General features: G+C 46.3%; 1 protein-coding gene across 1 annotated transcript; it reads left to right on the top strand.

The window, feature by feature from the left end:
* Positions 1 to 30,036: 30,036 nt before the first annotated feature.
* yju2 (YJU2 splicing factor homolog) lies at positions 30,037 to 59,832 on the top strand. The gene is made up of 8 exons (XM_070860884.1): positions 30,037 to 30,099; positions 38,553 to 38,653; positions 42,040 to 42,184; positions 45,553 to 45,687; positions 48,261 to 48,442; positions 49,787 to 49,913; positions 52,702 to 52,879; positions 59,464 to 59,832. The coding sequence occupies exons 1-8, from the start codon at positions 30,076 to 30,078 to the stop codon at positions 59,610 to 59,612; spliced, it is 1,041 nt and encodes a 346-aa protein (XP_070716985.1). The 5' UTR covers positions 30,037 to 30,075; the 3' UTR covers positions 59,613 to 59,832.
* The last annotated feature ends 12,257 nt before the right edge of the window (positions 59,833 to 72,089 follow it).

Genomic DNA, 72,089 nt, shown 5'->3' with positions numbered 1-72,089 from the left:
ATAACCAGTGCCTGCGAAGAGACGCTCAGATATTCAACCAGGAAACACCAGGACTGGTTTGATGAGAATGATCAGGAGATCCAAGAGCTAATAGATCGCAAGCGCAGTGCATTTCTGAGCCTTAAACAACAACCCAACTCGGGAGCAGCAAAGCAGCATTACAGATGGCTCAAGGCTGAGGTCCAACAAAAAACCTGGGACCTAAAGAACAGGTGGTAGATGGAGAAAGCACAGGAGATACAGCAGCTGGCCAACAACCATGATGTGCAAGGATTCTTCACCGCAGTCAAGGCCACCTACGGGCCAAACTCCCAAGGCCCCACCTCACTGCTGGCCAAGAACGGGGAAACACTCATCAAGAACACTGAGACAGTCAGGGCCCACTGGAAGGAGCACTTCGAAGATCTCCTCAATCAAGACTCTGCCTTTGACTCGAGTGTTCTCAACTCCATTCCACAGGATGCTACCCGCCACCACCTCAGTGAGATCCCAATACTGCACGAGGTAGAAAAAGCCATAAGATAGCTTAAAAACAACAAGGCTACGGGTGCAGACGGACTCCCTGCTGAGGCTTTGAAGTATGGTGGAGAGGCACTGCTGGCGTGAATACACGACCTCATCTCTCTCATCTGGAGGGAGGAGAGCATGCCGGGGGATCTCAGAGATGCAGTAATCGTCACCATCTTTAAAAAACGGGACAAGTCCGACTGCGGCAACTACAGAGGAATCTCCCTGCTATCAGCCACTGGGAAAATCATCGTTAGAGTCCTCCTCAACCATCTGCTCCCCGTGGCCAAGGAACTCCTCCCGGAGTCAAAGTGAGGATTTCGTCCCCTATGGGTCACAACGGACATGATTTTTGCAGCGCGACAGCTACAGGAAAAACACAGTGAACAGTGCCAGCCCTTATAAATGGCCTTCTTCGACCTTACAAAGGCCTTTGACACTGTCAATCGCGAGGGTCTATGGAGTGTCCTCCTCCATTTTGGATGCCCACAAAAGTTCGTCACCATCCTCCGCCTGCTCCACAATGACATGCAGGCCGTGATCCTTACCAACAGATCCATCATAGACCCAATCCACGTCCGGACTGGGGTCAAACAGGGCTGCGTCATCGCCCCAACACTCTTCTCAATCTTTCTCGACGCCATGCTCCACCACACAGTCAACAAGCTCCCCGCTGGAGTGGAACTAAACTACAGAACCAGTGGGAACCTGTTCAACCTGTGCAATCTCCAGGCCAGATCCAAGACCACCCCAATGTCTGTCGTCGAGCTACAGTACACAAACGATGCCTGCATCTGCGCACATACAGAGGCTGCACTCCAGGACATAGTCGACGTACTTACTGAGGCGTACGAAAGCATGGGCCTTACGCTAAACATCCGTAAGACAAAGGTCCTCCACCAGCCTGTCCTCACCACACAGCACTGCGCCCCAGTCATCAAGATCCATGGCACAGCCCTGGACACAATGGACCACTTCCCATATCTCGGGAGCCTTCTATCAACAAGAGCAGGCATCGACGACGAGATCCAACACCACCTCCAGTGCGCCAGTGCAGCCTTCGGCCGCCTGAGGAAAAGAGTGTTTGAAGACCAGGCCCTCAAAACTGCCACCAAGCTCATGGTCTACAGGGCTGTAGTAATACCCGCCCTCCTGTATGGCTGAGAGGCATGGACCATGTACAGTAGACACCTCAAGTTGCTGGAGAAATATCACCAACAATGTCTCCGCAAGATCCTACAAATCCCCTGGGAGGACAGGCGCACCAACATCAGCGTCCTCATTCAGGCTAACATCCCCAGCATTGAAGCACTGACCATACTCGATCAGCTCCGTTGGGCAGGCCACATAGTCCGCATGCCAGATATGAGTCTCCCAAAACAAGTGCTCTACTCAGAGCTCCTTCGTGGCAAATGAGCCAAAGGCGGGCAGCGGAAACGCTACAAGGACACCCTCAAAGCCTCCCTGATTAAGTACAATATCCCCACTGACACCTGGGAGTCCTTGGCCCAAGACCACCCTAAGTGGAGGAAGTGCATCTGAGAGGACGCTGAGCACCTCGAGTCTCAACGCCGACAGCATGCAGAAATCAAGCGCAGACAGCGGAAAGAGAATGCGGCAAACCAGTCCCACCCACCCCTTCCCTCAACGACTAACTGTCCCACCTGTGACAGAGTCTGTGGCTCTTGTATTGGACTGTTCAGCCACCAAAGAACTCAGGAATGGAAGCAAGTCTTCCTTGATTCCGCGGGACTGCCTATGATGATGATGATTTATATTTAGATCGGGGAGAATCACATGGAGCTGTTGCTACCTGTGGCCCTCTCGTTAGTTTAAAAAAGCACAAATTCGAATTACACCAAGCTTAAAGCTGCAAGTGAATATCTTCAAACAAGACTGATAGATGGTGAATAAAGCTAAATGAAGAACAATTAAATAACATTTTAAAAGTGAAACAGTTCACCTGCTCAGGAAGCAAGATAAAGAAATGAAAATCGGAATTGCAGTAATTATACAAAAGAACTGTAAACAATTAAGTCACGGGGCAGAGATATTTAATTGCAGACATCTTCCTGGGGATAAGGATAGGATAATCTAACACCAGGCTTGGTGTGCAAAGGTTTAGATGATTCCCATGCCCAGGATCGAAGGGGCGTGCTTGTAATAATGGAGGCTTGTAAAAAAGGAACGGCAATAATCATGGGTGATTTTAACCTTCATATTGATTGGACAAAGCAAATTGGCCAGGGTAGCCTTGAGAAAGAGTTCATTGAGTGTATCCAGGATAGTTTCCTTGAACAGTACATTGCAGAAAGAACCAGGGAGCAGGCTATCTTAGATCTGGTACTGTGTAATGAGACAGGATTAATAAATGATCTCCTGGTAAAGGATCCTCGAGGAATGAGTGATAACATGGTTGAATTTCAAATTCAGTTGGAGGGTGAGAAAGTTGGATCTCACACCAGTGTCCTAAGCTTAAATAAAGGAGACTACAAAGATATGGCAGAGTTGGCTAAAGTGGACAGTGATACGTCCTTACTACACAGTATAAATGCACACGAGGCCCATGCTTGAGAGAAGGTCAGTCTGTGACCTGTCCTTTATTCCTTAGCACTCAAGTGATGAAGGTGGGTGGAGCTTCCCCTTTTATACCTGAAGGTCCAGGTTAGGAGTGTCTCCCACCTAGTGGTCAGTGTTCTCACTGTGTACAACTTAGGTGATTTTATACATGGGTTACAATGCTGGTTGAATACATGACATCACCTCCCCCCCCCCAAAGTCTTATTGGGATCACAGGTTGAGTCTCTCTGGTGGTTTACGCTCCCTTGTAGAGCGCCTGAGTTGGGGCTCCGGTTGTTGGGCGCTGGCCTGAGTGTCTGCTGTTTGCGGTGCCTCAGGCCTGTCCGAACTGCCCACAGTGACTGGGCTCTCCTCCCTTTGGTTCCGGTGTTCGGTCACCTGTGGTGGAGTGAACTCTATATCGTGTTCTTCCTCTGCTTCTTCTATGGGGTTCCTGAACTTCCTTTTTGTTTGATCCACATGTTTGCGGCAGATTTGTCCATTGGTAAGTTTAACGACCAGAATCCTATTTCCCTCTTTGGCAACCACAGTGCCTGCGAGCCATTTGGGCCCTGCAGCGTAGTTGAGGACAAAAACAGGATCATTTACATCAATACATCGCGCCCTCGCATTCCTGTCATGGTAGTGATATTGTGACTGGCGCCTGCTCTCGACAATTTCTTTCATGGTGGGGTGTATAAGGGATAATCGGGTTTTGAGTGTCCTTTTCATTAGTAGCTCTGCAGGTGGAACCCCTGTGAGTGAGTGTGGTCGGGATCTATAGGCCAACAGGAGGCGTGATAAGCGGCTTTGTAGGGAACCCCCTTGGAATCTGAGCATCCCGTTTGATTATCTGCACTGCTCGTTCTGCCTGGCCGTTTGAGGCCGGCTTGAACGGTGCCGTTCTAACATGGTTAATTCCATTGCCTGCCATGAAGTCCTGGAATTCAGTGCTTGTGAAGCACGGGCCATTGTCGCTGACCAAGATGTCCGGTAGACCGTGGGCGGCGAACATTGCCCGTAGACTTTCTACCGTGGCAGAGGATGTGCTTGAATTTAAAATGTCACACTCGATCCATTTGGAGTAGGCGTCTACTACAACCAAAAACATTTTCCCCATGAAAGGACTTGCATAGTCCACATGGATGCATGACCAAGGCTTGGCGGGCCATGGCCAGGGGCTAAGGGGGGCTTCCCTGGGCGCATGGCCCAGCTGGGCACACGTGTTGCACCTGCGAACACAAAGTTCCAGGTCTGCATCTATCCCTGGCCACCAAACGTGTGACCTGGCAATTGCCTTCATCGTGACAATGCCCAGGAGTCCATTGTGGAGTTCTCTGATGAACACCTCTCTGCCCATCTGGGGCATGACTACGCAGTTTCCCCACAGTAGGCAATCAGCCTGAATCGAGAGTTCATCCTTGCGCCTGTGAAATGGTTTAAATTTCTCAGGGCATGCCCTGTACGTGGCTGCCCAGTCCCCATTCAGGACACATTTCTTGACTAGAGACAATAGCGGGTCTCTATTTGTCCAGACTTTAATCTGACTGGCTGTCACGGATGAGCCTTCGCTTCCGAAAGCTTCAACAGCCATGACCATCTCAGCACCATGCTCGGTAGCCCCCTCAGTGGTGGCTAGTGGGAGCCTGCTGAGTGCATCGGCGCAGTTTTCGGTGCCTGGTCTGTACCGAATTGTGTTGTCATTGGCAGCTAACATGAGTGCCCACCTCTGTATGCGGGCCGATGCGTTTGCATTTATGGCCTTGTTGTTGGCCAAAAGGGACGTTAGGGGTTTGTGATCTGTCTCCAGCTCAAATTTCCTGCCAAACAGGTACTGGTGCATTTTCTTTACCGCATATACACATGCGAGCGCCTCCTTTTCTACCATCCCGTAGCCCCTTTCTGCCTGGGACAGACTCCTGGAGGCATAAGCTACCGGCTGTAACTGACCCTTGGCATTGACATGCTGCAACACACACCCGACACCATAGGACGACGCATCGCATGTTAACACAAGTTTCTTACATGGGTCATATAGCGTTAACAGATTGTTGGAACATAACAAATTGCGTGCCCTATTAAAAGCCCTTTCCTGGCTGTCCCCCCAGACCCATTCGCGACCTTTGCGTAGGAGCACGTGCAGCGGCTCTAGCAGCGTGCTCAATTTGGGAAGAAAGTTGCCAAAATAGTTCAGGAGCCCCAGGAACGAACGCAGCTCCGTCGTGTTACGGGGTCTGGGTGCTCTCTGGATCGCTTCCGTCTTGGATGCAGTAGGGCTGATCCCGTCTGCTGCTACCCTCATCCCCAGGAATTCTACCTCTGGAGCTAGGAAGACGCACTTCGCCTTTTTCAGTCGCAGACCTACCCGGTCCAGTCTGCGTAGCACCTCCTCCAGGTTGTGGAGGTGTTCTTCAGTATCGTAACCCGTAATGAGGATGTCGTCCTGAAAAACCACCGTCCCTGGAATCGACTTGAGGAGGCTTTCCATATTTCGTTGGAAGATCGCGGTGGCCGAGCAAATCCCGAACGGACATCTGTTGTACTCAAACAACCCCTTGTTTGGTGGTCAGCTTCTTTGACTCACTCGCCAGCTCCTGGCTCATGTAAGCTGAGGTCAGGTCCAATTTTGAAAAAAGTTTGCCACCGGATAGCGTCGCAAAGAGGTCCTCCGCTCTCGGTAGCGGGTACTGGTCTTGGAGTGACACCCAATTGATGGTGGCCTTGTAATCGCCACATATCCTGACCGACCCATCCGCCTTGAGCACCGGCACAATCGGGCTCGCCCAGTCACTGAATTCGACTGGCGAGATGATGCCTTCCCTCAACAGGCGGTCCAATTCGCCTTCTATCTTTTCCCGCATCACGTACGGCACCGCTCTGGCCTTGTGGTGTACTGGTCTGGTGTCCGGGTTTATGTGAATCACTACCTTGGCCCCCATGAAAGTGCCAATGCCGGGTTGAAATAATGAGTCAAATTGTCCAGGACCTGTGAGCATGATACTCGCTCCACAGAGGAAATTGCATTGACATCGCCCCATTTCCAGTTCATGACAGCAAGCCAACTCCTCCCCAGTAGTGCGGGACCGTCCCCTGGGACAATCCAGAGTGGCAACCTGTTCTCCGAATCTTTGTGTGTCACGTCTACTGTGGCGCTGCCTAGCACCGGAATGATCTGCTTTGTGTAAGTCCGTAGCTGTGCATCAATCGGCGATAATTTTGGCCTCCTGGATGCCCACAACTTTTCGAACTGTTTGATACCCATCAGAGACTGGCTGGCACCCGTGTCTAACTCCATTGATACTGGGATGCCACTGAGGAGCACTTTCATCATTATCGGTGGCGTCCTGGTGTATGAACTGTATACGTGCTCCACATGAACGCGCTGAACTTCAGCTTCCAGCGATTTCCCCCAGTGTCCATTTATGCAATTTCTGCAGGTATTTTGCTCATCTCTGCAAACTCCGGCTGAATGTATGCCTCCACGCCTCCAGCATGAGTTGCGGTTTGAAACAAAAGGTCCCTTGCCAGTCGATCGTCCCTGACTGCTCCTGTTATTGTCCTTGAGTGCACCATTAACAGGTGTTGATGGCCCCATTACTGGCCGCATTGTCCCTTGCAATGGCGTGAATCGCTGTTCAGCTAGTGGCCATGCTCGCGTGGTTTAAATCCCAGTTTCTTGTCGCCATTGATACGTCCTTACTACACAATATAAATGCACATGAGGCCCATGCTTGAGAGAAGGTCAGTCTTTTATTCCTTCGCACTCAAGTGATGAAGGTAGGTGGAGCTTCCCCTTTTATACCTGAAGGTCCAGGTTAGGAGTGTCTCCCACCTAGTGGTCAGTGTTCTCACGGTGTACAACTTAGGTCAGTTTATACATGGGTTACAATGCTGGTTGAATACATGACAGACAGGACAAATAGATTAAAGAATGGGACGGTTGATGAGCAATGGCAGTCATTTAAGGAGATATTTCATAACTTGCAACAAAAATATATCCCAATGAGAAAGAAAGACTGTAAGAGCAGGGATAACCATCTGTGGCTAACTAAGGAAATAAGGGATGGTATCAAATTGAAAACAAGGGCATACAATGTGGCCAAGACTAGTGGGAGGCCAGAGGATTGGGACCTTTTAAAAGCCAGCAAAGATCACGAAAAAATAATAGAGGGAAGATAGATTATGAAAGTAAACAAGTACAAAATATAAAAACAGATAGTAAGAGTTTCTACAAGTACACAAAAAGCAAAAGAGTGGCTAAAGTAAATGTTGGTCACCTAGAGGATGAGACTGGAGAATTGATAATGGGGAACAGGGAAATGGCAGAGGCGTTGAACAAATATTTTGCATCGATCTTCACGGTAGAAGACACAAAAAAAATCCCAATAGTGGATAATCAAGAGGCTATAGATGGGAGGAACTTAATACAATCACTATCACTAAAGAAGTAGTACTCGGTAAAATAATGGGACTAAAGGTGGACAAGTCCCCTGGACCTGACAGCTTACATCCTAAGGTCTTAAAAGAAGTGGCTGCAGAGATAGTGGATGCATTGGTTGTAATCTACCAAAATTCCCTGGATTCTGAGGAGGTCCCAGTGGATTGGCAGACCGCAAATGTAACGCCCCTATTTAAAAAAGGAGGCAGACAGAAAGCAGGAAACTATAGACCGGTTAGCCTAACATCTGTGGTTGGGAAAATGCTGGAATCCATTATTAAGGAAGCAGTAGCGGGACATTTGGAAAAGCATAATTCAATCAAGCAGAGTCAGCATGATTTTATGAAAGTAAAATCATGTTTGACAAATTTGCTGGAGTTCTTTGAGGATGTAATGAGCAGGGTGGATAAGGGAGAACCAGTGGATGTGGTGTATTTGGAATTCCAGAAAGCATTCGATAAAGTGCCATATAAAAGATTACTGCACAAGATAAGAGTTCACGGGGTTGGGGGCAATATATTAGCATGGATAGAGGATTAGCTAACTAACAGAAAACAGAGAGTCGGGATAAATGTGTCATTTTCCAGTTGGCAAACAGTAACTAGTGGGATCGGTGCTGGGTCTTCAACTATTTACAATCTATATTAATGACTTGGATGAAAGGACTGAGTGTAATGTTGCCAAGTTTGCTGATGATACAAAGATGGGTGAGAAAGCAAATTGTAAGGAGGACACAAAAAATCTGCAAAGGGATATAGACAGGCTAAGTGAGTGGGAAAAAATTTGACAGATGGAGTATAATGTGAGAAAATGTGAGGTTATCCACTTTGGCAGAAAAGATAGAAAAGCAAATTATAATTTAAATGGAGAAAAATTGCAAAGAGCTGCAGTAGAGAGAGACCTGGAGGTCCTTGTGCATGAAACACAAAAAGTTAGTATGCAGGTACAGCAAGTAATCAGGAAGGCAAATGGAATGTTGGCCTTTATTGCAAGGGGGAATAGAGTATAAAAGCAGAGAAGTCCTGCTACAACTTTACAGGGTATTGGTGAGGTCACACCTAGAGTACTGTGTACAGTTTTAGGCTCCATATTTAAGGAAGGATATACTTACATTGGAGGCTGTTCAGAGAAGGTTCATTAAGTTGATTCCGGAGATGAGGAGGTTGACTTATGAAGATAGGTTGAGTAGGTTGGGCCTATACGCATTGGAGTTCAGAAGAATGAGAGGTAATCTTATCGAATAGATGTTAACAAATATGATGTGATTGGGATTACGGAGACGTGGCTCCAGGATGATTAGGGCTGGGAACTCAACATCCAGGGGTATTCAACATTCAGGAAGGATAGAATAAAAGGAAAAGGAGGTGGGGTAGCATTGCTGGTTAAGGAGGAGATTAAGGCAATAGTTAGGAAGGACATTAGCTTGGATGATGTGGAATCTATATGGGTAGAGCTGCAGAACACCAAAGGGCAAAAAACGTTAGTGGGAGTTGTGTACAGACCTCCAAACAGTAGTAGTGATGTTGGGGAGGGCATCAAACATGAAATTAGGGGTGCGTGCAATAAAGGTGCAGCAGTTATAATGGGTGACTTTAATATGCACATAGATTGGGCTAACCAAACTGGAGGCAATACGGTGGAGGAGGATTTTCTGGAGTGCATAAGGGATGGTTTTTTAGACCAATATGTTGAGGAACCAACTAGGGGGGAGGCCATCTTAGACTGGGTGTTATGTAATGAGAGAGGATTAATTAGCAATCTCGTTGTGCGAGGCCCCTTGGGGAAGAGTGACCATAATATGGTGGAATTCTGCATTGGGATGGAGAATGAAACAGTTAATTCAGAGACCATGGTCCAGAACTTAAAGAAGGCTAACTTTGAAGGTATGAGGCGTGAATTGGCTGGGATGGATTGGCGAATGATACTTAAGGGGTTGACTGTGGATGGGCAATGGCAGACATTTAGAGACCGCATGGATGAACTACAACAATTGTACATTCCTGTCTGGCATAAAAATAAAAAAGGGAAGGTGGCTCAACCGTGGCTATCAAGGGAAATCAGGGATAGTATTAAAGCCAAGGAAGTGGCATACAAATTGGCCAGAAATAGCAGCGAACCCGGGGACTGGGAGAAATTTAGAACTCAGCAGAGGAGGACAAAGGGTTTGATTAGGGCAGGGAAAATGGAGTATGAGAAGAAGCTTGCAGGGAACATTAAGACGGATTGCAAAAGTTTCTATAGATATGTAAAGAGAAAAAGGTTAGTAAAGACAAACGTAGGTCCCCTGCAGTCAGAATCAGGGGAAGTCATAACGGGGAACAAAGAAATGGCGGACCAATTGAACAAGTACTTTGGTTCGGTATTCACGAAGGAGGACACGAACAACCTTCCGGTTATAAAAGGGGTCGGGGGGTCTAGTAAGGAGGAGGAACTGAGGGAAATCCTTATTAGTCGGGAAATTGTGTTGGGGAAATTGATGGGATTGAAGGCCGATAAATCCCCAGGGCCTGATGGACTGCATCCCAGAGTACTTAAGGAGGTGGCCTTGGAAATAGTGGATGCGTTGACAGTCATTTTCCAACATTCCATTGACTCTGGATCAGTTCCTATGGAGTGGAGGGTAGCCAATGTAACCCCACTTTTTTAAAAAGGAGGGAGAGAGAAAACAGGGAATTATAGACCGGTCAGCCTGACATCGGTAGTGGGTAAAATGATGGAATCAATTATTAAGGATGTCATAGCAGTGCATTTGGAAAGAGGTGACATGATAGGTCCAAGTCAGCATGGATTTGTGAAAGGGAAATCATGCTTGACAAATCTTCTGGAATTTTTTGAGGATGTTTCCAGTAGAGTGGATAAGGGAGAACCAGTTGATGTGGTATATTTGGACTTTCAGAAGGCGTTCGACAAGGTCCCACACAAGAGATTGATGTGCAAAGTTAGAGCACATGGGATTGGGGGTAGTGTACTGACATGGATTGAGAACTGGTTGTCAGACAGGAAGCAAAGAGTAGGAGTAAATGGGTACTTTTCAGAATGGCAGGCGGTGAGTAGTGGGGTACCGCAAGGTTCTGTGGTGGGGCCCCAGCTGTTTACACTGTACATTAATGATTTAGATGAGGGGATTAAATGTAGTATCTCCAAATTTGCGGATGACACTAAGTTGGGTGGCAGTGTGAGCTGCGAGGAGGATGCTGTGAGGCTGCAGAGCGACTTGGATAGGTTAGGTGAGTGGGCAAATGCATGGCAGATGAAGTATAATGTGGATAAATGTGAGGTTATCCACTTTGGTGGTAAAAACAGAGAGACAGACTATTATCTGAATGGTGACAGATTAGGAAAAGGGGAGGTGCAAAGAGACCTGGGTGTCATGGTACATCAGTCATTGAAGGTTGGCATGCAGGTGCAGCAGGCGGTTAAGAAAGCAAATGGCATGTTGGCCTTCATAGCAAGGGGATTTGAGTACAGGGGCAGGGAGGTGTTGCTACAGTTGTACAGGGCATTGGTGAGGCCACACCTGGAGTATTGTGTACAGTTTTGGTCTCCTAACCTGAGGAAGGACATTCTTGCTATTGAGGGAGTGCAGCGAAGGTTCACCAGACTGATTCCCGGGATGGCGGGACTGACCTATCAAGAAAGACTGGATCAACTGGGCTTGTATTCACTGGAGTTCAGAAGAATGAGAGGGGACCTCATAGAAACATTTAAAATTCTGACGGGGTTAGACAGGTTAGATGCAGGAAGAATGTTCCCAATGTTGGGGAAGTCCAGAACCAGAGGTCACAGTCTAAGGATAAGGGGTAAGCCATTTAGGACCGAGATGCGGAGGAACTTCTTCACCCAGAGAGTGGTGAACCTGTGGAATTCTCTACCACAGAAAGTTGTTGAGGCCAATTCACTAAATATATTCAAAAAGGAGTTAGATGAGGTCCTTACTACTAGAGGGATCAAGGGGTATGGCGAGAAAGCAGGAATGGGGTACTGAAGTTGAATGTTCAGCCATGAACTCATTGAATGGCGGTGCAGGCTAGAAGGGCCGAATGGCCTACTCCTGCACCTATTTTCTATGTTTCTATGTTTCTATGAAACATATAAAATGAGGAGGGCCTCGACAAGTTGGATGCAGAGAGGATATTTCCACTCTTGGGGAAACTAAAACTAGGGGACATAGTCTCAGACTAGTCCGCCGATTTAAAACTGAGATGAGGAGGAACTTGTTCTCTCAGAGGATTGTAAATCTATGGAATTCTCTGCCCTGGATAGCTGTGAAGGCTGGGTCATTGAATATATTTAAGGCGGAGATTATCAGATTTTTGAGTGATAAGGGAATAAAGGGTTATGGGGAGTGGGCAGGGAAGTGGAGCTGAGTCCATGATCAGATCAGCCATGATTTTATTAAATGGTGGAGCAGGCTCGAGGGGCCAGGTGGCCTACTCCTGCTCCTATTTCTTATGTTCTTCTGTTCTTACGTTCTCGTAGTAGTGGTAGGGGACAGTATATTTAGGGTGATAGATACTGTTCGCTGCAGCTAAGAGCATGAGTCCCGAAGGCTTTGTTGCTTGCCCAGTGCCAGGGTTAAGGACATCTCCTCTGGACTGGTGAGGAACTTGGAGTGGGAGGGGAAAGATCCAGTTGTCGTGGTCCATAGGCAGGACAAAGAAAGATGGCCTGCTGAGGGAGTTTGAGCAGCTAGGAACTAAATGAAAAAGCAGGACCACAAAGGTAATAATCTCTGGATTACTACCTTGGCCACGAGCAAATTAGAATAGGGTAAATGAGATCAGAGAGGGTAATGCTTGGCTCAAAGACTGGTGTAGGAGAAATGTGTAATGTATTGACGTGGATAGAAAACTGGCTGGCAGACAGGAAGCAGAGAGTCGGAATAAACGGGTCCTTTTCAGAATGGCAGGCAGTGACCAGTGGGGTGCCGCAGGGTTCAGTGCTGGGACCCCAGCTATTTACAATATACATCAATGATTTAGATGAAGGAATTGAATGTAATATCTCCAAGTTTGCAGATGACACTAAGCTGGGTGGAGGTGTGAGCTGCGAGGAGGATTCTAAGAGGCTGCAGGGTGACTTGGACAGGTTAGGTGACTGGGCAAATGCATGGCAGATGCAGTATAATGTGGATAAATGTGAGGTTATCCACTTTGGTGGCAAAACCAGGAAGACAGAATATTATCTGAATGGTGACAGATTAGGAAAACAGGAGGTGCAACGAGACCTGGGTGTCATGGTACAACAGTCATTGAAGGTTGGCATGCAGGTACATCAGGCGGTTAAGAAAGCAATGGCATGTTGGCCTTCATAGCGAGGAAATTTGAGTACAGGGGCAGGGAGGTGTTGCTACAGTTGTACAGGGCCTTGGTGAGGCCACACCTGGAGTATTGTGTACAGTTTTGATCTCCTAACTTGAGGAAGGACATTCTTGCTATTGAGGGAGTGCAGCGAAGGTTCACCGGACTGATTCCCGGGATGGCGGGACTGACCTATTAAGAAAGACGGGATCAACTGGGCTTGTATTCACTGGAGTTCAGAAGAATGAGAGGGGACCTCATAGAAACATATAAAATTCTGACAGGATTGGACAGGTTAGAAGCAGGAAGAATGTTCCCGTTGCTGGGGAGTTCCAGAACCAGGGGTCACAGTCTAAGAATAAGGGATAAGCCATTTAGGACCGAGATGAGGAGAAACTTCCTCACTTAGAGCGTGGTTAACCTGTGGAATTTTCTACCGTAGAAAGTTGTTGAGGCCAGTTTGTTAAAAAGGGAGTTAGATATGACCCTTAAAGCCAAAGGGATCAAAGGGTATGGAGAGAAAGCAGGAAGTTGGAACTGCGGTTGAATGATCAGCCATGATCTTATTGAATGGTGGTGCAGGCTCGAAGGGCCGAATGGCCTGCTCCTACACCTAATTTCTATGTTTCTATGTTTCTATGTATAGAATGTAATCATGTCATCGAGTACATCCACAGCTACCATTGAGAGCCTTCGTGTCATGTTTGCCACTCATGGTCTGCCCGACATCGTTAAGGCGACAACGGACCTTGCTTCACAAGTCTGGAGTTTCAAGTGTTCACGAAACTCAATGGTATCAAACGTGAGGTCAGCACCATTCAAACCCGCATCTAATGGTCAAGCAGAGCGTGCTGTCCAAACCATCAAGCAGAGTATGAAACGTGTAACTCAAGGGTCACTGCAGACTCGCTTGTCATGCATAGTGCTTAGTTACAGGACAAGACCCCACATGCTTACCGGGGTCCCCCCTGCTGAACTATTGATGAAGAGAGGTCTCATGACCAAGTTCTCTCTTGTCCACCCTGACTGGAATGATCATGTTGAATACAGATATCAAAGTCAGCAGTGGTATCATGATCGTGCTGCTGTGTCACGCGACATTTCTGTTAACGATCCTGTGTATGTACTAAATTATGGTCAAGGTCCCAAGTGGGTCGCTCGTACTGTTACGGCCAAGGAAGGTAACAGAGTGTTTATCGTCAAGCTCAAGAATGGGCAAACATGCAGGAAACATGTTGATCAGATAAAGCTGCGGCACGCGGACGAACCGGAACAGTCTGAGGAAGACACAATCAGTGACCAACCAACTTACCCTCAGTCATCAGAGGACTCTGCTGTCATCAATGGATCTGGATTTTCAATCCCTGACGTGGTTATTGCCACTCCCATCAGATCGGGTACCCAGCCCCCAGTCATAACAGACTCAGAACGCTTGCCCAAGGCTGGAGTTGAACTGAGACGATCAACTCGGGAGCAGAAAGCCCTGGACCGTCTCAATTTGTAAAAAGATTGTTACTAATATCTTGAAGGGGAATATTGTCATGCAGGTATGCTTGGGGTTACTAGCCACCAGGTGGCGCCACTGTCAGAGGTCATTGGGTTGTATGCGCGTGTGTGCGGCCCAGGTTTAAAAGGCAAGCCATCATGTAATGTAGTCACTTTGGGCCCTAATAAAGCAGAGCCAGGTTTGTACCTGTGTTAGTTTACAGTATTCAGTCTATCGAGTTATTACATAAATAACAGTGACAACGTCGGGGTGGGAGACGTTGGTGTCACACTCAACCTTTGTGTGCCAGATGTGGATGGAGTGCAACGGTGCTGTCCGAATCAACATCTGCAAGTAGAGGACAACATTTCAGCGTATAGCTGGGGGTGGGGTTGGTCAAGCTGACATGTGAGCCATCACATTTAACATTCTTCAAGGAGTTCCATTGCTACATGAGCACTAACGGCCATTAATGGCCAACACACTGTGCGTTAAAAGGCATTTGGCTTAACATTGCATGACCTTTCATGACAGAAACGTGACGCAGACTGGAGTTTAGTATAAGCTTACCATGCTCTAGCACGGGATCTACATCACCCTTTGTGGTGGCACGGCGGTGGTCACCCACCAATGCCAAGGCACGCTCCTCTGGGCTGCTCAACTCGATGACATCTGCTGGGCCCCCTCCCTTGGCACAGGCAGAAAGAAATGTTGAGCCTTTGCTCCTTTTGCTCATGCAGCTCACACACATACACACACTGACACTCACATACATACACACACTGACACTCACACACACACACACTGACACTCACACATGTCGAAATCACGACCTCAGAAAAGAATGACTCCGACACTTACAGCTCCGATAGAAGTTTCCCTTTTAATTTACTTGCTCGCAAGGGGTAGGTTTCACTCAGTCAAGGGCTAAATGAACACCTCCGCAATGGTACAGCTTCACAAGATATTTATACAGTAAAACCCAAGTTCTGGCCTCTCCCTGTGTATTGCTCTGTCTCACAGTCAGTGAATACAGATAAAGAGTTAATTACTATATCCTGGTCCTGAAATGGTGTCAAGATATTTCCTTTTGTCAGGGTTATCAGAAAGCCAAACGGCCATTACTCCATGAGTCATAGGTAATGGGCTATCACCTGTCTTGTATTGTGTCAGGATTATCCAATTTCCTGGTCAGTTTACCTGTTTGCTTCAAATGGATGAGGTCTCGGAAAGAGATAATGGCTAGAAGATAAGGGTGGGGTGACATGGAACTCCTGTAGTGTAGACAATAGGAGAGCACCATGGGGGGGTTACTTGTCTCAGCATGACTTGTCTCCTAGCTGTCTGATGGCCATCAGACATCTAACAGTAGGTTTAGCTGTTTATGCAAGCTGGCTGCTAAAATGCAGAAAGTTCTGGAAGGGCCAGGACTCCATTTTAATCAAAAGGCACACAAATACCGTATGGTATCAGCTTAGATAAAAATACATTTCCACATTCCCCCATTTTGTCCTTCACAAGGACAACTCAATCCATTCTGATCTTGTACAGTCTCTCCATTTCCATTTCTACACAAGAGCCTTCAGCAGTTGTTGCTACCATAACTCTAGCCGTGGTCTCGGTAGGTAACATAGTTTCTCCCACCCTGGCACAGCAACACTTAATGACGACAAATAATAGATACAGGGCGAAGACTATCAGCAGGAATATGATCAAACCCTGTACCACAGATTTCCCCAGGGCTCCCAACCATCCTGATGCCCAACCCCACAAGGTGATACCGTCCTGGCCAACTGTCTGTTTATACTCTATTACCTTTTTCCTGATGTTTTCAGCTAGACTGCCGATATCTTCTGATTTATCTGGGATATATGTACAGCATTCTTCACCTATTAATGCGCATGTCCCTCCCTCCTTGGCTAGGAGATAATCTAAGGCCATACGATTTTGGAGAGCCACTGTTCGAATAGCTACCATTTCGTCATTTATCCCTTCAAAGGCTTGGGAAGTTGCATTGGCTACTGATTCTACTAAGTTAGCCAGTTCCCGTAACTGCCATTCGGTCGATGCTATTCCATAGGGTGGCACCATTACCTTGAATATTCCGTTTAGCCACGTCAAATCCCGTTTAAATCTGTGGCTTCCATAGGCCTCCCTTAGAGTCCTTACTGATCTGATAAGGGGTACCACATATCCTAAGTAACAGGACCCTGTCCAGTTGGCTGGTAACCATGGGTAGGCTTTATGGCCACAAATAAAGTAGGTGCAATTATAGGGCGTCAGCTCCTGGTCCTTTTGCACTATCCCTACTCGAGTGGTCTCACCTTCCCACCCTTCACCTGGGGCTTTGTTATGGGCCGTTGTCCAGCCAACGGTTGCTATCTTTCTCTCAGTGGGATTAGTTGTGGCTTGCCATTTAATCATTTGGGAACACTTGCTGCGTCCCATTTCTGGTCCTTTTGTCTCATTACTCACTAGGCATATTATACCCTCAGGATTTCTTATTCTGGGAGTAATGCTTAGGAAGGGAGGCTGATGGTTATTATCATAATTGGGCTGGTACCATCCCTGGAAGACTGTAAGTTTATACCCTGCCGACCTCCATTCTGTTTGCTCCTTCGTTTCTGGCCCCTTAGTTAGTTTTGTCCTGTTTTGCACTGTCAACCATTCTACCATTTCTGATTCGTTAAAGGGGACAGATCTCAGGGGAATACCCCCCCCTGGAGTGGACAGGTACATGGGAACATATCCAGCAACTCGACAAGTTTCTTTCTTGAGCATACCTATGTCTCAGTGCCATAAATACGTTTACGTGCAATTCCCTTCGGTGGTGGGTCTGTACCCCTGGTGTAATCAATAATGCGAAGTAAAACCCTGTCAAGCCCAGCACCATCAGTCCCCATAGTCCATACAGTTCCTTATTCAGTCTTCCTTTTTCTGTTCCTCTGATTCCTTCGTCCCTTCCTCCTGGTCGGGTGCCCGTTTGCAATGGGATGCGTGGATCCATGTTGGTCTTTCCTTTACCTTGATTGCAGTATTGGTCGCCAGCAAGACCTGGTATGGTCCTTCGAATCTTGGCTGTAGACTGCTTTTCCTTTTAAAAATCTTGATGTAAACGAATTCCCCTGGCTCCAGGTTATGACACTTCCCTTCCGCTGGCTTGACTTGGGCTTCCTTTACCTGTGAATGAAAGCTGGAAATACATTTGGTTAGTGCAATACAATAATTCAACATATTTTCCTCCATTTTGTGGATGTCCATCTGTTTTGCAGTAAATGGTGCTGTAAAAGGTAGTCGTTGGGGACGTCCCATAACTATCTCATGTGGTGACAGGCCTGGTGTTCTGTTGGTTGCAGATCGCATTACCATCAAAGCTAAGGGCAGCAGTTCTGTCCATTTCAGTCCAGTGACATTGCATAGTTTTGCCAGCTTATTTTTAAGCATTCCATTATATCTTTCAACAAGTCCAGCTGATTGTGGATGATAACTGCAATGAAAACGTTGATTAATCTGTAAAGCTTTACACATTTCTCTTATGACAGTTCCCGTGAAATGTGACCCGTTATCACTGGAAAGCTTAGCAGGGATTCCGAAGCGCGGTACAATTTCTTTTAACAAACATTTAGCAACAGTAGTGGCATCGGCCTTTTTACATGGAAAGGCTTCAATCCATCTAGAGAACACATCTACAATAACTAATACATACTTGAATCCCATACACATAGGTAATTCAATAAAATCCATTTGTAAATGTACAAAAGGCCCGACTGGATTTGGGTGGGAGGCAGATTCTACTTTTTCCGTCTTACCCGGATTCATTGTCTGACAGTAACACAATTTTCACAGATTTGTTTTGCAATTGCCGAAATACCTGGTGCATACCAAGTTGCCAAAATATAATCTGCCAATCCCCCTTTGCCTGCATGTGTGAATGTATGAACACATCGGGCAATCCATGGAAGTAAGGATCTAGGGGCCACCACGCGGCCGTCATGGTGAACCCATATTCCTTCTGGATTTTTATAACATTGATCCTTCGTCCAGGTCACCACCTCCTCCGTACTGGCCTGTGTCTGAAAGGCCAGCACGTCATTAATAGTGGGTGGCGGGTCTGAGCAATTATTTTTCCTTAGTGGGAACAATGACACCTGCATCCCCCCTTTCGACAGAGCTGCTGACTTAGCTGCATTATCAGCTCTGGCATTCCCAAGTGCCACCTCATTCGACTGGCCTGTATGTGCTTGGCATTTGATAATGGCAAGTTTTAAGGGGCATTGAATGGCTCGCAGGAGATTTTCCACTTGTTCTGCATTTTTGATAGGGGTTCCTGAAGAAGTCAGGTACCCGCGAATCTTCCAAATTTGTCCATAGTCATGTGATACCCCAAAAGCATACCTGGAGTCAGTGTAGATATTAACTGTGTGTCCTTCAGCCAGAATACAGGCTCAAGTTAACGCAAACAATTCGGCTTGTTGGGCTGAAACGGAGTCTGGAAGAGAGGCTGTTTCGACAAAATTAAGCTGAGTTACAATTGCATAAGCTGCTCTCAGTTGGCCCTTATCATTTCGTAAGTCTGATCCGTCAACATAGTACACTAGATCAGGGTTACACATTGGTACATCTGTTAGATTGATATGTGGTTTAGTCACTAATTCGGGTTACCATTTCACATGAATGGGGTTCGCCGTCGTCTTCCGTGGGGAATAGAGTGGCTGGATTTAAGGTAGTACATCTTTTGATGACAAGGTTCGGATTTGATAACAGTTCGACCTCGTATTTGGTGGTTCTTGCGGAGGTTAGGTGTTGGGTGGCACATTTAGTAAGTAAAATCTCGACAGAGTGTGGGATATACAAAATGGTCTGATGATTTAGAGTTATTGTCTGAGCCTGTTGCATAGCATAATAAGCTGCTGCCAACGAAGGAAGACATCCTGGTAGTCCGGTGCCACTGGGTCTAGTTGGGTACTGAAATATGCTACCGGTCGCTGCCTGTCCCCATGTAACTGAGTCAAAACAGATTGTGCAAAACCCGACTTGTGATGCACAAATAAGTTGAATAGCTTAGTGTAATCTGGTAATCCCAAGGCTGGTGCTGAAGTGAGGGACTGCTTAAGGTTCTGGAAAGCATTCCGGGATACTTCATTCCACATCCTTTAAGCATTGTGAGAATATAGTAGATTCATTCACAGCTCGTAGGTCATGGACAAACCTCCATTTGTGTGGGCTTCTGAACTGGACAAATCTGTGTGTTACACGGACTTCTCATTTATGCTTATAGTGATTCACAGATCACAGAATGTAAAGTACTTGTTTTCTAATCTTATTAAAAGGCCTCCAAACCCAAGATTTTTCCAATACACTCAAAATGTTGATCAAGGAGATCACCTGAAATATCTCAAAATCCCAATTCAATTATTGTACTGCCACTCTTTATCCAAAAAAATCCTCCTACTGAGTTAGAAGCTTTTGTACCAAGATTTTACACCAAGGACAATGAGAGTGTACTCCCCCAGCCTGCACCTCGAGAGACCCACAAAGGCTTTTTAAAAAAAAAGGCATTACAACTTTTAACCACCGGGACCATGTCTCAACAAACCTATCCTTTGTGCATTTCCTAGCTCCGTAACCTCTCATCCGAATAAATCCACACCTGCGCTTCTAACTTAAAATGTCTTAAACTTCCCACATACAGGACAACACTATGAAGGGTTAAAAAACTTCACTTTGTTTGAAAAAGTGGGCGGAGCTAAAACAAACAGGCAGCTCCACAACTTTTCCAAACAGGTTTCCAGACACAAGGAAAAAAGACAGAAGCACTCTCATTCAAAGACAAGACATTCACGCACTCTCATTCAAAGACAAGACATTCACAAGTCTCTCTCCATTCAATAAAGCTTTTTCTTTTACTAGCTTCATTTTTTTTTCATAAGTCACTATCAGGTTCTCTTTTTTTTTTCATTTGATTTACTTCCTCTGTTAATTTTACATGGGCTTGAAGAATCGGAACCCAGGCCTTTTCTATTACTTTCCTTTTTTTTTTTACCTGGATCTCTGTTTATAAGACATTCCTCTAGACACGTTGTTCTCTCTAAATTAAATGAACCATCGGGTGGAAATGGCCTGTTTTCACCCTTAGTCCACTTTACTGGTTTTTGTTTCTTTGGTCAATTGAAGACTGACCACAATTCTGGAGCATGACTTAGGCTGGTGTGCCTTTTGTGGTGTTTTAACTTGCTCCGGCACCCATTCTGGATGATTAAGATTTTACCACAGTTTCTGATCTCACAATCCTTTCGGCCAACCGAGTTCTCTACGCCCACTTCTCCTGGCCGTTACGTGGCCTGAAAAGGCTCTTAATTCGGGCTCAGTCTGGGTGTGTGAGATATGTTGGCACGAACCAACCGTAGTTGATCAATCAGTTACTGTTTCTTTTCCTAATCAATCCTTGTGTTTTTTTTTTCTCGAATCACAACTTTCCCTAGTGACTCTTCCCGTTTCTCTAATGGCAATGACTCACAAAGGTATTGCAACCAACAGTAATACAAGGACAACAAACAATATTCCCGTGAGTACACAAATCATAACCTCTAAACAAATTCTCAGTCTGCGTTGTACGCCACTACAGACCGAGTCCTTAACTTATCCTAATAACAGCTGATAAAACTTAAGGTTCCGTACCCAAACTCTTTGATCGATTGCGCTCTTTTTTTTTAATAGTCTTATCACATAAGAACCCCTTCCGAATTAAAAACAATAAAAATCTTATCACATAAGAACCTTCGATCGATTAGCGCTTTCTTTTTTCTTTTTTTTTAATAGTCTTATCACATAAGAACCCCTTCCGAATTAAAAACAATAAAAATCTTATCACATAAGAACCTGGAAACCTTTTCGATCGACTAGCGCTCCCTTACCTACTGAAACCTTCCCCGGGCTGTCTCGAGATTTTTTCCAGAACCTGTTCTCTTCTGCTGGCGAGCTGAGAAAGAAATGGTTATAAAAAAATACCTTTAACTTTTAAATGCCGAGTCTTGTAGATGCAGTACCTCAGCTATGGACAACAGATTACATCTGCGATTCAACAGTGAAGAAACCTCTTGTGAGCAAAGGCTCACCTTGTTTGGCCACTGAAGCCTTTCACTGGAGAGGCACTATGCCTGTATCCGTTTTACTCACAGAACAGAGAGTATGCATCTCGGTGGAACCTCCAATAACTGTCGAAATCACGACCTCAGAAAAGAATGACTCCGACACTTACAGCTCCGATAGAAGTTTCCCTTTTAATTTACTTGCTCGCAAGGGGTAGGTTTCACTCAGTCAAGGGCTAAATGAACACCTCCGCAATGGTACAGCTTCACAAGATATTTATACAGTAAAACCCAAGTTCTGGCCTCTCCCTGTGTATTGCTCTGTCTCACAGTCAGTGAATACAGATAAAGAGTTAATTACTATATCCTGGTCCTGAAATGGTGTCAAGATATTTCCTTTTGTCAGGGTTATCAGAAAGCCAAACGGCCATTACTCCATGAGTCATAGGTAATGGGCTATCACCTGTCTTGTATTGTGTCAGGATTATCCAATTTCATGGTCAGTTTACCTGTTTGCTTCAAATGGATGAGGTCTCGGAAAGAGATAATGGCTAGAAGATAAGGGTGGGGTGACATGGAACTCCTGTAGTGTAGACAATAGGAGAGCACCATGGGGGGGTTACTTGTCTCAGCATGACTTGTCTCCTAGCTGTCTGATGGCCATCAGCCATCTAACAGTAGGTTTAGCTGTTTATGCAAGCTGGCTGCTAAAATGCAGAAAGTTCTGGAAGGGCCAGGACTCCATTTTAATCAAAAGGCACACAAATACCGTATGGTATCAGCTTAGATAAAAATACATTTCCACACACACACACACTGACACATACACTCACACTCACACACACACACACACACACACACATACGCACACTCACACACACACCCACACACACACACACTCTCACACACTTACACACACATACACACACACAGACACACACTCACACACACAGACTCACACAGACACACACACACACACACACACTCACAAACACACTCACACACACAGACACAACTGGCACAGAACCTTTTAGAGTAATATGGGAGTGGTCCAATAAATGTTTACTCACTCTTGCTGCCGCTACCACATCGTTCCATCGTTTCCGACACAAGTCTCCATCCCGCACAATGAGGACACAGCCTCACCAATCTTTCTGCAAAGGCATCTATATTGGGATGGTGGAGGCTTGCCACAACTATCCCGGGTGAGGTCTTTATACTAGCGTTCCACCTCACATACAAGCTCATCCAGCTCGTCATCATTAACCCAGGGAGCTCTGGGCTTGGCTCCATCAGACTTCTTGGAAGCTTTTTTGCACTCATTGTTACTGTCATGTATTCCACTATCATTGTAACCCATGTATAAGCTGACCTAAGTTGTACACCTTGAGAACATTGACCACAAGGGGGTGAACTTGTGGGAGACACTCCTAACCTGGACTTTCAGGTATAAAAGGGGAAGCTCCACCCACCTTCATCACTTGAGGTCTTGGTAATAAAGGTAACTGGTCACAGAGTGACCTTCTCTCAAGTATGGGCCTCGTGTGCATTTATACTGTATAGTAAGGACATATCATTGGAGACGAGAAACTGGGATTTAAACCACGCGGGCATGGCCACTAGCAGCACAGAAGAGAGGTACTGTGTTGGTGATGATTGGGATGATTTTATTGCGAGACTACAGCAAGAAATGCTTGGGACAGGATTCGGCTGACAAGCGCAGGGCTCATCTCTTGACGGTTTGTGGATCCAGAACGTACTCCCTGATGAAGGACCTTCTAGCGCCAGAGAAGCCGGCGGACAAGACGTTCGAAGAGCTCAGTAAGTTGATCGTGGAACACCTTAAATCAGCGAGCAGCATGCACATGGCGAGACACCAGTTTTACACGCACCGGCGGCGAGAAGGGCAAAGCGTTCCAGACTTTGTGGCAGATCTCCGGCGACTGGCGAGCCTATGTAAGTTCATAGATGCATGCAGAGCGGAGATGCTGCGAGACTTTTTTATTGAGGGCATTGGGCACGCTGGGGTTTTCAGGAAACTGATTGAGACCAAAGACTTAACCTTGGAAGCGGCGGCTCTGATAGCCCAGACATTTATCTCAGGGGAGGAAGAGACCAGAATGATGTATGACAAAAATCTTGGCTCAAATGCAGCAAACGACCAGGGAGTCAACATTGTTAATGCGGCTCACAGTTCTCTAGGCAGACAAGGGCAATTGGACATGCCCCAGCATGTAGTCGAACCCAAAGGGGGAATTCAACAGAGACAATGGCTAGCTGAACGGCGATTCATGCCATCGCAATGGACAATGCGGCCAGTAATGGGGCCATCAACACCTGTTAATGGTGCGCTTAAGGACAGTTACAGAGATAGTCAGAGACGATTGACTGGTAATGGACCTTTTGTTTCCAACAACGGGGCCTCCAGCTCATGCTGGAGGTGTGGAGGCAAACACCCAGCCAGAGCTTGCAGGTATTGGGGAAAGAGTGCTTTAATTTTGCACACTAATCTCTTGTGTGGGACCTTGTCAAAAGCCTTTTGAAAGTCCAAATACACCACATCCACTGGTTCTCCCTTGTCCACTCTACTAGTTACATCCTCAAAAAACACTTGGAATATGCATCCACCTCAACTAAAAATACCTTTCCCAGGGAGGGACCTGTAAAGTCGACATGGATCCTGGACCATGGTTTAGATGGCCACGACTACAGACTCAGTGGCGATTCCGCTGGTGCTTTACTAAGCTGCATGCAAGCGTTGCACTGATGCACACATGATTCCAGATCAGAGTCAATTCCAGGCCACCATAACTGAGACCTGGCAATGGTTTCATCATGACAATACCGGGATGAGTGCTATGTAGATCATATATAAATTTCTCTCTTCTTTTGTTCGGCATAACAACACGATTACCTCACAGTAAACAATCTGACTGAATGGATAGTTTGTCTTTGCGACGGTTGTAAGGTTTGGTCTCATCACACATTTCTGTAGGTATAGCAGACCAATCACCACTAAGGTTCTAGAGACGGGCTTCAGTAGACTCTCCAAGTTCCTCTGAAATATGGCTGCAGCCGACCGAATTCCGAAAGGACACCTGTTGTAGATAAACAGTCCTTTATGAGGGTTGTTGCACGTAAGTTTCTTTGACGTCTCAACCAGCTCCTGTGTCATGTAAGTCGATGTCACAATCTGCAGAGCTACTGTTAGTTATGGATGCTTTTGAAAGTTAAGGAACCCTTGTCGCGGCTCAACAAGTTAAGGCGTGGACCAGCCAGGACCCAATATTATCGGTTGTGAAATGTTGTGTCCTTAGTAAGCAACGGCAGATGGCTCAGTGCATCGGCACAATTCTCGGTGCCAGGTCTATGGTGAATGTCATAATCATAGGCACATAATGTCAGCGCCCCTCTGGATGCAGGACGATGCATTAGTATTTAGACCTTTGTTTTCCGAAAAGAATGAAATGAGTGGCTTGTGATCTGTTTCCAGTTCAAACCAAAGACCAAACAGGTACTAATGCATCTTTTTAACCCCATACACACAGGCTAATGCTTCTTTTTCTACCATGCTATAGCCTTTGAAGCATACGCAACAGGTTGTAATTTACCCGACTCATTAGCTTGTTGGAGCATGCAACCAACTCCATATGACGAAGCATCACAGGCCAATACTAGATGGTTACACGGATTATAATGTACCAGCAGCTTGTTAGAGCAAAGCAGATTAGTAGCTTTCTCAAAACCTCTATCTTGAGACGCACCCCAAACCCAGTTGTCGCCTTTTCTTTGCAACATGTGCAGTAGCTCTAATAAAGTGCTCAATCTAAGTAGGAAATTTCCAAAATAGTTGAGTGGACCAAGGAACAAACGTAACTCCATCACATTCTGAGGTTTGAGTGCATTTTTGATGGCCTTGGTTTTCGAGTCCGCAGGCCTGATGCTTTCAGCAGCAATTTTCCTCCCCACTTTCGGTGCCATGAAGACGTACTTCGAACGTTTCAGTCTGAGTCCTACTTTGTCCAGATGATGTAGAACCTCTTCCAGGTTGTTCAGATGTTCAGCGGTGTCAAGACCTGTGATTGGGATGTCATCTTGGAACATGACGGTTCTAGGGATGGACTTCAGTGGACTCTCCATGTTGCTCTGAAATATGGCTGCAGGCGAGCGAATTCCGAAAGGACACCTGTTGTAGATAAACAGTCCTTTATGAGGGTTGATGCACGTAAGTTTCTTTGACGTCTCGACCAGCTCCTGTGTCATGTAGGTCAACGTCAGATCCAGTTTAGTGAACGACTTCCCCCCCCCTCCCCCCCCCCGGCTAGCGTTGCAAATAGGTCATCAGCCTTCGGTAACGGGTATTGATCCTGTTTCGAAACTCAGTTGATCGTAACTTTGTAGTCTCCACAAATCCTGACAGTGCCATCACTCTTCAACACAGGAACAATGGGGCTGGCCCATTCGTTAAATTCGACCACTGATATGAGCCCTTCACACTGGAGTCTGTTCAGTTCGATTTCGACCTTCTCCCTCATCATGTATGGAACTGCCCGAGCTTTATGATGGACGGGTCTTGCATCCAAGTCCACGTGGATCTGCACCTTGGCTCCCGTGAAATTGCCGATGCCTGGTTCAAACAGCGAGGGGAACTTGCTCAGCACTTGAACACATGGAGTATCATCCTCCAACGACAACGCTTTGATATCGTTCCAATTCTATTTGATTTTTTCTAGCCAATTCCTGCCAACCAGCAGTGAACCATTGCATGGAACAATCCATAACAGTAAATCATGAACTGCACCATCATATGACATCTTGACTATTGCACTGCCAATCACCGTTATGAGTTCTTTAGTGTACGTACGCAACTTGGCATTGACTGGACTCAGCTTAGGCATCACAGCATTAGTATTCCACAGCTTGTCGAATGCCGTCTGGCTCATTATTGATTGACTCGCACCCGTGTCCAATTCCATCAATATCGGCACCCTATTAAATTTCACGTTGATCATTATCGGTTTGCTTTTAGTTAGGAACGAGTACAGTCCATACACTTCCTCCTCTGGTATCTCGGATTGCGTATCCGGATCTGCACTAGTCTGACCATCATCCTCCACGTGGTGTGTTGCAGCACGCTTGCTCATCTGCGGACACTTGCGCTGGAGATGCCCCACTCTCAGACAGCCTTTGCAACTATATTGCTTAAATCGGCACTGCTGGTGCCGGTGATTTCCCCCACAACGCCAAACCGGAGAAATCGGATGCATTCCCGCTGGCGCAGTTTGGGCAGCCACAGGTTTCGCGTACGCAGTCGGGTAGGCCGTGCCCTGTGCCGATCTGACGAACGCCGAATCAATCATATTTACAGTACTTGCTGAATTTTGATTTTTCACTGATATCTGCTTTAGACTTCTAGCCATCGTCATGCATGGCTGAGCGATCATGATGGCCCTGTTCAAGTCCAACGTCTCCACTGCCAAAAGTTTATGCAGGATCACCTCATGGTTGATGCCGATTACAAAGAAGTCCCGCAGCATGTCTGCGAACATAGCCCCGAACTTACACAGTCCCAATAGAGAGAAACTGTTCCCATTGGCAGTAGGGTCGAAAACCAGAGGACACAGATTTAAGGCGATTGGCAAAAGAACCAGAGACGATGTAAGAAAAAACTTTTTTATACTGCGAGTGGTTGGTATCTCGAATACACTGCTTGAAAGGGCGGTGGAGGCAGACTCAATCTTATCTTTCAAAAGGGATAAGTATCTGAAGGAAAAAATTGCAGGGCTACGGGGAAAAGGCGGGGTAGTAGGACTCGCTGAGAATTGGCACAAGCTCGACGGGCTGAATGGACTTCTCTGTGCTGTAACCATTGTATGATTCTAAGATTCTTCTTGACAAATCTTCTGGAATTTTTTGAGGATGTTTCCAGTAGAGTGGACAAGGGAGAACCAGTTGATGTGGTATATTTGGACTTTCAGAAGGCTTTCGACAAGGTCCCACACAAGAGATTAATGTGCAAAGTTAAAGCACATGGGATTGGGGGTAGTGTGCTGACATGGATTGAGAACTGGTTGTCAGACAGGAAGCAAAGAGTAGGAGTAAATGGGTACTTTTCAGAATGGCAGGCAGTGACTAGTGGGGTACCGCAAGGTTCTGTGCTGGGGCCCCAGCTGTTTACATTGTACATTAATGATTTAGATGATGGGATTAAATGTAGTATCTCCAAATTTGCAGATGACACTAAGTTGGGTGGCAGTGTGAGCTGCGAGGAGGATGCTATGAGGCTGCAGAGTGACTTGGATAGGTTAGGTGAGTGGGCAAATGCATGGCAGATGAAATATAATGTGGATAAATGTGAGGTTATCCACTTTGGTGGTAAAAACAGAGAGACAGACTATTATCTGAATGGTGACAGATTAGGAAAAGTGGAGGTGCAACGAGACCTGGGTGTCATGGTACATCAGTCATTGAAGGTTGGCATGCAGGTACAGCAGGCGGTTAAGAAAGCAAGTGGCATGTTGGCCTTCATAGCGAAGGGATTTGAGTACAGGGGCAGAGAGGTGTTGCTACAGTTGTACAGGGCCTTGGTGAGGCCACACCTGGAGTATTGTGTACAGTTTTGGTCTCCTAACTTGAGGAAGGACATTCTTGCTATTGAGGGAGTGCAGCGAAGGTTCACCAGACTGATTCCCGGGATGGCGGGACTGACCTATCAAGAAAGACTGGATCAACTGGGCTCTAAGGATAAGGGGTAAGCCATTTAGGACCGAGATGCGGAGGAACTTCTTCACCCAGAGAGTGGTGAACCTGTGGAATTCTCTACCACAGAAAGTTGTTGAGGCCAATTCACTAAATATATTCAAAAAGGAGTTAGATGAGGTCCTTACTGCTAGGGGGATCAAGGGGTATGGCGAGAAAGCAGGAATGGGGTACTGAAGTTGAATGTTCAGCCATGAACTCATTGAATGGCGGTGCAGGCTAGAAGGGCCGAATGGCCTACTCCTGCACCTATTTTCTATGTTTCTATGTTTCTATGTATTCACTGGAGTTCAGAAGAATGAGAGGGGACCTCATAGAAACGTTTAAAATTCTGATGGGTTCAGACAGGTTAGATGCAGGAAGAATGTTCCCAATGTTGGGGAAGTCCAGAACCAGGGGTCACAGTCTAAGGATAAGGGGTAAGCCATTTAGGACCGAGATGAGGAGAAACTTCTTCACCCAGAGAGTGGTGAACCTGTGGAATTCTCTGCCACAGAAAGTTGTTGAGGCCAATTCACTAAATATATTCAAAAATGAGTTAGATGAAGTCCTTACTACTAGGGGGATCAAGGGGTATGGCGAGAAAGCAGGAATGGGGTACTGAAGTTGCATGTTCAGCCATGAACTCATTGAATGGGGGTGCAGGCTAGAAGGGCCGAATGGCCTACTCCAGCACCTATTTTCTATGTTTCTATGTTTCTATTCTCCAAATAACATATCAGGCCTTTAACCACCTTGATAAAATGCCAAGCAATCTTGACTCCATTTCCCTGGCAATCCCGTGCTGCGCCAGTAAATTTCAATTTGGGCTCCAAATGGGATTATAGGAGCCAGATTTAAATATAATAATAAATAATAACTTTTATTTATATAGCGCTTTTAACGCAGTAAAATGTCCCAAGGCGCTTTCACAGCAGTGTTAAGATAAAACAGATAAATTTGACCAAGCCACAAAAGAAGAAATTAAGGCAGATGACCAAAAGCTTGGTTAAAGAGGTAGGTTTTAAGGAGCGTCTTAAAGGAGGAAAGAGAGGTAGCGAGGCGGAGAGGGTAAGGGAGTTCCAGAACTAAAAGTTAAAAAAATGTTAAATATGTTAACGCCTCTTCATAGCGAGACTCTCGGGCGTCCCCAATATCTGCAGCGGGTTGGGATCGGGTTCTGCAGGTTTGACATTATCACCCAGACCCTCCGCCAGTTGCGCTGGGGGTAAAATTGAGGCCAATGTTTCCCACATTACAACACTGACTACACTCCAAAACTGGCTGTAGAGCGCTTTGGGACGTCCGGTGGTCATGACAGGCGCTATATAAATGCAAGTCTTTCTTTCTCCTGGGTCATCAGGGACCGGAACGAAAAACCGAACTCCCGTTCTCCGCTCGGCCTCCGTGCTTCAGCAGGCGGGCTGATTGGTTAAGGTTTTAACCAATAGGAAAGCCCGAACTGGAAAGCGGCTGATACTGTCCAATGGGCGCGGCGCAGGTTGTTGGGGATTCGTTGAAGCGGGGGGGGGTGGGGCGGGGTTGGGGATTGGTTGAGCCGGGGCGGGGCTGAGGATTGGTTGATGCGGGCCGGGGCCGGGGATTGGTTGAAGCCGGGGCTGGGGATTGGTTGAGCCAGGCTGGGGCTGGGGGGGGTGGGGATTGTTTGATCCGGGGGCTGGGGATTGGTTGAGCCTGGCACTGGGGCTGGCGATTGGTTGAGCCGGAGCGGGCTGCAGGTGGGGATTGGTTGAGCCGGGCCCGGGGGCGTGCGGATTGGGTGAGCCGGGCCGGGCGGAGTGGTGATTGGTTGAGCCGGAGCGGGCTGGGGATTGGTTGAGCCGGGCCCAGGGGGGGGTGCGGATTGGTTGAGCCGGGCGCTGGGGTGGGGGGATTGGTTGAGTCGGGGGCTGGGGGTGGGGATTGGTTGAGCCGGGCCGGGCTCCGAGCTGCTGCAAGATGTCGGAGCGGAAGGTGTTGAATGTGAGTGCGGATTGTGAGGGGGTTGTGTCCGTGGCCCGGGGTCTGAGTTGAGCTGGGGCCGGTGGTGCGGGCCTGAGGGAGCGGCGTGTGGTGTGGTGGGCCGGGGCCGCACTCGCACAGGCCCGATGGGCCGAGTGGCCTCTGTCAGCCCACGGATAGTTTGATCATTGCGATGATTATATTACACAATGTACCTTTCGGCAGCAAACACGACATTTTCTGAGATATTCAAAATGATCAATTTTCAGGAAAAATCTTATAAGAATTAACATTGGAACTTGATTGGGGGAAAAATGGTCGTTTCAAAACCAGAAACATTATCCAAATGCTGTGCTATAAAAAACATACTAATATTGTAGCATTATTTCTAGCTTTGTGTCACAGGGTCGTGGGTTCACGTCCCACTCCAGGGCCTTGAGCAATAAATGTAGGCTGACACTCCCAACTCTGGGCTCTTGTGCATCCACCACCTCCTTCGCCCCACCATCAGCCTCCAGTCGTCTCGGCCCTAAACTCTGGAATTCCTTCGCTAAACCTCTCCGCTACCCTAACCTTCTCTTCTCCTTTAAGACTCTCCTCAAACCCTACCTCTGTGACCAATATTTTGCACGCACACATAAGAAACATAGAAAATAGATGCAGGAGCAGGCCATTCGGCCCTGCACCACCATTCAATATGATCATGGCTGATCATGCAACTTCAGTACCCCTTTCCTGCTTTCTCTCCATACCCCCTGATCCCTTTAGCCGTAAGGGCCATATCTAGCTCTCTTCTGAATATATCCAACGAACTGGACTCAACAAATTTCTGTGGTAGAGAATTCCACAGGTTCACAATTCTCTGGGTGAAAAAATTTCTCCTCATTTCAATCCTAGATGGCTTACCCCTTATCCTTAGACTGTGACCCCGGTTCTGGACTTCCCCACATCAGGAACATTCTTCCTGCATCTAACCTGTTCAGTCCCGTCAGAATTTTATATGTTTCTATGAGATCCCCTCTCGTTCTTCTAATTCCAGTAAATATAAGCCTAGTCGATCCAGTCTCTCCTCATATGTCAGTCCTTCCATCTGGGAATCAGTCTAGTGAACCTTCGCTGCACTCCCTCAATAGCAAGAATGTCCTTCCTCAGATTAGGAGACGAAAACTGCACACTACTCAAGGTGTGGCCTTACCAAGGCCCTGTACAACTGTAGTAAGTCCTCCCTGCTCCTATACTCAAATCCTCTCGCTAGGAAGGCCAACATGCCATTTGCTTTCTTAATTGCCTGCTGTACCTGCATGCTTACTTTCAATGACTGATGTACAATGACACTCTGGTCTCGTTGCACCTTCCCCTTACTAATCTGTCACCATTGAGATAATATTCTGCCGCTTTGTTTTTGCCACCAAAGTGGATAACCTCACACTTATCCACATTATATTGCATCTGCCATGCATTTGCCCACTCACCTAATCTGTCCAAATCACCCTGCAGCCTCTTAGCATCCTCCTCACAGCTCACACTGCCACCCAGCTTAGTGTCATCTATAAACTTGGAGATATTCCATTCAATTCCTTCGTCTAAATCATTAATATATATTGTAAATAGCTGGGGTCCCAGCACTGAACCTTGCGGTACCTCAATAGTCACTGCCTGCATTCTGAAAAGGACCCGATTATTCCCACTCTTTGCTTCCTGTCTGCCAACCAGTTCTCTATTCACATCAATACATTACCCCCGATACAATGTGCATTAATTTTGCACACTAATCTCTTGTGTGGGACCTTGTCAAAAGCCTTTTGAAAGTCTAAATACACCACATCCACTGGTTCTCCCTTATCCACTCTACTAGTTACATCCTCAAAAAATGTGAAGATTTGTCAAGCATGATTTCCTTTTCATAAATCCATGCTGACTTGGACTGATCCTGTCACTGCTTTCCAAATGCGCACTGCTATTACATCTTTAATAATTGACTGCAGCATTTTCCCCACTACTGATGTCGGGCTAACCAGTCTATGATTCCCTGTTTTTTCTTTCCCTCCTTTTTTAAAAAGTGGGGTTACATTAGCTACCCTCCAATCCATAGGAACAGATCCAGAGTCCATGGAATGTTGAAAAATGACCACCAATGCATCTAATATTTCTAGGGCCACTTCCTTAAGTACTCTGGGATGCAGACTATCAGCCTTCAATCCCATCAATTTCCCTAATACCATTTCCTGACTAATAAGGATTTCCCTCAGTTCCTCCTCCTCGCTAGACCCTCGGTCCCCTAGTATTTTCGGGAGGTTATTTGTGTCTTCCTCAGTGAAGACAGAACCAAAGTATTTGTTCAATTGGTCTGCCCGTTCCCCGTTATGAATTCACCTGATTCTGGCTGCAAGGGACTTACATTAATCTTCACTAATCTTTTTCTCTTCACATATCTATAGAAGCTTTTGCAGTCAGTTTTTATGTTTCCTGGAAGCTTACTCTCATACTCTATTTCCCCCCTCCTAATTAAACCCTCAGTCCTCCTCTGTTGAATTCTAAATTTCTCCCAGTCCTCAGGTTTGCTGCTTTTTCTGGCCAATTTATATACCTCTTCCTTGCATTTAACACTATTCCTAATTTCTCTTGTTAGCCACGGTTGAGCCACCTTCCCCGTTTTATTTTTACGCCAGTCAGGGATGTACAATTGTTGTAGTTCATCCATGTGATCTTTAAATGTCTGCCATTGCCTATCTACCGCCAACCCTTTAAGTATCATTCGCCAGTCTATCCTAGCCAATTCACGTCTCACACCTGTCCTAATGTCTCCTTATGTGTCAGCTGTGGCTCAGTGGGTAGCACACTCGCTTCTGAGTCCGAAGTTCAAGTCCCACTCCAAGAACTTGAGTGCAAAAATCTAGGCTGACAATCCAGTGCAGTGCTGAGGGAGTGCCATCTTTCGGATGAGACGTTAAACCGAGGCCCCATCTGCTCTCTCAGGTGGATGTAAAAGATCCCATAGCACTATTTAGAAGAACAACAGGGCAGTTATCCTCGGTGTCCTGGCCAATATTTATTCCTCAATCAACATAACAAAATGAACAGATTATCTGGTCATTATCACATTGCTGTTTGTGGGAGCTTGCTGTGTGCAAATTGCCTGCCGCGTTTCCCACATTACAACAGTGACTGCACTCCAAAAGTACTTAATTGGCTGTAAAGTGCTTTGAGATGTCCAGTGGTCGTGAAAGGCGCTATATAAATGCAAGTCTTTCTTTATGTGTCCTCCTGCAGGGAGTTCCTCCTGGAGTCCTGGTCACTTACTCCCTGAATCATTGCTGGCCAAACCAGACTTGAATGGCAATCTATCTCACTGGCTGTTAGGTTGTTTATTTACTATGTGCTGATTCTCTATGGAACAACAGTGACTACATTTCAAAAGTACTTCATGTTGGCCACTATGTAAATGTGAATTAGGAACCGGAGTAGGCCATTCAGCCCCTCGAGCCTGTTCCGCCATAAGTGTTTCCTAATTTCACTCCTGAAAGGCCTGTCTCTAATTTTTAGACCAGAGCCCTAGGCAGAAATAGTTTATTTCTATCTATGCTATCAGTTCCCCTTAATATCTTAAACCGATCAAATTACCCCCTTAATCTTCGAAATTCCAGGGAATATAACCCTAGTTTGTGTAATCTCCTCGAATTTGAAGCCCTGGAGTTTGGGTAGAATTCTGCTAAACCTACATTGCACTCAATCCAAGGCCAATATAGTTCTTTCTAATCGCACACACTTCCATTCACTCCTGGGGTTTGCAATTATGTTTGAGATTGTTCTGAAAGTGTAGGCATTGCAGTCAATGAGGAAAAGTTTAATACAAAGTAGTGAAGATATTAATGTTCAATAGTTCTGGAAAAATCCATAAAGTGTTTGCCCAGTGGGGCAGAGGGCATTGTTCTGACTCCATAGACTTGCAATGAAGGTCGCTGAGGCACCATGCTGCTGATCCAGTGACTAGCTCAATCCAGACTGGCAATCAAAACTGGGACTTTCGGCTCATCCATCAGGGATGTCCTTGAGAAGCCATTTCAGTCTAATGCCGAGATCTGTTTGTGCTCATGGTAACATATAACCTACACTTCTGGTTGAGCTTTACCGCTAAAATCAGCTTGACCAATCTAGTTATTGTATTTGCCAGTAAATAGCCATGGGTCAAAGTGCACATCCAGGGCAAACTAGGTGCAATGGATTAGACACTGACATTTCACCCCAGGATCTGAGTTCAAATCCAGTCCAAACTGATGGATAAATGTCTGCTGGCTGGAAGAGCTCTATGTGAAAGGAGTTTAGGCAGTCTCCGTCCACTTCCTAATCTATAGTGACCTAATGCACAAAACTGCAAATCATTGGACACCAATTGGCAGAGTCAGTCAGACAGGCCAAAGGATGGGAGTGGTAAAATATCACGCTGTTTCGGTGTTCTGAGATTGGGTTGAGAGTGGAGAGAGTCAGTCTCCATCTGACTGTTATACTTGACCTCGATGTTGAATGCTATCACTGGATTCCAACATAAAATCATAGAAATGTACAGCACGGAAAGAGGCCATTTTGGCCCATTGTGTCCGCACCGGCCGACAGAGCTATCCAGCCTAATCCTACTTTTCAGCTCTTGGTCCATAGCCCTGTAGGTTATGTTCTTCATGTGCACATCCAAGTACTTTTTAAATGTGGTGAGGGTTTCTACCTCTCATCATCATCATAGGCAGTCTCTCGGAATCGAGGAAGACTTGTTTCCACTCCTGAAGTGAGTTCTTTGGTGGCTGAACAGTCCAATACAGACTATGTCACATGTGGGACAGACAGTCGTTGAGGGAAGGGGTGGGTGGGACTGGCTTGCCGCACGCTCCTTTCACTGGCTGCGCTTGACCTCTGTGCGCTCTCGGCGTTGAGACGTGAAGTACGCAATGCCCTCCCGGATGCACTTTCTCCACTTGGGGCGATCTTTGGCAGAGACTCCCAGGTGTCAGTGGTGATGTCGCACTTTATCAGGGAGGCTTTGAGAGTGTCCTTGAAACGTTTCCGCTGCCCACCTTTGGCTCGTTTGTCGTGAAGGAGCTCCACATAGAGCACTTGCTTTGGGAATCTCGTGTCTGGCATGCGAACTATGATCGAATGTGGTCAGCGTTTCAATGCTGGGGATGTTAGCCTGGGCGAGGACACTGATGTTGGTGCGCCTGTCCTCCCAGGGGATTTGCAGGATCTTGCGAAGACATTGTTGGTGATATATCTCCAGCGACTTGAGGTGTCTTCTATACATCGTCCATGCCTCTGAGCTATTACTATAGCCTTGTAGACCATGAGCTTGGTGGTAGATTTGAGGGCCTGGTCTTCGAACACTTTTCCTCAGGTGGCCTAAGGCTGCACTGGCGCACTGGAGACGGTGTTGAATCTCCACATCAATGTCTGCTTTTGTTGACGAGAGGCTCCTGAGGTATGGGAAATGGTCCACGTTGTCCAAGGCCACGCCATGGATCTTGATGACTAGGGGGCAGTGCTGTGCAGCGAGGACAGGTTGGTGGAGGTCCTTTGTCTTACGGATGTTTAGCATAAGGCCCATGCTTTCATATGCCTCAGTAAATGCATCGACTATATCCCGGAGTTCAGCCTCAGAATGTGCGCAGACGCAGGCGTCGTCCGCGTACTGTAACTCAACGACAGAGGTTGGGGTGATCTTGGACCTGGCCTGGAGGCAGCGTAGGTTAAACAGCTTCCCACTGGTTCTGTACTTTAGTTCCACTCCAGCGGGGAACTGCCATGCACCACCTCACAATCAACAAGCTCCCCGGGATATAGTCGATAACGCAGCCCTGTTTGACCCCGGTCCAGACGTGGATTGGGTCTGTAATGGATCCGTTGGTAAGGATCACGGCCTGCATGTCGTCGTAGAGCAGGCGAAGGATGTTGACAAACCTTTGGCAGCATCTGAAACTGAGTAGGATGCTACATAGACCCTCGCGGTTGACAGTGTCAAAGGCGAAGAAGGCCGTGTATAAGGGCTGGCGCTGCTCCCTGCATTTTTCCTGCAGTTGTCGCGTTACAAAGATCACGTCCGTTGTGCCCCATATCCGCACTGTGACTCCAGGAGGAGCTCCTCGACCACAGGAAGAAGACGGTTGAGGAGAACTCTAGCGACAACTTTCACAGTGGCTGATAACGGAGATTCCCCTGTAGTTGCCGCAGTCGCACTTATCCCCTTTTTTAAAGATGGTCATGATCACTGAATCACTGAGATCTCCCGACATGCTCTCCTCCCTCCATATGAGAGAGATGAGGTCATGTATCCATGCCAACAGCGCCTCTCCACCATACTTTAGCGCCTCAGCAGGGATTCCATCCGCACCCGTAGCCTTGTTGTTCTGCAACTGTTTTATGGCTTTTCCTACCTCGTGCAGTGTTGGGGTTTCACTGAGGTGGTGGCGAGTCGATGCTGCGGGATGGAGTCGAGAACACTCGAGTCAAAGGCAGAGTCTCGATTGAGGAGATCTTCGAAGTGCTGCTTCCAGCGAGCCCTGCCAGCCTCGGTGTCCTTGATGAGTGTTTCCCCATTCTTGGCCAGTAGTGGGGTGGGATCTTGGGAGTTTGGACCGTAGGTGGCCTTGACTGCGATGAAGAATCCTCGCATATCATGGCTGTCAGCCAGTTGTTGTATCTCCTGTGCTTTCTCCATCCGCCACTTGTTCTTTAGGTCCCGTTGGACCTCAGCCTTGAGCCGTCTGTAATGTTGCTTTGCTGCTCCCGAGTTGGGTTGTTGCTTGAGGCTCAGAATTGCTCTGTGCTTACGATCTATTAGTTCTTGGATCTCCTGATCATTCTCATCAAACCAGTCCTGGTGTTTTCTGGTTGAGTGACCAAGTGTCTCTTCACAGGCAGTGGTTATGGAGGCCTGGAGGGCAGACCAAGCGATGTGGACATTCAGCATCTCAGGATCATCAAGGCACACCAGGTTAGCTGTGAGGCACTGGCGATATAGGGCTCTCTTAGCTGGGTCTTTAAGTGCCCCGGCATTGACTTTTTGCGGCACTGCTTCTGCTGTCCCCTCTGCTTTGGGACTATGTTAATGTCGATGATGGATCAGATTAGGCGGTGGTCCATCCAGCAGTCGTCAGCTCCTGTCATGGCACGGGTGATGCGCACATGCTTGCAATCCCTGGCTCAGACGATTACCTAGTCGAGCAGGTGCCAGTTTGGAGCGAGGGTGTTGCCATGATGCCTTGTATTTGTCCCTCTGGCGGTACAGGGTGTTGGTGATGAGGAGTTCATGTTCTCGACATTTTGTCAGGAGTAGGTTACCGCTGGAGTTGGTTTTCCCTACCCCCTCTCTGCCAATCACGCTTCACCAGAGGGCTGTGTCTTTGCCGACCCTGGCATTAAAGTTGCCTAGGAGGATCAATTTGTCACCTGCGGGGATGCGGGACAAGGAAGTTTTGAGGTTGAAATAACAATCCTCTTTGGTCTCATCCATTGCATCGAGTGTTGGGGCGTATGCACTGATGACTTGGTGCATTGGTTCCAGGATAGGATGAGTCGGAGAGCCATGAGGCGTTCGTGAACCCCGCAGGGGGGGTCTTTGAGGCGGTCGGCCAGCTCATTTTTGATGGTGAAGCCGACTCCGTGAAGGCAGCGTTCACGCTCTGGTTTTCCTTTCCAGAAAAAGGTGTAACCTCCACCATGTTCCTTCAACTGGCCTTCCCCTGCCCACCGGGTCTCACTTAGGGTGGCAATGTCGATGTCAAAGCGTCTAAGTTCCCGGGCAACAATCGCAGTGCGGCGTTCCGGCCTGTTGCTGTTGGAGTTGTCCACGAGGGTCCTGACGTTCCAGGTCCAGAACTTCATGTTAACGAAGTGGAAGATGCCTGTGCGTGAGTTCCTTTAACATGGGGTGGCCGCTGCACACCGGCAACCACACGGGCTTCGCGGAGCAAGGTCTTGGTCCAAGACAACTGGAGACCAGGCACTACTGTATGGGCCTAATTGCCTACGACGAGATGTTCGCCGCAGGCAGTGAGTTCCAGACCCTCACCACCCTCTGGGTAAAGAAAAGTCACCTCAAATCCTTCTAAACCTCCTACCAATTACTTTAAATCGATACCCCCACTCTATCTAGGCCCCTCATAATTTTATACTCCTCAATAAGGTTTCCTCTTTTCCAAAGAAAACAAACCCAGCCTACCCAATCTTTCCTCATAGCTAAAATTCTCCAGCCCAGGCAACATCCTCGTAAATCTCCTCTGTACCCTCTCTAGTGCAATCACATCTTTCCTGTAATGTGGTGACCAGAACTGCATTCAGTACTTTAGCTGTGGCCTAATCAGTGTTTTATATAGTTCAAGCATAACCTCCCTGCTCTTGTATTCTATCACCTTGATGAGCGTACAAAAATTTTAAATACAAATTTATTCCTTAACCATTCACCATGTATTGTGCTTCTCTCCCTCCACCAGAAATACTATCCGCCGGACTTTGATCCGTCAAAGATCCCGAAACTCAAACTTCCCAAAGATCGACAGTATGTGGTCCGATTAATGGCACCGTTCAACATGAGGTAGGTACATGCAGCTCATCAACATTTCACCTGCTAACCAGGTTTGTACTTCCAAAACTCATGTTTGCAACTACATTATTACAGACTTTAATAACAGAAAATGAAGTATATGATTAAAAATTGGTGCAGATTGCTTGATGCAAGGTCTCTGCTGCTTCTCAAATACTGTGTCGCACAATCTGTCCCAGTGTCCTGAGGTAGCTGCCAGATTCAGTTTTTATTCCCACTCACTAAGGAGAGATTTTTATCAGGTATCTGATCTCTTCCCCGACTTTTAATTCCTCAGCTCTTTGACCCAGTTCTTTCTATTTGTTAATTAATTCAGCTACATAACAGTCACCGCGTTTCAAAGTAATTCAATGTGTCGAGATGTTTTAGAGAGATGCGACAAGGCAATAAATAAATGCTTTTATCTTCTGTTATCTCGAAGTTGTGGAACTCTTCATCTCCCTTAGTCTTTCCCTTTTCAAACCCAAGCTTCCCATCACTTAACCACTGCCTCAAATGGAGTTTTTGATTAAGTAAAACATGGCTCGAAGAGCCTTCCCACTGTCTTACCTCAGATTTGTCATCTCCAAGTGAATTTAAGCAATTGGCAGCAGTGGTCACATTTATTCCTAGCCTGCATTGCTCCAGGGACACATCTGTCCTTCAAAAATAACACAAAAACCAAAGGACAGGAGAGTCATCCTGTACCATATCGATTGACAGTAACACTCACCATCTGCTTCAACCAGGAGATGGTCATTCTGACATTGTGCACCCAACTAGCTTTTGAAAAGCAAAACTTATATAATTGGCGTTTCAACTATCAGTGATAACAATGGAGCTTCCTCTCGCCACTGGCAACCTTAACACATCACGAGCCTGAGGTGGCTGGCCAACCAATCTGGGCGTGATGAGGGGCTGCTTATAGACAGACCGATCTCCCCCTCATCACCCCCTCCTTGCACTCTAGTCCTTCATAAAGGCAACAGAGAATCTCTGCCAGAGAGAAGTAATTTTGACATTCTCACAATACTAGACAGAGCTGCACGTTCCCATATAAATATAGAATCTGGAGATTATGATCTGAATCATAGGTGCATCACCATGTTAAACGGAGGCCCTGTCTACCTGCACAGATGAATGCAGAGCATCCTTGACACTATTCACAGAAGAGCAGGGAGCTCTCCCAGTGTCCTGAGCCAACATTCTTCCCTCAACTAACACCACCAAAACACAAAAAACAGATTAACTGGTCATTCGTCGCATTTCGTGTTAGCACTTTGTTTATGCAGGATAGCTACCACATTGGCTTACGTAACAGCAGTTGCTGCACTCCAACATAATGAGACATGATATGAATACCACTATTAATGGCTTTCATGTCTATTATTTTAATTATATTTTCAATGTAACTTGTAAATGCAGCTGTCTTTCACTGCCTCTCGGGGCCTGACCTTTCTGGATCTGGGATCCCAGTGCTTAACATTAGCTGCTGATTGGCTAAAAAGACTTCAACACTTGCTTTTTCCAGCCAATCAAGGGTCAGTATGATGGACTTTGACCTGCCCACATTATTGAAACGCCCGGGTCAAACCCCGGATGTGTTCCAAGTGCAGTATGAGGCGCTGCAGCCTCGACAAGTTTGTTTGGCGGTAATGGGAGGCGCTGCAATGAGATAACTCCTCTTTGGTGTCTGAAGGGTTAAGAATATTTCTGCTGATTGTTTCTTTCATTGCAAGAAAATTGCTTTTCACAACAAGAGGGAATTTAACTATTTTTAAAAGCGTAGACTCGGGGTTGATTTGATCGAGGTTTATAAATAACAAAGGGACTAGATTGTGTTGATGTGGACCAATGATGGGTTAAGGAAGACCAAGGATCAAGCTTACAATTTATGTAAGGGCAGAACGAGGTTGGGTGTTGGGCACTTGTTCTTTTCTCAGAGAAAATGGACCTGTGGAACAGGCTGCCGACTTGTGCGGTGAACACTGCTTCACTGTATAAGATTGGATAAATTGGGGTTGTTTTCTTTGGAACAGAGGAGGCTGAGGGTAGACTTAATTGAGGTGTATAAAATTATGAGGGGTAGATAGAGTGGATAGGAAGGACCTTTTTCCCTTACCAGAGGGGTCAATAACCAGGGGGGCATAGATTTGAAATAATTGGTAGGATTAGAGGGGAGTTGAGATTTTTTTTCCACCCAGAGGGTGCTGGGGGTTTGGAACTCACTGCCTGAAAGGATGGTAGAGGCAGAAACCCTCGTAGCATTTAAAAAGTATGAGGATATGCACTTGAAGTGCCGTAACCTACAAGGCTACAGACCAAGAACTGGAAAGTGGGATTAGACTAGATAGCTCTTTTTCGACTGGGTGCAGACACAGTGGGCCAAATGGCCGCCTCCTGTTCCGTAAATTTCTGTGATTCTATTCCTTCAAGGGAGAGCTGGACCTGTTTGTAGCTGGGGCAGAGATCATCTCGTGCAAAAGTTAGATATCCTACAACATCGTTTTATTCCCCGAATTGGCCTGAGTTTCTATCTGATTATTCACCGCTCCCAGTGGAGAGGGATTGTCTGCATCGCGATGCATGGTGCATCACATCTGTACGGGACTTGTAAGACTTATCTTAATTAAGATAGGTTTTAGTCTGTAAGATTTATGTCTTTTCTCTAGACATTACAGAGTTTGGACTTGAGACAAACAACACAGACACAGGATGTTTCTTCACTCACCCCTATCCAGGGGTTATCTTTACTTTGGATAATCAAGAGATACAAGCAATAACGATAGCATCAAATGCACAATAATTTCTAATTATTAGCCCACACCAGCCTATCCCATTAAAGTACTTTGTAACAGTTAAAATTGCCTATTCCCTAAGTGACTAATAGAAAGTAAGACATTCAAACAGAGTTAATTCCAGCCATGGTCAATGATCGGAAATTAACCCCCTGATTCTCTTGGTAACTGACCAGATCACCAATCTCTTGACTGCAGTGTTGACCTTATGTGTTACAGCCACTATATACCATTTTTCTGGATGGCTGCCCACCGTGTACATAATTGTCTAGGTTTAAAACAAAGTAATAGTCTTTTATGATGAGTAGGGATCTTTCATTCTCTTGTCTCCTTTCGTTGCAGCTTTTTTTCCCTTCACAGTTCCCAGACAATTTGCAGCTGTGAGATGTTAAAACTCATGAGAAAGTTTTTTGAATTCTCAAAGCCTTCTGGGTCACTAAAAATGGCCAACCCATGTTTTAGCCATCTTGGAGCAGTTTTCAAGCACAGTTATTAGCAGAAAATGAGACCAAAAAAAGTGCTATAGTCTTACAGATTGACTAGCTGAACCATTGGGTCCTTTCCTGTCGATCATTTTCACATGTTCTTGTGTTGTGCCAGGTGCAAGACGTGTGGAGAGTATATATACAAAGGTAAGAAGTTCAATGCACGGAAGGAAACTGTACAGAATGAAGTCTACCTGGGACTGCCCATCTTCCGCTTCTACATCAAGTGTACCAGGTGTCTGGCAGAAATCACATTTAAAGTAAGTACCTCTCCATTTCTCTGCTTCATTTGTGTACAGTTCCCTCCTCGCAGGTTCTATCTACACTGAATTACTTCAACCAGGGCAGTCAGGAATGTAACTTTCTCCAGGACTACAGTGAATGTTACGCCATATTATCACCCCCTCTTCCCACCCCCTCTTCTCTCCCCCCCCCCCCCCCCCCCCCCAATGTTCTCCACTCCTCTCCTGATGTCGTTGATTCCGGCTGGCGAATGTATCCACGGGTACAGACCATAAGCTCAATCAGTCCATTCTTCACGTGAGCCGAAGTAGCACATGTTATCAGGATATTTGACTGTTGATGCACATCACAGCCGAGTCTGATCCTGTACTAACCCATGTTAGTCTGTTCACACATGCACTTGTCAGTATGAGTCCTTGGGTGATCAGAAGCAGGAACCCCTGGCTGATTTTTCATTCCCTCCTCTGGATGCTGAGGCCAGTTGCAGCATTCAATGGCACTTTGAGATTGCCCGATTTGACAGATTCAGCTCAGTGCCACATTGGATGGTGCGTCTACCCAGAGTGAGTGGACAAGGGTGGCTGATTATGGGAAGTGGAAAACATTACAATGGTGCAGTAGGCATTGCAATTCTGAGATAGGGAGTGAGGATCATTATTGGGGAAGATTAGAGGGAGCTTTACCTTGCATCCAGCCTGTACCTTACCTAAACTGGGAGTGATTGATGAGGCAGTGTAGAGGGAGCCTTACTCTGTGTCTAGCTTGTACTTCACCTGAACTGGGTGCTTGGTGAAGTCAACCCGGGATCAACAAAAATGTTTTATCCCTTTAAGTGTCAGCTTTGGCTCAGTGGGTAGCACTCTAGGCTCTGAATCGGTAGGGTTCAAGTCCCACTCCAGGGACTTGAGCACACAAATTTAGGCTGACACTCCAGTGCAGTGCTGAGGGAGCTGCCATCTTTCGAATAAAATGTTAAACTGAGAGTCCATCTGCTCTCTCAGGTGGGCGTAAAACATCCCATGGCACTATTTTGAAAAAGAGCAGGAGAGTTATCCCCGGTGTCCTGGCCAATATTTATCCTTCGATCTACTTAACAAAAAAATAGATTATTTGGTCATTATTCCATTGCTGTTTGTGGGAACTTGCTGTGAGCAAATTGGCTGCCGTGTTTCCCACATTACAACAGTGACTACACTCCAAAAATGCTTCATTGGCTGTAAAGCGGTTTGGGGCATCTGGGGTCATAAAAGGTGCTATATAAATGCAAATCTTTCTTTTTGTATATTCTATCCCTGAAAGCAAATTCCTTCTGCACAACCAGAAATGATCAGTTATTACAGCCTGGTAATCCTCCTGTACCTCAGCTTGGACGATGTGTCTCAGCTGGCAGTTAGCTAGTCGATACTCGAGCCAATTGCAAATAATTAACTTTACATAAAATTCTGTGCCCAAGCTGCAGTTGTTTAGTGGTTCCTAATGTACACGGTGTGACTTTGGGCAGGGAGGTGCTGTGAGAGTTATTTATTTTAGCCCAGTGTTTGGTGCTGAGTGTTACCATAGCAATACCCAGTGTCCCGGGACAGGGATACATACAGCTTTGACTTTCATCAGAGTGCCTTCAAGAGGCTGCCGAGTCTTGTAGGGGGCAGAGAGGGAAAACCAGAGAGCGAGAGTTGCATTGCCAAAACTCGCAGTTTACTCACAGGGCACGTCAGTGTCACTTTCTACAAGTTATAATATCCCGTGTGAACACCAAACATGGTGGGGGGGACTAAGTTGGACTTGTGAGGCACGCATGGGTGGTCCATAAGTTTTGGCAGTGCCAGCTGCAGGGAACATTGTCTATGGGCTCGGAGCAAGCCTTGTGCCACCCACACAGCTCAGGAGACAAAAGAATAATGGACCTAAAAATAGCAGAACTTCTTCCCGGAAAAGGAGAGCTTGAAGAAATTCCCCCCCCAATTTCCGCCCTCCTCTCCTGAAAGTCCTAAATCCTATTGCTGTGTGGTTTTGCAGACACCAGCAGTTTACTCTTGATAATAATTAAGTTGTTTTTTTTGCACTCACAAACATTTGAATTGTGTAATAATTTTAATTAAAGCAACGTCAACAATACAGGAATTTTGTGCTGAAGATAATTGAATTATCAGATTATTTGAATTGAGCAACTTTTAATTAGGAGGAGTAGACGGCAGTGTAGTGGTTATAAAACTGGATTAGTAATCCAGAGACCTCAGCTAATCCAGAGAATGAGAGTTCAAATCCCACCATGGCTGATTGAGAATTTGAATTTCATTTTAAAACAAAATCAATAAAAGTGGCCATAAAGCGGTCATAAAAACCTAGCTGGTTCACTAACATCCTTTAGGGAGGGAAACCTGGCAGCAGTACCCGGTCTGGCCTATAAGTGACTGCAGTCCCACACCAACATGGTTGATTCTTGAAGTGGCCGAGCAAGCCACTTAAGTGTAACTAGGGGTGGGCAATAAATACCAGTCTTAGCCAGCGATGCCCACATGATGAGAATTAATTTTTAAAAACAACAACAACTTGTATTTATATAGCGCCTTTAACGTAGTGAAGCGTCCCAAGGTGCTTCATAGGAGTGTTATAAGATTTTTTTAAATTGACAACGAGCCACATAAGGAGAAATTAGCGCAGGTGACCAAAAGCTTGGTCAAAGAGGTAGGTTTTAAGGAGCATCTTGAAGGAGGAACGAGAGGCAGAGAGGTGTAGGCAGGGAGTTCCAGACTTGGGGTCTAGGCAACAGAAGGCCCGGCCACCAAAGGTTGAGCGACTTTAATCAGGGTTGCTCAAGAGGGCAGAATTAGAGGAGCGCAGTCATTTTGGAGGGGGGGGGGAGGGGTTGGGGCTGGAGGAAATTACAGAGACACTGCACCCATTCTTTTGGTGTGAGACTTGATAGTAAATGTCGTTAATCGATCAGGGGAGGCATCATAGCCAAGAAGGATCCTGTCCTCACCTGGTGTCCATACACGCACAGTTTCCAGCTGGTGCCGTAGGATGGTGATCATGTATGGGAACGCTGGCCCATTCTGACCCCTGCCCCCACTTGTCCAAGTGCACGGAGGCAAATTGTATGACCATTAAGAGCGCCCTGGCTGACATCAGCTAAGTCTGCAGAGCCCGGGGTTTGAGCCTGCAATCTCTCTGTCCTGTGTAGCTCAGTGAGCGAGGAGCCTATCGTCATACTTATTGTTGCCATCTAATTTGTTTTTTTAGCCCACAGTTTACATGCGCTCATTACTACCTAAGCCTTCAGGAAAACTTATATTTTTTAAAGCTCTTTACAAGATTCTCGGGATATGAATTTCACTTGACACATGCCCATTTACTCATTGCTGCTGTGCGTCTAATCTTGTAGACCGACCCTGAGAACACAGACTACGTGATGGAGCACGGGGCGACACGGAACTTCCAAGCGGAGAAGCTGCTGGAGGAGCAGGAGAAACAGATTCAGAAAGATCGGGAGGATGAAGAGCTGAACAACCCGATGAAGGTATTACAAACTATTTACAGCACAGAAACAGGCCATTCGGCTCAGTTGGTCCGTGCCAGTATTTATACTCCACACAAGCCTCCTCCCACCCTTCTTCATCGAACCCCATCAACATAAGAAATAGGAGCAGGATATTTGGCCCCTCGAGCCTGCTCCGCTATTCAATAAGATCATGGCTGATCTGATCCTGGGCTCAGCTCCACTTCCTTGCCCGCTCCCCATATCCCTTCACTTCCTTGTCGCTCAAAATTCTGTCTATCTCCACCTTAAATATGTTCAGTGACCCAATCTCCACAGCTCTCTGGGGTAGAGAATTTCATAGATTTACAACCCTCAGAGAAGAAATTCCTCCTCATCTCAGTTTTAAATGGGCGACCGCTTATTCTGAAACTATGCCCCCTAGTTCTAGATTCCCCCACGAGGGGAAACATCCTCTCTGCATTTCCTTGTCGAGCCCCCTCAGTATCTTATATGTTTCAATAAGATTACTTCTCATTCTTCTAAACTCCAATGAGTATAGGCCCAACCTACTCAACCTTTCTTCATAATTCAACCCCTTCATCATTCCTATCCCTATTCCTATTCCTTTCACCCTCGTGTGGCTATCTAGATAGGTTGTCACGGGTGAGTGTGCAGGGTCTGGACGCGGGGTTAGAGCCTAATTTGGAAAGGAAAGTACGTTGTAAGTACTCAGTCCCATAGTTTTTAAACAGATTTTGAAACAATCCAGTCACCATATGAAGGTTTTATTATTCAGAAACCTGGGTGAAAGGCAAAAGGAGTTGAAGGGATGTGAGAACAGGAGTGGGGGAAGGGGGAAATGTGATTAGAACTATTTGCTTGCGTGAAGGATAACAGCAACATAGACTCGGCCAAAAGGCCTGTTTCTGTTCGAAACACAGCATTGGGATGGCCTGTATCAGATGTGTTTACGAACAAGAATAAGCCATTCAGCCATCGCACTTGTTCCGTCATTCATTTAGATCATGGCTGATTTGTATCTTAACTCCATCTACACGCCTTGGTTCGTAACCCTCCACACACTTGCCTAACAAAAATCTATCTCAGTTTTGACATTTTCAATTGACCGAACCCCAACAGCTTTCTGGGTGAGAGACTTCCAGATTTCCCCTACACTTTGTGGGAAGAAATGATTCCTGACATCCAGCTGAACAGCCTAGCTCTAATTTTAAGGTTATGCCCCTTTGTTCTGACATCTCCCACTACAGGCAATCATTTCTTTCTAACATGATTGGAGGATTTGATAGGGTAGATAAACACCTCAATTAGATAGCCCGTTAATCTTCGATACTCTGGGGAATACAAGCCTAATCTATGCAACCTATCCTCATAACATAACCCTTTTAGCCCCAATATCATTCTGGTGAATCTGCACGGCACCCCCTCCAATGTCATTAGATCTTTCCTGTGATGCGGTGTCAAGAGCTGAAAACAGTGCTCCAGCTAGTCTCACTAGAGATTTATACGACTGTAACATAACTTCCACCCTTTTGTATTCCAGCCTCATTAACTAGGTTGTCACTTTTGTACATTAACACCACCCGGACTTCTTGCATATTTGAGGTCCTCCCATTTCTTCCAGTAATTACTTATCTATAAACAATGTATAATTCTGTCAAAAGGCACAGGCATTCTCCCCACCTGTCCCAAAGGTGTTGACCTTTTCTGGGGATCCACAGGTATCTTCCAGTAGCTCATCGAAGGACTGCTCTTCATGTGTGAGCCTAGGCAGCGAGTGCTGGAAGATTGTTCACCATCGGGGGCAGCTGTGCTGGCGAGCCAATCCTCAATTATTCGACATCACGTGCGTTCTCTCCAGCAGCGGTCACTGGGTAGTGTTCAGGAGCCTGATTGACTTATTCCCCTTATTAAATGGTGAGTCCAATTCCAGCAGCCCAATCCCTAAGTCCGGTGGACGTGAAAGGCACTATATAAATCCAAGTCTTTCTCTCTTACAAAAGAGATTTGCTGGAATGGTACAGGGATGAGGGACTTGAGTTATCTGGAGAAGCTGGGCTTGATCTCCTTAGAACAGAGAAGGCTAAGAGGAGAATTGATAGAGGTGTTTCAAATCATGAAGGGTTCAGATAAGAGTAAATAAAGTGAAACTGTTTCCAACGGCTGAAGGGTCGATAACCAGAGGGCACAGATTTAAGGTGATTGACAAAAGAACCAGAGGCGGCATGAGAGAAAATGTCCTTGCGCAACGAGTGGTTAGATTCTGGAATGCGCTACCTGATGGAGTGGTGGATGTAGGTTCAATGGCAGCCTTCAGGGGGAAATGGAATAGATCCTTGAAGAGAAAAAAATTACAGAGCTATCGGGAAAGGGCAGGGGAGTTAGGCCTAATTGGACAGCTCTAACAAAGAGCCGACACAGATGCGATGGGCCGAATGGATCCCTTCTGTGCTGTATTATTCTATGATTCTAATTATGAGACATCAGGCAGGGCAGCTGGCTCCTTCCTGGTCTGTGCGACTCGGTAGTTGCAGGATTTCAGTGATCCCGCCACTCATGGTCTTCCCGTGCATTTGTCTTTTTTTTTAATAAAGATTCTGGAGAACAGGACAAAAGATTCCAAGATGGAAATGGAGGTCTTGGAAAACCTGCAGGAGCTGAAGGAGCTGAACCAGCGGCAGGCCAACGTAGACTTTGAGGGCATGTTACAGGAGTATCAGAAATACGAGGAGGACCTGAAACGACAGCAGGAGGAGGACGACGAGCGAGAGATGAAGTAGGTTAAACTTTCAAAATGGAGAATTATTCCATTCCCGGTACCTGCAAGCGTTATGGCTTCTGAGGAAAGCTTTCTGCTGAGTTAGCTGATCACAGCTCGGGTGGGGATAGGAGCAATCCAGGTAGGGTCAGTGCCCGAAGGCCGAACTTGAGATTTATGCAGAAATGAATCAAGGTTCCCTTTCCACCAACGATCCAGCTGTATTTTACAATGTGTGGACAAGTTTTGGGCTTGGCTTCACAGTGGACTCGCCTGCCGATACTTGCTGTCCAGATGCACATGAGGAACAGCTATTTGCACAAGGTACTGGAAGAGAGGTGACGTCTATGGAATGAAGAGAGAGAGAGAAAGAAAGACCGCAGCCATTATTTTCCTCCCACCTCCAAATGTATCTTTTTTTTGCCTGCTTTTTCTCCCTTTACGTACAATACAGCATGTAACCTTGTAGAGATGGCTTTCTTTACCTGGAGATCTATATTAATAATGTGGTGCATTCACACAACTCATTTAGCACCAGCTACTGGTTTGTGTGTGTCTCATGTTCTGATTCCTCTATTCCAATGTCTGATGCAAATTACTGACAGTACAGGTTGAACCTCCCTTATCCAGAACCGCCTCTTGTCTAGAATCATTCCCGGCCACCGGGTGGCGCATGCGCAGAATTCCGACATGAACAAATTGAAGTTCTTCCTCGCTGCCGACTCCCGCAATCGCTGGCCTGACCCCGCGATCCACCGCCCCTGCCCCCCCCTCCATGGTCTCTCTGCCGCACTCCCAGCCTCAAGCCAGCCAGCCCCGATATCCCCTTGCTCAGTACCTGTACCATCCAATTTAACGTGACCACCCCTTGTCCGAAAAAAATCCCTTATCCAGAATAGGCCAGGTCCCGAGGGTCCCGGAGAAGGGAGGTTCAACCTGTAAAATGAAGTGCTACAGTCACACTGTGTGGACAATGAGGCACAGGTCCCTGCTATCATATAGTGCAGCTACGAACCATTCACCAGCAGAACAATTTGCATTTGAGCAAAGCTGAAAATTAAGAAATTATGGGACAGTATTTAGAACAAACTGAAGATTTCTCTCCTTCAGGCCCTAGCAACAGATTATACAACATACTTTGCAATTAATGTGGTTTCCTGAAATCTAGGAAGCCCGGGGTCCTGTCAAAATCTTGTCGCCTTCGACCTTCCCTTCCCCCTCGACCCTGCCTCCTCGTCCTCTCCTATGCCACTCGCCCTTCCCCAGCCAAGCATACGTATCAGTAAGTTGCCCTAAAGAGAGTTTACCTGCCAGGAACAGATTCCCTGAGCAGAATTTTCTCACCTGCTTCAATCCTAACAGGTCCATGCTGGAAAGTGCCCATGTAAAGAGAATTCTAGAAGACTCGGACTCGGACGAGGAGCCCCTTAACCCACCTTGCAAACCGAAACTGCAAGCCCCTCGCAAGGCCACGGATATACTCAGCGAGGTAGGAGTCTGATTCCTTTCCAAGTGCTTGAAAACGAAGAAATGGACTTTGTGCATTGTCACAAGGTAGACAATGGTTCAGAATATGCAGGAAAACCTCTGGTCTTCCCCCTCGATCCTACCCAGTCCTTTCTATTTGTTGATCACTCATCATCATCATCATCGGCAGTCCCTCGAAACGAGGATGACTTGCTTCCACGCCGAGAACCGATGTGTTCACAGGTGTCTCAATGATATTCCAGGTCCCGAACTACATCTTGAAGGGTGGAAGATGCCCGTGCGTGGATTTTTTAATGTGTGGGTGGCCGTTGCACACCAGCCACCACAAGGGCTTGACAGAGCTAGGTCTTGGTCCAGTGGCAAGGTTTAACCAAGACTAACTGGAGACCAGCTCTGCTGCACGGACCCAGTGCGCGCACATATATATCGCAGTGTGGGCTGGCCCGTGCTGCCCCTGGGCCCCGATCACATCCCTCTACAATCTCTCGCCGCTCCTTCGCCCCGACCTCGCCGCTCCTGCTGTACCTGCCCACACTGCAATCAGCCGTCGCCCTCCTGCAGCAGCACACGCTGCTCCCTGCAGTGGTATGCCACTGCGTGCTGCTCCCTGCAGTGGTATGCCACTGCATGCTGCTCCCTCTAATGGCCCCGGCCTGCTGATGGTCTTGCATGCCGGGACCGTGCCAATTTCTGGGCCGGGCCGCTGCTCGCTGCTCCCTCTGTTGATCACTATATGTGCAAGGAACCTGACATAATTCCTAAATTTCCCATTTCCCAGTTGGACCCTGTGTCCTATTGTCTCACGGCTTAGTATGAAGTGGATTTATCTTTCCGTACTGTTCACTATCTTAGATGGTCTCTCAGTCACTACCTTTTAAGGATGAACATCCCCATTTTTCCAGTCTTTCCACATATAACTCGATCCTCTGGCCTCCAAGATTAGCCTTGTGGCCCTGCACTGCTTGCACAGATTTATTCTAAAGGATGATACAGGCATTGAGTAACAAATGAACAATTCAGTGTGTTCTGATTTACCCCGCACCAAGTGACAGTCGCGACTCTGGACACAGGATGATTAGATAATGCTGACTTTCTGATGTGAAACTGAGCCAGACCAAACCGAGAGGTCCCAAATTCCATCTCCCGTTTGCACGAAGATGGTTGATCCCAGCCACGGCGCAAGTGGAGCGGCTCCGATTGGCCTCAGCACCGCTCGGTCAGGGAAAGAAAATAATCCGTCATGGTTTCTATTCCTGATTGCCATCCAGAAATCCCAACTGGAAGTGCACCCACTGGTAAGGGCAGGGGTAGATTTAGCACCCACAGGTAAGGGCAGGGGTAGATTCAGCACCCACAGGTGAGGGCAGGCGTAGATTCAGCACCCACGGGTAAGGGCAGGGGTTGATTCAGCACCCACGGGTAAGGGGCAGGGGTAGATTCAGTACCCACGGGTAAGGGGCAGGGGTACATTCAGCACCCACGGGTTAGGGCAGGGGTACATTCAGCACCCATGGGTAAGGGCAGGGGTAGATTCAGCACCCACGGGTAAGGGCAAGGGTAGATTCAGCACCCATGGGTAAGGGCAGAGGTAGAATAGCATGTTGACATGCGCTATCAAAGCACACACATGAAGAATGTTGACAAGAGCAAGATACCAGGGGCAATGGTCCCTGTGAGCTGCGCTCTATTCTGCACGGCTTGTTTCTTTTAATGCGCGGTCCCTTTAAATTTCTGCGCATGCGCAGTATTCACAATGGAAAAGCCGGTCTCGCGGGACCTTTCTTTTCACAGGGAACATTGACCAGAGGCTCTCTGTGCCCGTGTGACCATCAATCATGGTATGTGTGTATAAATCGGCACCTTTTTAAGAGAGAAAGGAAGGAACTGGGGGCGAGTGAGAGGAGTAAATCCCTGATTAATCCAGCGAGGAGGAGCAGAGCAGAGGAGATGCTCATGTTATCCGCACTTGATGTGCTGAAGTGCATTCAGGCTGCACTACCAACAACCCTGTTTGTTTTTTTGTTTTTCTTCTTGTGCATGAAACACAAGTTATCACGCAGGTACAGCAAGTAATCAGGAAGGCAAATGGAATGTTGGTCTTTATTGCAAGGGGGATGGAGTATAAAAGTATGGAAGTCCTGCTACAACTGTACAGGGTATTGGTGAGGCCACATCTGAAGTACTGCTTACAGTTTTGGTCTCTGTATTTAAGGAAGGATACACTTGCATTGGAGCAGTTCGGAGAAGATTCACGGGGTTAATTACTGAGATGAAGGGGTTGTCTTATGAAGAAAGATTAGCAGGTTGGGCCTGTATCACTGGAATTTAGAAGAATGAGAGGTGATCTTATTGAAATGTATAAGATTCTGAGGGGGCTTGACAGGGCAGATGCAGAGAGAATGTTTCCCCTCGTGGGAGAATGTAGAACTAGAGGGCAAAGTTTCAGAATAAGGGGCTGTCCATTTAAAACGGAGATGAGGAGGAATTTCTTCTCTCAGAGGATCATGAATCTTTGAAATTCTCTACCCCAGAGAGCTATGGAGGCTGGGTCATTGAATATATTTAAGGTGGAGATAGACAGATTTTTGAATGATTAAGGGAATCGAGGGTTATGGGGAGCGGGCAGGGAAGTGGAATTGAGACTAGGATCAGATCAGTCATGATCTTATTGAACAGCGGAGCAGGCTCGAGGGGCCAAATGGCCTACTCCTGCTCCTATTTCTGATGTTTATTGTCATTGTCCTTTTATTTCTTGTTGAGGTTTTAATTTCTGTGTCTCTTTGTGACAGAACCCTGATCATCAGAGCAAGAAGCTGAAGCCGGAGAGTTGGGAGATGAGCGTGGGAAAGCTCAGCCAAAAGCCACATCTCTCTGGGTTGGTGGTGAAGCGACCGCAGAGCAAGAAAGCAGATTCAGCGGACCTGGGGAAAGAAGTCGGGACCCAAAAGGCCTGCCCGACAAACAGTGGTGAGCATTGGGTCCAAAATACATGGAATCAGTTGTGTTTCTTCATTCATTTTAGCTTCGGAACTCCTTCACGGCAAACGAGCCAAAGATGGGCAGAGGAAACGTTTCAAGGACACCCTCAAAGCCTCCCTGATAAAGTGCAACATCCCCACTGACACCTGGGAGTCCCTGGCCAAAGACCGCCCTGAGTGGAGGAAGTGCATCCGGGAGGGCGCTGAGCACCTCGAGTCTCATCGCCGAGAGCATGTAGAAATCAAGCGCAGACCGCGGAAAGAGCGTGCGGCAAACCAGTCCCACCCACCCCTTCCCTCAACGACTGTCTGTCCCACCTGTGACAGAGACTGGCTCTCGTATTGGACTGTTCAGCCACCTAAGGACTCAGTTTAAGAGTGGAAGCAAGTCTTCCTCGATTCCGAGGGACTGCCTATGATGATAGACTGAAAAGAGCGTGTGTTTTATTACCAAAAGTCCTGCGGTTCATTTACTTCTCCAGGCACTGTGTGCTGACCAGTGAGTATTTCCATCCATCGTCCATTTCTTGATTTTGATGTTGCAAAGTGTGTCTGATCTTCTGTGACACACAACCCTGTCAGTCTTCACATCTTCGGCATTCAATAAACTGACAAACCTCAGTTGGTAGCACTCTCGCTCAAAGTCAGAAGATCTTGGATTCAGGCCCTACTCTAGAGACTTCAGCACACAATCTAGGCTGACACTCCAGTGCTGCACTCTGGGAGGTGCCGTCTTTCGGATGAGATGTTAAACCGAGGCCCCGTCTGGCTTCTCAGATGGGCGTAAAAGATCCCACAGAGCCATTCAAAGAAAAGCAAGGCCGTTCTCTCTGGTGTCCTGGCCAGTATTGATTCCTCAACCAATATTATTGCAACAGATTATTTGGTCATTATCACATTGCTGCTTTTGTGCCCTTGCTGTGCTCAAATTGGCTAACTCGTTTCCAACATTAAAAATGCTTAATGGGCTGTAAAGCCTTTTGCAACGTCCTGAGGTCGTCAAAGGTTCTGTATAAAGGCAAGTCCTTTTAATCAGCTATCAATTTTTGTAAAGCTGCTCCCACCTCCGAAATATAGGCTGAGGAAACGTAGACACGGAAAAGGTTCACATTACTCCCACTGCTGTGTTATGTGATCTCAGCTGGAGTGGTAACAACTACCTTGCCCTCAGTGCCGATGGGCCCAGGAAGGGGAAGAGGCGGGTTTAAAGGGTCAGCCACGATATCTCCTCCTGATCACTGCTCCCTTGCTGGAAAGGGAATCTGTGTGAATGTGGCAATGAGGAGAGAATTGGGCTGTGATGTGATTCCCTCATGGTTAATGATGCAAGAGGGTACCAGGGATCCATGGAATTACACTTCAACATGAGTCCGTACAGGGGGAGAAACGTTTGTCCCTCGAAAGAGAAAGAACATCGAGTTATATAAAGCTTACCACATCCTTATGATATAAAGTGCTTTAAGTTTAACAAATCACTTTTGAAGTCAGCATTATTAGACGACACTAAAATTGGCTGTGTGGTTGATAATGAATAGGAAAGTCATGGGCTGCAGGAGGATATCAATCAACTGGTCAGGTGGGCAGAGCAGTGGCAAATGGAATTTAATTCTGAGAAGTGTGAGGTAATGCACTTTGAGAGAGCTAATAAGGAAAGGGTATTCACATTAAGCGGCAGGCCACTTAATAGTGTAGATGAACAAAAGGACCTTGGAGTGCTTGGCCACAGATCCCTGAAAGTAGCAGGCCAGGTGGATAATGTGGTTAAGAAGGCATACGGAATGCTTGCCTTTATTGGCCGAGGCATAGAATATAAGAGCAGGGAGGTTATGCTTAAATTGTATAATACTTTAGTTAGGCCACAGCTGGAGTATTGCGTGCAGTTCTGGTCGCCGTATTATAGGAAGGACGTGATTGCACTAGAGATGGTGCAGAGGAGATTTACTAGGATGCTGCCTGGAATGGAGAATCTTAGTTATGAGGACAGATTGGCTAGGCTGGGTTTGTTCTCATTGGAACACAGGAGGTTGAGAGGAGACCTCATTGAGGTATACAAAATATTGAGGGGCCTGGACATAGTGGATAGTAAGGGTCTATTTCCATTGGTGGAGGGGTCTATTACGAGGGGGGGCATAGTTTTAAGGTGGTTGCTGGAAGGTTTAGAGGGGATTTGAGGGGAGCTTCTTTACGCAGAGAGTTGTGGGGATCTGGAACTCATTGCCTGGAAGAGTGATGGATGCAGAAATCCTCACCACTTTTAAGAGATGGTTGGATGGGCACTTAAAGTGGAGTAACCTGCAGGGTTACAGACCTAGAATTGGTAATTGGGATTAGACTGGATGACCTTTTGTTGGATGGAGCAGATCTAATGGTATGTACTGCAGGGAATAGAATACGGCCAGGGTGATCTCCTGGACTAGTTTCGATCACCTGGATGGGTCGGAGAGGAATTTTCCCAGATTTTTTCTCCCTAAGTTGGCTTGGAATTTTATCTGTTTTTTGCCTCTCCCAGGAGATCACATGGCTCCGGTTGGGGTGGAGTGTAGAATGTTTTAGTATAAGGGGACTGGTTGGGCTGGGTGCACTTTGCCGTTCCATCATTGTTCATAGGTTTATATGTAACCTTTAGGGCTGCTGACCAAGGGCCATGTGGCTCTTTGTCGGCCGGCGTGGACACGATGGGCCGAAATGGCCTCCTGCGCTGTAAATTTCTTTGTTTCTTCTATGTTTCTATTATTAGTTAAAGCTGACAGTAATGTGTGCATAGCAAGATCCCAATAATATGACTGACCAGTTAATCTTTTTCTTAAGTGGTGTTGATTGAGGTAGGGAGGTAGGGTCACAAGGACACAAGAAATAGGAGCAGGAGTAGGCCATTTGACCCCTCGATCCTGCTCCGCTATTTAATAAGATCATGGCTGATCTGATCATGGACTCAGTTCCATTTTCCTGCCCGCTCCCCATAACCCTTTATTCCCTTATCGCTCAAAAATCTGTCTATCACCACCTTAAATATATTCAAAGACCCAGCCTCCACAACTCTCTGGGTTAGTGAATTCCATAGATTTATAACCCTCAGAGAAGAAATTCCTCCTCATCTCTGTTTTAAATGGGTGGCCCCTTATTCTGATACTATACCCCCTAGTTTTAGTTTCCCCCATGAGTGGAAATATACCCTCTGTATCCATCTTGCCTAGCCTCTCATTATCTTATATGTTTCAATAAGATCACCTCTCAATCTTCTGAACTTCAGTGAGTATAGGCCCAACATACTCAACCTATCTTCATAAATCAACCCCGTCATCTCTGAAATCAACCTAGTGAACCTTCTCTGAACAACCTCCAATGCAAGTATATCCTTCCTGAAATATGGAGCCCAAAACTGTACGCAGTACTCCAGATGCGGCCCACCAATACACAGTTGCAGCAGAACTTCTCTGCTTTTATACTCTATCCCCCTTGCAATAAAGGCTAACATTCCATTTGCCTTCCTGATTACTTGCTGTACCTGTATAATAACTGTTTGTGTTTCATGCACAGGGACCCCCAGGTCCCTCTGTACTGAAGCACTTTGCAATTTTTCTCCATTTAAATTATAATCTGCTGCTTCAATTTTTTTCTGCCAAAGTGGATAACCTCACATGGGCCCCAAGTTTCGACATGATTTGCTCCTGATTTTTAGGAGCAACTGGTGTAGAACGGAGTATCTTAGAAATCGGAATTCTCGTCATTTAGTTTGCTTCAGTTCTAGTCAGTTAGAACAGTTTCACTTTGGAACAGAATTTTTTTTCAAAAGGGGGCGTATCCAGCCACTTACGCCTGTTTTCAAAGTTTCGGCAGTGAAAACTTACTCCAAACTAACTTAGAATGGAGTAAGTGAAGATTTTTGTACGCTCGAAAAAACCTTGTCTACACTTTAGAAAATCAGGCGTAGGTTACAAATCAGGCGTAGGGAATGGGGGGGGCGGGGTTTAAAGGGAAGTTTACAAACATTAAACACTTCAGTTTTACAAATAAAGAGCCATCATCAATAATAAATGATAAATACATCAATAAATCAACCAATAAATCAATCAAAAAAAATTAATAAGCAATATTTTTTTTAAATCAATAAATAAAACATTTTCTACTTACCGACTGCAGCACCGGGAGCCCTCCAACAGCGTGCTGGGATGTCCCCCCAGTGTGTCTCTGTCAGTGTCTCTATCTCTCTGTCTGTCTGTGTGTGTGTCTCTCACTCTCTGTCTGTCAGTGTCTGTGTTTCTGACAGCGAGGGGAGGGGGAGGAGGGGGGTAGAGGGAGAGCAGGGTGAGGGATGGGGGAGAAGGGTGAGGGATGGGGGAGAAAGGGGAGATGGGGGGGAAGGATATTGGGGGGAGGGGGAGGGAGGCTGAACGGGCCGGGCCCGAGACTTCGGGCAGGGCCTGTCCCCAGCACCAGATTTACAGGTAGGTGGCGTTGGATCGGGTCAGGGGGATGGTGGGAGGGAGGTCGGTTCGGTTCGGGTCGGGGGGAGGGAGGGAGAGGGAGGTCAGGTCGGATCCAGTCCGGGGGCGGGGGAAGGGGGGAAGCGGGAGTCGGGTCGGGGTCGGTGTCGGGTCCGGTCCAGAGGCGGGGGTCCGGTCCGGGGTCGGGGTTGTGGGGGGGGGGGGGGGGGGAGCGGAAGTCAGGTCGGTGTCGGGTCCAGTCCGGGGGCGGGGGGTGGGGGGGAAGCGGGAGTCAGGTCGGGTCCGGTCCGGAAGCGGGAGTCGGGTCGGGAGGAAGCAGGAGCTGGCCGTGGGAGGAGCCTTATTCACGCAGACCCAGTGAGGCCATTCGGCCAGGGCCAGAGGCTGCGTGCTTCGGCCCCTCCCACACAGTTTCGGGCGCCTGGAGCTACTGCACATGCACGCCCACTGTAGCGCGCATGTGCAGAGGTCCCGGCACTGTTTTCAGTGCAGGGACCTGGCTCCGCCCCCTACAGCTCCTGCTGCGCTGCGCCGAGGGCCAGAGGACTTGCAGGGAGCTGGAGAATCTGGAGGGTTTTTTTAGGCACACTTTGTGGCGCGAAAAACGGGCGTCCAGGTCGGGACTGCGCCGTTCTAGGCGCGGCTCGAAACTTGGGCTCATTATACTCCATCTGCCAAATTTTTGCCCACTCACTTAGCCTGTCTGTATCCCTTTGCAGATTTTTTGTGTCCTCCTCACAATTTGCTTTCCCACCCATTTTTGTGTCATCAGCAAACATAGTTACATTACACTCGGTCCCTTCATCCAAGTCATTAATATAGATTGTAAATAGTTGAGCCCCCAGCACTGATCCATGCGGCACCCCACTAGTTACAGCTTGCCAACCGGACAATGACCCATTTATCCCAACTCTCTGTTTTCTGTTAGTTAGCCAATCCTCTTTCCATGCTAATATATTAACCCCAACTCCGTGAGTTCTTATCTTGTGCAGCAACATCTTATGTGGCACTTTATCGAATGCCTTCTGGAAATCCAAATACACAACACCTACTGGTTCCCCCTTATCCACCCTGCTCGTTACATCCTCGAAGAACTCCAGCAAATTTGTCAAACATGATTTCCCCTTCATAAAACCATGCTGACTCTGCTTGATTGAATCATGCTTTTCCAAATGTCCTGCTACTGTTTTCTTAATAATGGATTCCAGCATTTTCCCAACGACAGATGTTAGGCTAACCGGTCTATAGTTTCCTGCTTTCTGTCTGCCTCCTTTTTTAAACAGGGGTGTTACATTTGCAGTTTTCCAATCCGCTGGGACCACCCCAGAGTCCAGGGAATTTTGGTAGATTACAACCAATGCGTCCACTATCTCTGCAGCCACTTCTTTAAGGACCCGAGGATACAAGCCATCAGGTCCAGGGGACTTGTCCACTTTCAATCCCATTATTTTACCAAGTACTACTTCTTTAGTGATAGTAATTGTATTAAGTTCCTCCCTCCCTATAGCCCCTTGATTATCCCCTATTGGGATGTTTTTAGTGTCTTCTACTGTGAAGACCGATACAAAATATTTGTTCAAAGTCTTTGCCATTTCCCTGTTCCCAATTATTAATTCCCCAGTCTCATCCTCTAGGGGACCAACATTTACTTTAGCCACTCTTCCTTTTTATAGTACCTGTAGAAACTCTTACTATCTGTTTTTATATTTCACAATCTATCTTCCCTCTCTCTTTTTTAGTCATTCTTTGCTGGCTTTTAAACAGGTTTTGCTGGTCCTCATATGGGATCTTTAATGTCCACCTAACCAGGCAAGCGGGGTCTCATTTTAACATCTCATCTGAAAGGCAGCACCTCCGACAGTACAGTACTCCCTCCGTGTTGTGCCAACCTTGGTTCTGTACTCAACTGGGTCTTTTACTGATTGGTGAGAGTGCCACCACTTAACGCAGCTGTGATTCTACTGGAACTACTGATCTGGGGAGGGGTTCAAAAATGTTAACACTTTATCACACTTATGACACTGAGACTGAGGAACAATTTGTGCACCAGCTGAAATGCTCAGATTCGTCATTTACCAAATCTCTTGACTTTTAAATAGTTGTGCTAAATTTTTATTTTGTATTCTAGATGCCAGAGATCGGAATTGTGTGGCGTCACCTGTCTCAGTAGTGTTACCAGCTCCGAGCCCGCATGTGCAGCAAGCATCAGCAGCCTGTATTTCCTCCTTGAGCCTTCTGGGGGCGTACTCTGACAGTGAAGGAAGCAACAGTGATTAAACCTTGCGATGGTTTGGGCTGACAGTGGAGCTGTTTCAAGAGATGGACAATTCTTACCAGTATCTTGATGGTGTTTTTTCTCTACTCCTGTAAATAGCTGCAGATGTTTGATTTCAATATTGTAGCTGCATCCAGATCTTGTAATAGTTAGGGTTGAAACTTCTTCGTTAACCAAAAGAAAATGGGAGAATACTTTATAAAAACAGCGAATGCTGGAAATCACAGCAGGTCAGGCAGCATCTGTGGAGAGAAACAGAGTTAACGTTTCAGGTCTGTGACCCTTTGTCAGAATTGGCAAAAGTTCAAGATGTAACAGATTCTTAAGGAAGTGCAGGGGCACTGAAAGGGGGAGGGGAGGAAAGAACAAAAGGGGAGGTCCGTGATAGGGTGGAAGGCAGGAGTGATAAGAGACAAAAGGCACGATGAGCAAAAATTAGATGGTAATGGCACAGGTTAAGAAACAAAAGATGAGTCATTTGTGCCATCACCATCTCATTTTTGCCCATCATCCCTTTTGTCTCTCTAATCTCTCCTGCCTCCCACCCTGTCACAGAACTCCCCTTTTGTTCTTTCCTCCCCTCCTCCTTTCAGTGCCCCTGCACTTCTGTAAGAATCTGTTACATCTCAAACTTTTCCAGTTCTGACGAAGGGGCTCAGACCCGAAACGTTAACTCTGTTTCTCTCCACAGATGCTGCCTGACCCACTGAGATTCCCAGCATTTTCCGTTTTTATTTCAGATTCTCGCATCCGCAGTATTTTACTTTTGTGTTGTGTGGAAGAATACTTTGTTTTTCTCTTATTTAATCAAATCACGGGTTTTCACAATCTCGCAACATGGATACGGATGAGGACATCCATTTGCCCTCAGATGCAGAAATTCCAGCGCCGATGGAGGCCGTTCATCCGATCACACCTGTGCCAGTGCACATTTCCAACTGAAGCTTTCTGCTCGAAAATCATTCCCCTGTCTATCTTAGCCCATCCCATCCATCCAGAAAGACCCTACTGTCACGGTACATGATTCCTGGTATTTTGTTTCTGTGACCTAATGCAGAAAGTCACGCTATGTGAATATAATTCCCCTGGTTGGGGTGTGTGAGGAACTTTCCGACATCAGTCCTAATTTACAACCTGCGGAACCTCCGCCTCTGCAATGTTAATGGATAATCTCTGATAGCTGGCATTCTCCCACATTTCAAAAGACGTCGAATTTCAACCCTACTGTGCGTTTCCTCCCCTCGCTACACATATTTTGTTGAAATGTATTCATTTTAATTTATGTATTAAGTACTGTATTTTATTACAAATCTATAATAAAATATGTTTTGGGTTTTTTGTGGCCAAGTGCAAAAGTTATTCAAATTCATAGTGTAATTTTAGGTATGATTCATGTGATTATATGACTTGTAAAATATGTAATAAACATGTAAATAGAATATGTTAGATACATAATTGAAATATCTATTATATATTAAATCCAATACATGGAGCATCCAATTCATTTAAAATTTATAAGTAGCACTGCAGGCGGTGTTGTTTTAGGCCTTTTCAGTGTTAAAGGTTTCACACTGAGACACAATATTTTCTGGTATTGTCTGGTATTTTATAGTAAGGGTATATCACCGTGTGGCTTTACAATCTTGTCACCAGGTTCCCATTGATTTTTTTTATTTCATCTGCCATTTTTACCTCAGTGACTGAAGTATCTTTTGTGTCTTTTTTTTTTTAACTTGAAAGCCTCTCCCAAAGGCCTGAGTTTGGACTTATTTTTACCCAGAGCTGTAACTCGTGAGCTGAATTTGAACTATGCCATCTGAGCATGTGCAGCAGCCTCATTTCCCATGATGCACCAGTGGCATTAAGTCGGATATACCAATAGTCTAAAGAAAGACTTGCATTTCTATAGCACCTTTCACAAACACCGGACGTCTCAAAAGTGTTTTACAGCCAATGAAGTACTTTTTGAAGTGTAGTCACTGTTGTAATTTGGGAAACTCTGGCAGCCAATTTGTGCACAGCAAACTCCCACAAACAGCAATGTGATAAAGACCAGATAATCTGTTTTTTTTATGGTGATTGAGGGATAAATATTGGCCAGGACACCGGGGATAACTTCCATGCTCTTCTTCGAAATAGAGCCATGGGATCTTTTACGTCCCTCGGAGAGGGCATACGGGCCCTCGGTTTAACGTCTCATCTGAAAGAGGTACCTCCGACAGTGCAACACTCCTTCAGCACTGCACTGCGGTGTCAGGCTAGATTTATGTGCTAATGTCCCTGGAGTGGGATATGAACCCACCACCTTGTGACTCAGAGGCGAGAATGCTACCCACTGAGCCACAGCTGACACTATTGGAGGTGAGGGGTGAGGATAGAAAATCTTTAGTTAGTTATTTCAATTTAAAAAAACATGACTCGAATTTTGAAGCCTATGGATTGTCTCACCTGTGTTGATGGTGAGCAAGAAAAATCAATTCTAATTGACTGATTCTAGTTTCTAACAGTTATAAGATGGAGGTAGGGAAAGGCAAATAGATAGTTCTGGTCCCCTCATTCTGATTTATGATTTAAAAATTGCATTTTGAAAGCAATCAAAGCCCTTTTCAGGGAAAACTAGAAATGGAGGATAAGAGAGAATCTGTTTAATGGTTAGAGGGGCCTCTGGCTTCTTGGCACCCATTTTGAGGGGCTTGATAAAGGACTTTGGATAAGGTGAGTTATGGTGGAGGGGGGAATATATGGGATTAGTGAGTAGTTCACGGGGTAGTGATGGGGGGTAGAAAAATGTGGGAAGATGAAGGGGTAACAATGGGGATGGGGGGAGCATGAGTGATTGGCGGAGGGGATGCGATTGGGGGAAGGGGTGAGCCGACAGCTGCTGAGGGCCCCATTTTCTGATCAGTCTCCACTCTAAATGCAACCTGCAGCTGATGGTGACTCCTTTCCCTGCTACACCATGCTGTCCCGCCCACCTGAAAAAATAGGATAGACAAGAGAAACAAAATGAGTTACAGGCAGAGAAAAGAGAGACAAGAATGACTGCAGAACACAAAGACATCAGTAAAAGAGTGACTATATCAACTTAATGCATGCAATGTCATTGCTAGACGTATACATAACTGATGTGTAATTAATGTGTGTAATTATGCATGTAATGGAATATACATAATTGATGTATGCAATTAAAATACTTATAATTAGAATATATGTAATTAATATGTATAATTATACTTCACTGAAATGGTATTGTGCACCTGGGCTGTGACTGAAGTCTACGGTTTTGAGGGATGCTTACTTTCGGGTTCAGAGGCAATCGTAATATTTAAGATCTTCAAGAGAGCAGGTAAACTGCATCCCAGAGAGAGGCTCAATATTAAGCTTGAGGACAAAGGGGACATGGATTCAAACTTGTACCAGAGACATAATTGAGGTATAATTTAACATGGTAAACTTGTGGAATGACCACCCCAGGGAGGCAGAGAAGTGGAGGATCTTGCACCTTTTAAGAGGGTGGTGTCAACATTATGTCTAATGATGCAACATGAGTAGACATGGTCTTCTGAAGCCTGCATGATTGCCTTGGGAAGAAATTTTCCAGAGTATTTCCTGAAATTGGTCACAGGACTTTTCCTGTGTTTTTTACCCCAGGAGCTAGCATTACTAATGGTAGAGAGGGGATGTGTGTGCTTAAACAGTCTCATAGGGTGAAAATAGATAGGCCTGATGGACTTTCATATGTTCGTATGATAGTACAGCGGAGACATGTCATTTCCTCACCTAAAACAGAATGCTGCAGCCGTGTAGTCCTGTACTGAAGATGCTGAGTTACCCTGGGGTTTTGTTTCATGGGGACTAGGCTTCGCCCAAGTAGCCATTCTCCACATACGAGTCCACACAGTGAGGGGCAGCGGGCTGTTCTGCTGTGAGTATGATTGTAGCTGAGCCTGACACCGACCCACGTGACACGTTTGCAGGGGTCACTGGATAGCAGGAGCACTTGTTAATATTTTTTTCCCCCAGCCCAGGGATCCTGAGACCAATTGCATCACCCCTCCTGGCTGAATTCAGCTAACCCAGCATAGACCAAGGATCGAATTTGGGACCTTTTAGTCTATATGGTTCAGATCACATTGGACAGTGGATGAATTGGGGATTCTAATCTTGTACAGAAGATTAATAGCTTTTCCTTAATAGGGCTTTGGATATTCATTAGTTGTATCTGGAAGGCATACACTGGACATCATTGCATATTCAGGATATGGAATACGGAACCAAGTACAAATGGTAATAAAGCTCTTCGCAACTAAACAGCATAGGACAACTATCTGAGCGATTATATGGCAGCGTTCTAATTTTGGGGTCTGGATGACTCTAATTAATCACCTGAACTTGCTTTTGTAGTTTAATGTTATCTGGCCCCCTTGAATAGATCACTGCCAAGTATCCATTAGTCTGTATATAAAGAGGAAGTTGCAACAGTTTAATTCGAAAATATTCCATTAGCAATATTATTGGATAAGTGTAGCTCCCAGGTGACATTGGGTTCCTGTTTAGACCAGTCAGACTATCAGGACTCATTATACTTTATTGAATACTTGTCGTCTTTCCCCTCTGCTCCTCCTGTGAAGCCGTAGATTGCTGCTCATGTATAGTTCAGCAGCAGTCGGCACTATAACAACAACTTGTATTTATATAGCGCCTTTAACGTAGTAAAAGGTCCCAAGACACTTCACATAGAGTAAGGCAACAAAATACTGAACCAGATATGAAGAAATTACAACAGATGACCAAAAGCTTGGTCAAAGAGGTAGGTTTTAAGGAGCGTCTTGAAGGAGGAGAGAGAGGCAGAGAGGTTTAGGGAGGGAGTTCCAGAGCTTAGGGCCCAGGCAGCTGAAGGCACGGAATGCTTGGGCTGGCCAGTTGAAGCTCCAAAACTATTGCCCCAGCTGAAATCATGCAACTAAGACAGACTGTGGGTCAAAGTTGGGGCCTTCCTGATGTCTAGGAAGGGAGCTTCTCATTACCCTGGTTAAAATCACTGTTTACTGATCCATTTCAGGCAGCTGGGTAGGGACAGAACTGCAGGCGTGTGCATGTTATAAATCATTGTTGGTTATGTATGTGTGTGGGTGACTAGGGCATCTAAAATGCTATCTGGGTAATTCCACACATTCAGCGGGTGTGAAGTAAGGACCTGCATTATTTGTTAGCAGTGGTGGGTGTTTTTTTTTTAATTGGGCTTTGAGCTTTTGTCTAGAATTCTCAAAATGCAGGATCACCAATGTTCAGAATAGGAGAGAGGAGCAGCTGAATCAGGTGGAGGAAGGTGGTGTGGTCAACTGTGTCAAAGGCTGCAGAGAAAACGGGTGGAATAATGCACCATGACCATTACTTGGGTTCGGGCCATTTCAGTCTTGTGGTAGGGGCAGAAACCTGATTGCAGAGATGTTAATAGGACAGTGGGAGAAACGGGCACAGATTTTCTTTAATTTGTTCCTGATATATGGGCGGCACTAGCAAATTACTTGAGAAGGTGGTGGTTAGCCGCCTCCTTGTACCACTGCAATCCTTGTGATGATGGTGCTCCCACAGGGTGTTGTGGGAATTCCAGCATAACGACCCAGTGAAGATGAAGGAATGGTGATGGTACGTGCCCCAAGTCAGGATGGTTTGTGACTTGGCGGGGAGCTTGAAGATGATGGTGTTCCCGTGGTTTGGCTGCTCCTGTCCTTCTCAGTGGCAAAGCCAAGGTCTAGGTCCCTAGAAACTACTGCTTTTGTCAAAATGAATGAGATCATCTTGACATAGTGAATCTGAGATGAACCAACTGACTAATTGGGAGTCATTTTAAACTAATTCGCAGGTCGGGAAACCCATGGGATCGGGTGGAACTCTCATTTTACACTCCACCCAACATTACTCCACCCAATATCTGACTTCAGTGGAGAGTATAAGAAATCATGGATTGGAAGAAATAACTTGAGGCAAAAAAGTCTCTTCAGACTGGTGTTAGAATTGAAGATTCATTCTATGGGTACAATAGCTAAAGCGGCCTAAACAACGTGAACATAAATAACTGATAACAGGCAGCTGAAGGCCAAGAATAGCCTGTCTGACTCCAACCTCGGGAGGATAAGAACAGGAGAGATGGGCCTTCAGAAAGTATAAACAGGAAAGGCATGTGGAAAGGAGGGTTTCACCGAAGAATTGAGACAAAGAACTTGACATATCGTAGGTTAAATGGTCCTGTCCATTATTTTACCCAGACCCACCCTGAAAGGGGAATAAAAGAGATATCTAAAGAGTTTTTCAGGTCAAAATGGCATGCGAGCAGTAACATTCTACAAACTTGTCTATCCAGATTTAATAAACATTTCCTCCTTCCCCACCGATCTCCACCCCCACCCCCAGCCTCCAAATGCTATTATAATGTTTTTAGTATAAATTATACTCAGAACATTTCCATGGCAACAATGGTCAGAAATCCCGAAACACAGCACCCCCAACTGTCCGCTTAATGTATTATTCTGCTGCTGAGGTGGATCTGTGTTTTAGGTGGTCTGCCCCTTTAAATTCACAAAGTCTGATCGCAGTAGATCCTGAAATCACTTAGTGGTTAATTGCTGTTGGTGAGAGAGGTTTGCTACTGGCAGGTCCTTGTAAATTTGCAGCTCAGGCCAGAAGAAACCAGCCTAAAATAACTGCCCTTTCTTTAAATGCTTCTGACACTTCGAAGTGTGACATATGGAAATATGACAGACAGGCATTGCATGCAAGACCTTACTTACTTGTATATAGCCACAAATCTGTGCTGTACCGTCCTAGCCCACAAAAATAAATTATTTAAAAATTGCAAATAGGCTGCACCCCAAACTAAAACTGATTTTTTTAATACGCTTAAAAGTGCAGCTTATAGTGAAGTAAATATTGTATGCAGATGTTTTGTCACCTGTTATAGAATACTGGTGAATTAGTCACATGGAGACTGTAATGTATGCACCTGTGAGTATGCTCACAGGTTGTAGAGCTGTTCAGGCGCCGGAGTGACTGGAGTGCACCGTCACCCCTGGCAACCAAATTTTAATTTGATTTTATATGTTTTAAAGTTTAATTTGTTTTAATTGCCAGTTTTAGTGTCCCCCTCCCCTTTTATAGGGGGCACTTGTAAATTATTGTTTTAGAGCCCCCAAAAAAACACACAAAAAAACACACACAAAAAAACACAAAAAAGGAAAAAACAAAAAAGGCCTTGAAAAATGTTTGGAGTGTTCCCCCAGATTGGGGGGCCACTTGATTTAACTGCTTTATTTTATCCAACCAAAAGAGTTGTAGAGCTTTTCAGGCGCCGGAGGGTCTGGAGTGCATCATCACCCCCGGCAACCAAATTTTAATTTGATTTTATATGTTTTAAAGTTTAATTTGTTTTATTGCCGGGTTTTCGTGTACCCCCAGTCAGGGGGCACTTGTATAATTTGTCTCTCGGTGCCCTAAAAAAAACAAAAAAAACCCACAAAAAAACCCCACAAAAATGGGCATTTCAAAAATGTTTGGAGTGTCCCCGCCTTTAATCAGTGGGCACTTGATTTAATTGATTAATTTGTTTACAACCAAAAGAGTTGTAGAGCTGTTCAGGCGCCGGAGGGACTGGAGTGCATCATCACCCCCGGCAACCAAATTTTAATTTGAACCACGCAATATCTAAAGTTTAATTTGTTTAAGTTGTCGGTTTTAGTGCCCCCCCTCTTTAATCAGGGGGCACTTGATTTAATGATTTATTGTTTTACAGGTACAACTCAAAATAGTTGTAGAGCTGTTGAGCTGGGAGTGGCTTAGTCAGTCACGTGATGTTCCAAGACTCAATAAAACCCCAACCAGTTGGGTTTAGGGGATCTACGATGAGGCAGGTGGTTGTGAGCCTGGTGGATGAACTGGTAATGTGTAGTGTGATTGTTAAACCTTTGCTAATAAACCAACTAGTTCTTAATAGCAATGTGTTGCTGTGAATTCTCAAGCAAGGAACCCATGAGGAAAATACATTACAGAGACCTGCTCTTTTGGGCTTCCTTCCTTCTGTTGCTGTGATGATGTTACAAAGCAGAAACATGGGCAATCCAGAGCAATTCCATTCACAATAACGGTGGTTCACACATCAGTGGACCTGGAGCCACACGACCCTGGAAAAACCCCACTCAGGGCCTGCCACTATCCACATACTGAGCTAGAAGAGAACTGTCAGTAATCGGGTGGCTGCTGATTGGCTCTCAGGTCTGCCATAGGTGGTGACCCCATGTGGTGGATGGAGGTATCCCAGAACGTACCCAGTCACTCCAATCAACCTTCTGCCTGCCTTGCCACCCCACTCTTGCCCCCACCCAATCTCTGCCTGACAATAGAATAATACTAAATTAATAGAATTATATATTTGTCACCTATTATAAGATACAGTCGTGCTTCCCCCAATGAGCTATTTGGTAAAGGCAGTGTTAGGTGGTCTGTGCTGAGGTGCCTAACCTCTGTCAGGGTGGAAGCACAGATGCTACAACTGGCCTAGTGTCCCTTGGCTGAAGGAGGCCAAGTCAGCCAGGGCTCCTGTCCCCTGATCACTAGCTAGTCACCCTTTCTGGACATTGGTCAACAAAAAGGAATTTGTGTAGCGCCTTTCATGACCACAAGATGTCCCAAAGTGCTTTACAGCCAATGAAGTACTTTTTCTAAGTGTAGTTACTGTTGTGATGTAGGAAACGTGGCAGCCAATTTACACACGGCAAGCTCCCACAAACAGTGATGCGATAAGGACCAGATCATTAGTTCTAGTGATATTGATTGGCCAGGACACCGGGGATAACTCCCCTACTCTTCTTTGAAATAGTGCCTTGGGATCTTTTACATTCACCTGAGGGAGCAGACAGTGTCTCGGTTTGACGTCTCATCCGAAAGACGGCACCTCCGACAATGCAGCACTGGATATCAGTCTAGAATTTTGTGCTCAGGTCCCTGGAATGGGTCTTGAACGCACAACCTTCTGATCCAGAGGTGAGAGTGCTACCCATTGAGCCACAGCTGAGCAGGAAGGGGGCTCTGATATGATGCCCACCATGGCTGAATATCCTGCTGACTTTCACTGTCCGGAAGAAAAAGAAGTTGCATTTATCTAACTCCTTTCACCTCCTCAGATACCCCAAAGTGCTTCACAGCCAACAAAGTACTTTTAAAGTGTCGTCGTCATGGTAATATAGGCCAACATGTGAAGAATGGCCGCCAAGGGTGGTCAATACCATAGCAACAGTCACTGCTTCAGAAGAGGGAAGACAATCGAAACTAAAAAAATACATCGAATTTTAGCCTGAAATGACCTACCATTTCAGGCCAGCCTCCCAAACGCTGCAGTGTGCTGAGGGAGCACAATAAGAATGTAAGGGAGCAGCTAACTGCAGCCTGCCATTGAATGGATTATCCTCGTGATTAAAATGGTCACTCCAGCCACTATAATTTCATTCCTTCAGGATAATGGAATGAAATCACATCGACCCTTCACGGTGCAAAGAAAATACAGGGCTGGCAAGCTGAAAATCTCATGGTTTAAATGGTACTTTTCCTGCGATATTACAAATTGTGACAGTAATACTGAAGGGTCCAACATGACATCCTTATCTTACTTGACATAGATATCTACTCCCTTGTGGAATCTCTGCTCCTCTAACAGAACTGAACATGCACATATATTGTTTTTTGGCAAGGACGACAGCAGATTATTTTACCCTGTTTTGTTTTGAATTCAGTGACTTTTTTTTATTAAATTACAAATCATAATTTCTGGCTGTCACACACTTGTAACACACATTAAATCAACATTTTTCTTTCGAAAATCACATTACGTGAATGATTATGAGATTACCTGAAGGGAGAGTGGAACCAAATTGAGAAAATGGAATGAAAAAATGTCAACAACATTCTGTGTTGTCCTCTGTAATAGATTTAAGTGATTTACTCTTTCAATCTTCAGGCTGACAACCCAATTTCTAACAGGGGCATGGAGTGTAACTAAGGCTGGCAATATTATAAATCACCCTGCTCACTGTGTCCACATTCAGCAGACAAAACCGGGTGTCACAATTTTTCACAAGTCTTCATCTTTCTGCTTGTCTCAAAATACTGGAACCACCCCAAACCCCTCAATGATTCAGTGAGTTTATCCAATGATTCTGCCCTCTTGAGCATCCCTGATTCTAATCGCTCAACCATCGGTGGCCGTGCCTTCTATTGCCTAGGCCCCAAGCTCTGGAACTCCCTGCCTAAACCTCTCCGCCTCTCTTTTCTCTTTCAAGATGCTCCTTAAAACGTACTTCTTTTTTCCAAGCTTTTGGTCACCTGCGCTAATTTCTACTTATGCGGCTCGGTGCCAAATTGTTTTATCTCATAATACTCCTGTGAAGCGCCCTGGGATGTTTCACTCCATCAAAGGCGCTATATAAATATAAGTGGTTGTTGATTATCAGACTCCTGCTCATCGCGAAGGTCTTGATTCATTTCCCAGCCTGCCTTGAGTTAGCTGACCTCAGCCGGGACATCAGGAGCCCTACAAATGGTCACAGCCGCCCTGAGATAGGGAGGGGAGAGGTCAGCCAAGGTTCCTGCTCCTGATCACAGTCTAATGACTCCTGCTGGAAAACGTGTATGAGTGTGAGTCGAGGCTCAACTGGGATCAACCCCTGCCCAGTAAAAGAGTCTGCTGATGCTCGCTGTCATGAAAACGGTCACTCGGGTGAGATGCTGGAGGGTAACTAGCACCCGACGAAAGGTCATCGACCTGGAACATTAACTCTATTTCTCTCTCCACATATGCTGCCTGACCCGTTGAGTATTTCCAGCATTTTCAGTTTTTATTTCAGATTTCCGCAGTAATTTGCTTTTGCTTTTGTATTAGGGAATTTAAAAGAAGCTTCTTTATCCAAAGAATGGAGAACTCGCTTCCACAGGGAGTGGTTGAAGCGATTAGTAGTGATGCATTTAAGGGGAAGCTCGATAAGCATATGAGGGAGAAGGGAATAGAGGGTTATGCTGTTAGAGTTAGACGAGGGAGGAGGCTCGAGTGGAGCATAAACGCCGGCATAAACTAGTTGGGCTGAATGGCCTGTTTCTGTGCCGTAAACCCTATGTAATGGTACATAAGGAGTCAACATCTTCAGTGTGTGTGCGGAGGGGGGGGTGGCGGGGGAGGGGGAAGTACAATGTATTCCAGCTTCCTAACCTTCTCCCCCCTCCTCCCCCCACCAAGCGCAGTACCTAATACTGTGGTATGGCTCCAGGGAGTCTGGTTACCCTCCAGAATCCTCCCACAAATGGCCATTATCCAGCAGGGAGTTATCTACAGAGGGGCATCGACACTCTTTTCAAGCTTGGTGGTGTCCGGCACTGTGGGCCTGAGATTTCTCAGTAAAGAAGAAAATCAGAAACTAATAGAAAGCTGCTGATTGTGTAGACTTTACAGGGCCGAAATTGCCCCTTTTCTTTAGAGCCGTTATTGCCTCAAGGAGGCTGCAACGGTGCGGAAAGCACTCACCGCTCGGTCCGCCATTTTGCAAATTGCCCTCCTTTATTTTAGGAGCGGTGTTCGGGAGCGCCCCGACCATCTTCCCGCCCCATCAGGCACGCGCCAACCCCTTACAGACCAGCGGCAACCTCCTTTCCGCCCTGCAGGATATTGGCCCGCGGGAAATTGCCCCACGGGGGTGGATCGGCTGCTGCTCAGTGTCCCCGACAGCTTTCCCCAGCAGGAAGCTTCTTGTGGCTGGGTGACACGTCTGCCCTTAAAGGGGAGGGCACACTGCCGCGGCCGCCATTTTATTTTAATTGTTGGCCAACTCCGAGGTCGGCCCGACAATGGTGGCCACGGGTTCGGCCGGGTTACCAACAGGCAGCCCAGCACACCCTCTTGAGTACCGGGCGCTGGCCTGGCCGAAACCTTCACTGGTGGCCCAGTGGACCTAACTGAAATAAATGCAGAGTTCGCAGTGGACCTCCCCTTTAACTGAAGGGGAGGGACGTTGTGACGCGATGCGTTGACGAGTCGGAGCAGCGGCCGACCCGACACATTGGCACTTTCGCTCCGCAGCCACCCGGAACTGACACCAAAAAAAAAGGCCTGAAAATTGCTGGAGTCTCATAAATAACGGTAGGTGCACCCCGTTTGGGGCGGAGGGCAATTTCGGCCTCCTACGTTTCAGAAGACACTCTAGATTTGGTCTTATTAGGACAAGCGGTCAAGACCAGCAGCTTGTGGTTTCTCATGGGAAAAAAATAGAATTGAGGAATGCAATCCCCAAAACACTTCTATGAAAAAAAGCAGTGAAATACCATGATCCCACATAACGACAGCCGAGGTTAGGTCAATTGAAAATTTTCAAACTGAGATTGATAGATTTTTGTCAGGCACGGGTATTATTAAGGAACCGCGGTGAGTAGATGGAGTTAAGATA

The sequence above is a fragment of the Pristiophorus japonicus genome, chromosome 18, assembly GCF_044704955.1.
Source record: "Pristiophorus japonicus isolate sPriJap1 chromosome 18, sPriJap1.hap1, whole genome shotgun sequence".
Classification (NCBI taxonomy): Eukaryota; Metazoa; Chordata; class Chondrichthyes; family Pristiophoridae; genus Pristiophorus; species Pristiophorus japonicus.
The sequence above is the reverse complement of the archived record's forward strand: the minus strand, read 5'-3'. Positions and strand labels throughout refer to the sequence as shown.

Bases quoted from the DNA above. Each gene is read 5' to 3' on its own strand.
- yju2 (XM_070860884.1), top strand. From the start codon at position 30,076: ATGTCGGAGCGGAAGGTGTTGAAT. The intron at 48,443-49,786 runs GTAGGTTAAACT...CAATCCTAACAG, and splicing joins GACGACGAGCGAGAGATGAA to GTCCATGCTGGAAAGTGCCC. The intron at 52,880-59,463 runs GTGAGCATTGGG...TTTGTATTCTAG, and splicing joins GGCCTGCCCGACAAACAGTG to ATGCCAGAGATCGGAATTGT.